At 48.3% G+C, this 69,193-nt stretch overlaps 3 protein-coding genes across 10 annotated transcripts; 2 read left to right on the plus strand and 1 right to left on the minus strand.

Annotated features, from left to right (window-relative positions):
• Nucleotides 1-5,047: 5,047 nt before the first annotated feature.
• On the plus strand, nt 5,048-13,239 carry Sh2b1 (SH2B adaptor protein 1). Of its 6 annotated transcripts, none has more exons than XM_087908456.1 (10): nt 5,326-5,462; nt 7,355-8,385; nt 8,666-8,767; nt 8,951-9,042; nt 9,153-9,328; nt 10,917-11,120; nt 11,285-11,496; nt 11,596-11,764; nt 12,188-12,287; nt 12,464-12,628. In XM_087908456.1, the coding sequence occupies exons 2-10, from the start codon at nt 7,444-7,446 to the stop codon at nt 12,480-12,482; spliced, it is 2,016 nt and encodes a 671-aa protein (XP_087764582.1). In that variant the 5' UTR covers nt 5,326-5,462; nt 7,355-7,443; the 3' UTR covers nt 12,483-12,628. The 6 variants fall into 6 exon arrangements, with proteins under 6 accessions (XP_087764578.1, XP_087764582.1, XP_087764581.1 ...); XM_087908455.1 differs by having other exon boundaries at nt 11,596-11,817; nt 12,464-12,603; XM_087908452.1 differs by lacking the exons at nt 5,326-5,462; nt 12,188-12,287 and adding an exon at nt 5,048-5,260 and having other exon boundaries at nt 12,464-13,239.
• A 4,093-nt stretch (nt 13,240-17,332) lies between these two features.
• Nucleotides 17,333-35,098, plus strand: Atp2a1 (ATPase sarcoplasmic/endoplasmic reticulum Ca2+ transporting 1). 2 transcript variants are annotated; one of them, XM_085693059.2, is made up of 23 exons: nt 17,333-17,645; nt 17,941-17,958; nt 18,319-18,401; nt 19,760-19,864; nt 20,928-21,066; nt 22,657-22,737; nt 23,399-23,484; nt 23,670-23,967; nt 24,139-24,305; nt 28,023-28,111; nt 28,355-28,457; nt 28,672-28,803; nt 30,751-30,876; nt 30,978-31,196; nt 32,149-32,484; nt 32,583-32,803; nt 32,901-33,103; nt 33,295-33,380; nt 33,461-33,594; nt 33,715-33,832; nt 33,993-34,110; nt 34,381-34,421; nt 34,828-35,098. In XM_085693059.2, exons 1-22 carry the CDS (start codon nt 17,528-17,530, stop codon nt 34,383-34,385), a joined length of 2,985 nt encoding a protein of 994 aa, XP_085549185.1. In that variant the 5' UTR covers nt 17,333-17,527; the 3' UTR covers nt 34,386-34,421; nt 34,828-35,098. The 2 variants fall into 2 exon arrangements, with proteins under 2 accessions (XP_085549185.1, XP_048316077.1); XM_048460120.3 differs by lacking the exon at nt 34,381-34,421 and having other exon boundaries at nt 17,335-17,645.
• Nucleotides 35,053-52,214, minus strand: Rabep2 (rabaptin, RAB GTPase binding effector protein 2). Of its 2 annotated transcripts, none has more exons than XM_048460118.3 (13): nt 51,694-52,214; nt 51,080-51,289; nt 44,521-44,678; nt 42,304-42,414; nt 41,870-42,214; nt 41,341-41,436; nt 41,147-41,245; nt 38,226-38,381; nt 36,625-36,802; nt 36,527-36,538; nt 36,377-36,432; nt 36,019-36,135; nt 35,053-35,654 (listed from the first exon to the last, which is right to left on the minus strand). In XM_048460118.3, the coding sequence occupies exons 1-13, from the start codon at nt 51,752-51,754 to the stop codon at nt 35,553-35,555; spliced, it is 1,701 nt and encodes a 566-aa protein (XP_048316075.2). In that variant the 5' UTR covers nt 51,755-52,214; the 3' UTR covers nt 35,053-35,552. The 2 variants fall into 2 exon arrangements, with proteins under 2 accessions (XP_048316075.2, XP_048316076.2); XM_048460119.3 differs by having other exon boundaries at nt 51,727-52,212.
• Between the last annotated feature and the right edge of the window lie 16,979 nt (nt 52,215-69,193).

Here is a 69,193-nt window from a genome sequence, read left to right on the forward strand (position 1 = left end):
CCCCTCCCGAGGGAGGGTCAGGACCACTCCCACAGGCTATTTAGGCTGCCACCAAGAAAAAGAACACATGGTTTTCGGGTTTTTGCGTGCCCCCCTCTGTTTCTCTCTCTCTCCCCACCATGCTTTCCCGGCCACCCAGGAGTGCTTCAGTAAACACGGGTATTGATCTGGTCTAATCTGGTCTGATTGGAACTATCTGCATTGGTGGAGAGGCTTATTTTAAGATTATTCCTAACATATCCATGATAAACCTAAAATAAAAAAAAAGGGACTCACAGCCATCTGCCTGCCTCTACCTCTGCTGGGATTAAAGATGTGTACATCACACCTGGCTATTTTTTTTTCAATATTTATTTTATGTGTATGTATTTTTGCCTGTGTGTATGTATATAGAACTGGAATTACAGATGGTTGTGAGTCACCTTGTGGGTGCTAGGAATTGAACCCAGGTCCTCCTCAAGAAAAGCAACTACTCTCAATTTTTTAATCATATTTCCAGTCTTATTTATTTTTTTGTTTGTTTAGTTTGGTTTTGTCAAGGCAGGTTTCTTTGTGTTGCTCTGACTGTCCAGAACTCTCTCTGTAGATCAGACTGGCCTCAAACTCACAGAAATCCATCTGCCTCTGCTTCCTGAGTGCTGGGATTAAAGGTATGAACCACCAAACCAGCTAATTTAGTTAGGTTTTTTTTTAAAAGATTAATTTATTTTTATTTTATGTGCATTGGTGTTTTACATGCACATCTGTGTGAGGGTGTCGGATCTTCTGGAACTGGGGTTACAGACCGTTGTGAGCTGCCATACCAGTGCTGGGAAATTAACCCTGGGTGCTCTGAAAAAACAGCCAGTGCTCTTAACTGCTGAGCCATCCTTTTAGCCTCCCAATTTAGTTAGTTTTGAGACAGTCTTATTATGCATCTCCTGACCCAGAAATTTCTATGTAGACCAGGGTGGCCTCCAACTCACAGAGCCCTGACTCTTCTGCCTCCAGAATGCTAAGATTAAAGCTGTGTGCCGCTATGCCTGGCTTCACTTCTTAAAAACAGGATCTCACTCTGTAAGTCCACGCTGGTCTCAAACTCATCTCATTCTTTCTCCATCGGCCTCCCCTAGTGCCTGGATAACAGGCATGAGCCATCTTGCCTGGCTCAATTTATATTTTTCATGTATTTTGAGGGACACACACATGCTACTGCAGCCTCTGCCTTAGCACAAGGGCCCGGGAATTGACCCCTTCCAGGGCAGCCTTGAGCCAGTGGCTCAGGGAGGCTGATTCGTGAAAGGCCTAGCTCTCCTATGGCTGCACAAACCTGAGGAATAATTTATATCCTATTTCCTCTTATGGGATGCAAACCAACTGCTCATTCACTGGTACCACATGATTACCTGGCTCCCTGGTTTCTTTTAGTAGCACTTTTGGGTCTGGGTGCTCCTTTGCCCCTCTTCCTCTTTGAACAAATCACACAGATCTCATTTCTAATGTTCCTGGGAAACAGGACCCAGCTTTTTTCTTCTGTGACTTTCTGTCAAATGTTTACTGTTCTACAGAGGCCCTGGGCCCAATCTCTTTCATGTCCAATGTCTGATCAGCAAGCTGCTTTGCACAGCTCTGTGACTCCAGTTCCACCAGACAGCTCCACCTGCTTGCACAGGACTCTTCCTGTGTTTATCGAGTAGCCACTGACTACAAGTAGCTATATTTTCTTTTGTTTTTGTCTTTTGTTTGTTTGATTTTGTTCTTTTGAGGCAGGGTCTCATCAATGTAGATCTGGCTGTCCTGAAACTACATAGACCAGGCTAGCCTCAAACCCACAAAGATCGGCCTGCCAGGACAGCTAGGACTGTTACACAGAGAAGCCCTATCTGGAAAATCAAATCAAAACAAAAACAAACAAACAAAAAATTTCAGTTCAGGGATTGGAGAGATGGCCCAGAGGTTAAGAGCATTGGCTGCTCTTCCAAAGGACCAAGGTTCAATTCTCAGCACTCACATGGCAGTTTACAACTGTCTGTAACTCCAACTCCAGGAGATTCAACACCCTCATACTAACATACATGCAGACAAAACATAAATGCACATAAAATAAGAAAAATAAATCATTTGAAAATAAAACAAAGCAAAACAAAATAACCAGTTTGTTGATCACACCAATCAAATCTGTGACCAAGTGACTACAATATCAGAATATTTCAGTCATTTTGGAAATTTGATTGGGTGCTGGAAGTAACTTAAAATATCTAGTATGTTCCAGGCCCTGGGTTTGACTCCCCCCATGGCACCTCCCCCCAAAGCTGGGACAATTTAGACACAACATATTGAAAGACCTGGATAAATCCAGATCCCCCTAGCAGGAAAACAGAGCCAAAAATCTAGCAGGAAGAGAAGAATCAGAAATCTAGGATTAGCCAATTTCAGGGTTTCAGGAACTAGCTGAAGATAAAGGTAGATTGTAATCTTGAGAGTAATCTTGAGAAACAGAGATTCCCCCTAGTAATTATCACCCCCTAGTAATTATCATTGGTATAGGAACTGGCTGATTAAGACCTTGAGAATGATCTTGAGAGGCAGGGAGTTGCCCCCTTGTAATCATCACTGGAATTTTTGGAATTTTCTGTGACACCCTCCCTGCCCCCCTTTGGATTACTGGGCTGTGTGGTTTCTTCCTATAAAAACTACTTCTCCCGGTCACTCGAGGTCGAACTCTTACCCTGCGTGGGTTATGAGTCTCGGCCCCAGTGCACTGGTCCCCATCTTGGTCTTGTTGTCTTGTCATTAAACCTCCCGTGATTGCAGCAAGGACGGTCTCTCGTTAGTTACTGGGGGGTTCGCGTCATCCTGAGGCTCGAGTGAGAGTCTCCCCTAATCGGGGGTCTTTCAATATCCAAACACATCCCAACTTATCAACAGTTCTTTCCTCTTCTGTATTCTGGAACCATGTCTATTCTTTTTTTTTAAATATTTATTTATTATGTATACAATATTCTGTCAGTGTGTATGCCTGCAGACCAAAAGAGGGCACCAGACCTCATTATAGATGGTTGTGAGCCACCATGTGGTTGCTGGGAATTGAACTCAAGACCTTTGGAAGACCAGGCAATGCTCTTATCCACTGAGCCATCTCTCCAGCCCCCCATGTCTGTTCTTGATGATGGATCTCTGTGAGTTCAAGGCCAGTGTGGTCTACAGAGCGAGTTCTCATCCAACACAGCCAGGGCTACACAGAGAAACCCTGTCTCAAAACAAAACAAAATAAAAAAGAAAAAAGAAAAAAAAAGCCAGAACTTGTTTTTTCTTTCTAAGATTTTCTAACTCCATGGGGGTGGGGTGGCACCCTTAGACAAACACTTTTTTTTGAAATTTATTTTTAGTGCATTATTTTTTTTTAAAGATTTATTTATTTATTAGGTATACAACATTCCTTCCATGTATGCTTGCATGCCAGAAGAGGGCACCAGATCTCATTATAGATGGCTGTGAGCCACCATGTGGTTGCTGGGAATTGAACTCAGAACCTCTGGAAGAGCAGTCAGTGCTCTTAACCTCTGAGCCATCTCTCCAGCCCCTTTAGTGCATTATTTGCCTGCAGTGTATGTTTGTATGGGAGTGCTGAATCCTCTAGAACTGGAGTTACAGACAGCTGTGAGCTGCCATGTGGGTGTTGGGAATTGAATCTGGAAGAACAGTCAGTACTCTTAACCACCGAGCCATCAACATTCTTTATGTGAGTGAGACAGGCCATTTATCCATCTCTATATTCTGGGTCATTTGCCTCTGGGTTCCAAGATGGCACTTGATTCAGTCAGCTAGTTGACTCTGAGAATTTTTAATTATTTTTTTCAAAACAGGATTTCTCTGTGTAGCCCTGACTGTCCTGAAACTCGATCTATAGACCAGGCTGGCCTCGAACTCAGTGATTCAACTGCCTCCCAAGTGCTGGAATTAAAGGCATGAACCACCACTTCCCCGCTTAAGTTTTTTTTTAAATTAATATTATTTATTTTAGCTGTGTGTTTTGCCTGCCTGTGTATCCCTGTGGAGGTCGGAAGAGAGCATTGGATTCCCTGGAACTGGAGTTACAGTTCTGAACCATCATGTAGGTGTTGGGGATTGAACCTGGGTTCTCTGCAAGAGCAGCCATTGCTCTTAATCATTTAGCTCTCTTCCCAGTCCCGTAATTCATTTAAATTTTATTATTACTATTGTGTGTATACGGGGTGGGGGGGGGGAACGACACACAAGCATGTAAGGCATGTTGGCGATCAGAAGACACCTTTCCAGCGTGCTTTCTCTTTCTACAGTGTGTTCTGGGGATGGAACTCTGGTCATCAGGCTTGCATAGCAAACACAAGCACTTTTATACACCGAGTCATCTCACTAGCCTGGTTCTGGAAATTTTACCGGAGATCTCAGAAATGAGGGATGCTCCTTAAACTAAGTTACTAAGCTATGAGGACTTATTTGAATACGGACAAAAAGCTATCTTGCCACCAAGAGATAAGAGCCGGTCTGTGGGTGAAGACAAATGCATAAGAAAAGTACAATCACAGATGGTGACAGCAGTATCTTTTGGCCTGGGTCAACGATCGCAATTTACTCTGGCTTTTTCAATTGCTTAAACCGTAGTGAAGCTGTATCAATGCGAGTCTGGATTGCTATAGAGTATTTGTGCGCGAGGTTTCAACAACGTTTTGTACCGTCTGGTCTTCATCCCTGTAATTAGCCTTGAAGAGTCGCTTGAGCTTCAAGTTCTATGTCCACGCATCTCCTGATGTCCCCCAAGCATGTCAGAAACTGACCTCGCTATTGCCGCCCCATCTTTAGGTCCTGCCTAAGGTGGAGCCCTTCTGGACCACCACGTCCCTTTCCTCTGAAAAGCCAAGGTCGTAAGTTCAGACTCCGCCGGGCTCTTTCGGCTTCCCAAGGTCACCGTTTCTTCGGCCGCCCAACTCCCTGGGGGCGGTGTCCGTGTCCCCCTCAGTGCAGGACCAGGCGCTCTAGGCTGCAGCCAGCTCTTCAAAGAGCTTTATCATCTCGCTGATTTCCCTCCCGGGCGGCTACTCTCTCCGCTCAGGTGCCTTCTCTATGGTTGCCTTATCGCCTTTGCCTCGAATTCGCTTCGGAGGATGCTCGGCCGGGACCCAACTCCTTCCCACAGTTGTCTCAATGATCCCTTTTAGTTCCAACTGCAGAGGCCACGGAGTTCGGTGAGACCCGCGTCAGGCTGGCTCCTCAAAGTTCTGCACCGAGAACGATGGCGGAAGTGAGTACGTAGGTGCCCTCCCTCTCTCTGCTCTTCTCTATGGTCGCTTCCTTCCGCGTCGGGAAAACCCGTCCCGGCGCCTGCGCAGAAGCGCGTGCTGAGAGCTCGTCGCGGAGGCGGGGGGCACTGGGAGCGGGAGCTGCGGCCGACGCCGCCGCCGCTACCGCCGCCGCCGGAGCTGAGCGCGGGGACCGAGATGCAGGTGGGACCGGAACCGGAACCCCCCTATTCAAGTGTCTCTATTCTCTCCGGGACTCGACCCTGGTGCCTGAGGAACCTGGGCGGGGGTGGGCGTGGGGGTTCGGAGCTGGAGGGGTGCTTGGCTCCGGAGAGGGCTGCAGATAGGGCTGGTCCCCCGGAGTCTCCGACCTCGGGGTATGTGGAGGGTGTCCAGCGATTAGGATCGGATCTGAGTGATTGACCACGGGGCCTGGAGGGTCCAAACGTGGAGCGCAGCCTGCACCCTCCGCCACCCGCCCTTCTGGAATGTCAGAACTAAGCCAAGAGGCAGGTGCACAGGGAAATTGTGACTGAACCTTCTTGGCAGAAGAGAAACTGAGTCACCAGTCCAGGAACCGCAGGGTCAGCGAGCCTTCATGAAGGGGGCTGGGTCGGCCAGTGGTGCCGAGGGCTGGGTGGGCCTGTGTGAGCCGAGGTAGCCTCTGGCTGGGGACTGTCTCTGCTGTGCCTGCACCTCTTGGCCCGGTTCCCCTGTGCTCTGTGACTCCCGCATCTCCTGGCAGCTTCTCCCTGGTTTGGAGTTTTCCCTGTGGTTGGGGCCATCGGAGTGTGTAAGGCTTAGGCCAAGGAGGAAGGGGAGGAGGGTCTCTGACTTACAGCCTTGGTCGTGGGTTTGATGAGGAGATGGACATTACTGGTAGTTTGGGGAGACAGACTTTCCTGAGCTGTCCTGGGCAGTCATCTCGTAGGGCAGGACCACTCGTCGAAGAACTATTGGTTGTAAATTTCATGCCTGTCTCTGCCACTTTCTCGTGGTGACTGAGTTGTGACACCATCAGAAGCTGTCCCCTCTAGTTTCTCTTAGAGCCAGCGGGACCCATATACTACTGTTCTCCCCCATAGACATCGTGAAGAGGACAGTTGTGTCTTGTGTGCTTACTTTGTGTCTAGCACAGACATGTACCCTGTCATTTCATGTCTCCTGACAGCGGTAGCAGGTCGAGATTACTAGCTGTGTTTCACACATGCAAAAGCTGGGCGCACACAGCTAACAGGTGGGCTGAGCTGGGCTTCACCAAGTCTCACAAGCTTTAGGGCATATTCCCCAGGGAGAGAAAGTCTTGAGCCCCAGCTGCTTGTGATGTTTTCCTTATGTGGCCAGTAAAGACTTGCCCTTAACCAACACACCATCTCTTTTTCTCTAGTGCTCCTGCCAGACAACTCTAGACTAAAGGGGACCCAGAGGTTGGTCTTTAGACAGTCCGAAGCTCCATATAGGGCTTAAGTGCTGGGTTGTAGGATATGCTTCAAAGACAGTCATTGGACTCAGGAAGCAATGTCTTTGAACTCTGTAATTCCTGCACCCCGTTGGCCCCGCTGAGACCAGAGCAATAGAAGCTGTGGTTGACGCTGGTCCAGCCAGCCCCTGGAGACTAGACCTATGCAGTGGAAAACACAGTAGACTCTGAATTCTGGAATTTGTTTGACGTCTCTGTTTCCTCATCCAAAGAGGTTATTGAGTTTTCCAGGGAATGGTAAAATGACCTTGTGGAACGGGCTGGAGTGACGTATGAAAAGTGTGTTGTAGTTAGGGAAGGCTTTGCTTGACAAGGGACAGTGGTGATCTGTAAGGTCCTCTGCGGTGTAAGATGCTTCGAGGCCCTCTCTTTCCTGGATTCCTCAGCAGAGGGAGTAGTAGCAAAGGCAGCAGGAAAAGATGCTGGGTGGACATTGGGCTGGGCATCCCTTATCCCTGGAGTATATGTGGGGTGTAGATCTTGGGCAAAGCAGTTTAGTTCTCTTCTTCCGTTGCCCCTGAGGAATCTGGGTGGGAGTTCCTGGTTTGGGCCGGGACACGCCCCAGTCTCACCTCTGCAGTGATTCAATGTATATGCTTTTTTCTTCCTTCTACAGCTGTTGCCGTTCACCCCGTGTCTTCTGGCCACTTTCTCCTTTGCTGCCCCTCCTCACAGGCTGCCGTTGTCCTCCTCCTGGGGCCCATCATGAATGGTGCCCCTTCCCCGGAGGATGGGGCCTTCCCTTCTCCGCCAGCTCTGCCACCACCCCCTCCCCCAAGTTGGCAAGAGTTCTGTGAGTCCCATGCGAGGGCTGCTGCCCTGGATCTCGCCCGCCGTTTTCGCCTCTACCTGGCCTCCCACCCACAGTATGCAGAGCCTGGGGCAGAAGCCGCCTTTTCTGGCCGTTTTGCTGAGCTGTTCCTGCAGCACTTCGAAGCTGAGGTGGCCCGGGCCTCGGGCTCACTCTCCCCACCTGTCCTGGCCCCACTGAGCCCTGGTGTGGAGACTGCACCACCACATGACTTGTCCATTGAAAGCTGCAGGGTCGGCGGGCCCTTGGCTGTGTTGGGCCCTTCTCGATCTTCGGAGGACCTAGCTGGCCCCCTCCCTTCCTCAGTCTCTTCCTCCTCTACAACGTCCTCAAAGCCGAAACTCAAGAAACGCTTTTCCCTCCGCTCCGTGGGTCGCTCAGTCAGAGGTTCTGTACGAGGCATCCTTCAGTGGCGGGGGGCCGTTGACTCTTCCTCCCCAACTGGGCCTCTGGAGACCACATCGGGCCCTCCAGTCCTAGGTGGAAACAGCAACTCCAACTCCTCTGGTGGTGCTGGGACAGTTGGTAGGGGCCTGGCTAGTGATGGCACAGCTCCTGGGGAGAGATGGACTCACCGCTTTGAGAGGCTGAGACTGAGCCGTGGAGGGGGAGCCTTGAAAGACGGAGCGGGAATCGTACAGAGAGAAGAGCTGCTTAGTTTCATGGGGGCTGAAGAAGCTGCCCCTGACCCAGCAGGAGTGGGTCGTGGAGGAGGGGCAGCCGGACTGACCTCAGGGGGAGGAGGGCAGCCTCAGTGGCAGAAGTGTCGCCTACTGCTCCGAAGTGAAGGAGAAGGAGGAGGAGGAAGTCGCTTGGAGTTCTTCGTACCACCCAAGGTGAGCCCATAGGAGAGTGGGTGGCCGGAAGTGACAGTAGCTGAAGAGGTCATGCGGCTCTGTAGATAGCCTTGGTGTTGGAACCTATGTACTCAGGGTTGCCGTCCTGGATTTAGTGCCAACTGTGGGCTCTCAAGTCAGTTAGTTGCCTTGGTGGATCTGAGACCAAACAGCTGTTAACTGTTTCACCTTACCTAGGCAGGAAAGGTGGGTGAATGGAGCGGGGACAGCTGGCCTTGGCCACACTAAAAGATTGATTCTTATTCCCTTTCCCACCTAGGCATCCCGGCCCCGACTCAGCATTCCCTGTTCTACTATCACTGATGTCCGCACAGCCACGGCCCTAGAGATGCCAGACAGGGAGAACACGTTTGTGGTTAAGGTAGGTCTAAGCTCTGCCCCTAGAGAGTGCTTGTGCTTGAGAGAATGCTTTTGATAGATTTAGGCAAGTGTCTTTGGGAGCAGGATGAATATATGACAGGACAGCTGTGCCTGCAGCTGTGGGATATGACCTGTAGGCCTCCTGCCCCTGCCCTGGATGAAGCCCCACCTCTTGGCCCTGTAGGTAGAAGGCCCTTCAGAGTACATTCTGGAGACGACTGATGCACTTCATGTGAAGGCCTGGGTGTCGGACATCCAGGAGTGCCTAAGCCCTGGGTAAGAAGCTTGCTTCTGTGCTGGAGGGGATCTGGAGGTGGGTAGGGAAGCAGCCTTGTGCCTTTCTCTTGGTGATTTTCTCCCCAGCACCACTTTCCCTGTCTTTGTAGACCCTGCCCTGCTATCAGCCCCCGTCCCATGACCCTTCCCCTGGCCCCCGGGACCTCCTTCCTCACAAAGGATAACACAGACAGCCTGGAGTTGCCCTGCCTGAATCATTCAGAGAGTCTGCCCAGCCAGGATCTGCTGCTGGGAGCCAGCGAGAGTAACGACCGCCTGTCACAGGGTAAGGTAGAGCCTTTGAGAGCCACTGGGCCAGATTCTTACTTCCTAGCTGCTCTACCGACAGCCTACTGACTGCTTGTTTCTTGTCTCTGGGCATACCATGTGCTGTTACGTCATTGCTGACCATTACTTTCACCACTGTGCATGGGCTCCACCAAACCCCTCTCCAACCTCTTTCACTCAGCCCTTTGACTTTTCCATAAGCCTGCAGACTTCCAGAGTACCTTGTGGACACCTTTGTTTGAGTCTGGTCATGCATCTCGGCATGTCAGTGACCTTTGCACTTTTTCTTTTGGTCTGACGTAACACTCATGTACTCAGAAAGATACATATCTGTCTGGCCTAACTCACCTTCTAGACTCTGCTTCCACTTTACCCTTTTCTTCTGACCCTTGGTTTTGAGTTTCAGCTTCACAGTGCCTGGTATACAAGCTGCATTCAGTCAGCAAAAGAGCTCTGATAGATAGGGATTGCTAGAGCTAGCATAGCCCTTACATCAGATTGCAAGTAGCTAAGACCACAGGGCGGAAATGGATTTCCTGAAGTTTCTGACAAAGATGGGCTATGCTAACCTAGTTCCTGACATGCCTCTTTTCTAAGTGATATGGTGATATGTCTGCTGGCCTAGGCCTGAGGTTTGGCAGATGTTCAGTTAGGCCCTAGTATATCACTGGCTGCATGCTAGGCTTTGGAGTGGATGGAGAACTCAGGTATTTCAAAGGGGTCTTTGGTCTCCTTGGGTTTGCTGTAGCTGAATTGGTAAGACCTTATTTCCGATAAAAAGCAGTTCTCCAAAATGGGGAGTCTGCTTAGTGTCCTCTGAGCAGCCCAAGCCAGGAGCATCTTGGGAAGTCAGGAGGAAGAGAACAAGGAGATAGAATAGGCAGGATGCTACACAGAGGAGGTGAGGGAAGAGAGTGGCTTCAAGGACACCAGGACTGGGAGTACCAGATGCATGAAAAGTACATAGGCTAACGTGACTAAAGGAAAAAACTCACGGGGAGTAAAAGTAAAAACTGAGTTGATTCAGCCTAAGGGGTTAATGGGAAAGAGGATTTTCCCCTTTTGTCAGTGATGACTGAGCCAGGACTTTGGTCTTGGTAGGCAAGCACTCTGTCACGGAAGTGTGTTCCCAACTCTTGTGTGTGCTTTAGACTGACCTGCAAGCCTCCAGCCTCAGCCTTTTGAGTGCTCGGCACAGGAGTGTACCTCATGACAAGAGTTTTTGATGTGCTTCAAATCAGTAGTTTTCTTTCCTAGTCTGAGTAGAGGGCTCCTTTCTAACGTGGACATTTTTCAGGGCTTCTATCCCTCACCCCACCAACTATTGCAATAATTTTTCAGCTGTTGATTCAGAAAAGACATAGGGACATTTGGATTCTAGGACCTCCTCGAAATAACCATGGTCTCTCAGCAGTGCAAGCAGTGTAAGTCAGAACCATCGTAAAAATCCATCAGGGTCAGTCCTCTAGAGGTGTGCGGGGGCTGGGCACACAAGTGGACAGCCAACGGGGAGATGGTAGGAGCCCAGGCATCTAGAAGAGGAACCTGTGGCGTTCTCAAGTTGGGCCTCCTCCATTTTCTTTCAGGGGCTTATGGGGGCCTTTCCGACCGGCCGTCAGCATCCTTCTCCCCTAGCTCTGCCTCCATTGCTGCCTCCCACTTTGACTCAATGGAACTGCTTCCTCCAGAATTGCCCCCTCGCATTCCCATTGAGGAGGGACCCCCAGCAGGGACAGTTCATCCCCTCTCAACCCCCTACCCTCCCCTGGATACTCCAGAAGCAGCCACAGGTATTAGGTGCATGTGTATCTGTCTTTGGTTTTTGGTCCTGAATTGGAACTGGAGGGGTCAAACCCAGGAGCAGCTGGTGACCTGGCTGGGGAGGAGGTGTCTCAAGGGGAACAAGGTTAGGAAGAAACCTCTGACAGCTGGTTTCCCCTCTCTCCTCCTGCAGGGTCATTCCTGTTCCAGGGGGAGTCCGAGGGAGCTGAGGGGGATCAGCCCCTCTCAGGATATCCTTGGTTCCATGGCATGCTCTCTCGACTCAAGGCTGCCCAGTTAGTGCTGGAAGGAGGCACTGGCTCCCATGGTGTCTTCCTGGTACGTCAGAGTGAGACAAGACGTGGTGAATATGTCCTCACTTTCAACTTCCAGGGCAAGGCCAAGGTGAGTGAGTGGTCCTGGAGAACTGTCGGGCGGTGTTGGGGTGGGTGTGGAAGAGCCCTTGTCCCGGAGCTCCCGCCTTACTGCTCATCCTGCCCTCAGCACCTGCGTTTGTCACTGAATGAGGAGGGTCAGTGCCGGGTTCAGCACCTGTGGTTCCAGTCCATTTTCGATATGCTTGAGCACTTCCGGGTGCATCCCATCCCTCTGGAGTCTGGCGGCTCCAGTGATGTTGTCCTTGTCAGCTATGTGCCCTCCCAGCGGCAGCAGGGTGAGCAGAGCAGGTCTGCAGGGGAGGAGGTGCCCGTGCACCCAAGAAGTGAGGTGTGTGTGCCAGGAAGACGGGGTGGGGGGTTGGAGGAGAGGCCCTGGTAGTGGGGTACAGGGCGGTCGAGGTACCTGGGCAAGGGCCTGCAGGGACTATGGAAGGCTGACAGGATACAGGCAGGCAGAGGCTCCTCATGGGGCCGCGGGTGGTAGAGAGTCGGGTGGTGCATTCCCATTCCATCGGATCCTCCCGCTCCATCATTGTCTGTCTCCTCCACCCATCCTCCTTGGCCTTGTCTTTGACCTTTTGGGGAATTCGTGGTCTGTTCCCCCTCCTTCCTCCCTTGATGTCTGATGTCCCTGTCTGATCTCTCACTTTCCCCCACCCCACCATCCCATCTATCCCCACGTTGCCCCTCCCCCCCAGGCCGGGAGCAGGCTGGGAGCCATGCAGGGGTGTGCGAGGGCGACCGATGCTACCCCGATGCCTCCTCCACCCTCCTGCCCTTCGGAGCGAGTGACTGTGTGTAAGTGTGGTCCTCTCACCGCCGCCCATGATTCATCTTCCATGGAGGGGGGTTGCTCAGGAGATGGGATATGGGAGATAGCACATGGCTCCTTGGGGAGGACAAGCAAAGGGGAGGCCACCACAAGAACTCACTTCCTTCCACAATCAATGTGTCTTCTTACCATTCCTATCCAGAACGGAACACCTCCCGTGACCCAACCCAGCCCCCTGAACCCCCTTCATGGACAGATCCCCCACATCCTGGGGCAGAAGAGGCGTCGGGGGCGTCAGAAGTGGCGGCCACCACAGCCGCAGCAGCCAAAGAGAGGCAAGAGAAAGAGAAAGCGGGCGGTGGAGGGGTCCAGGAAGAGCTGGTCCCCATGGCTGAGCTGGTCCCCATGGTTGAATTGGAAGAGGCCATAGCACCAGGCACTGAGGCTCAGGGTGGCCCTGGCACTGGTGGAGACTTGGGGGTGTCCCTAATGGTGCAGCTCCAGCAGCTACCACTAGGGGGCAATGGAGAAGAAGGGGGCCACCCCCGAGCCATTAATAACCAGTACTCCTTTGTGTGAGATACCTGCCCACCCTCCATTTTCCTGCTCCAGCCTTAAGTTGTGAGACTGGGCTGGGTAGGGACACTGAGGAAAGTGGGAGTCCCCTCCCCACATGCTTCCTGACCCTTGTCATCCAAGGGCATATATGTTGGTACAAGTAGAGGTTCAAGAGCCCTGTTAAGTCCCCAGTTACTACACTACAGGTGCCCTTGCCCCGAGGCCAAGGACTTGGGCTCCATTACCTCCCTGAGGGGCTCTCATGGTCAGCCCCATCCTTGGGGGCTATTTCCCCACTAATAACCCCCAACCCAAGCAAGGGTGAGGGGGAAGGGCTGTCAGTTATATTAAGGTTGTTGTTGTTGTTTTAAACAAAATGGAAAAGCGTAAATAAATAAAGGGTTTATCTTAGTTCCATCATGATGGCTCTGGCTAGTGTTTGGAGTGGGACTTGGGACAGATAAAATTGTCTCCAGTGGCCGGGCAGTGGTGGCGCACGCCTTTAATCCCAGCACTCGGGAAGCAGAGACAGGTAGATCTTGTGAGTTCAAGAACTATGGAGAAACCCTATCTCGAAAAACCAAAATCTGTGTCAAGTGGATAAGGCTGTCTTCTGAGCTCACAGAGCTGGCCTGGGCAGTCCTTTTCACTCTAGTCTAAGGCCTTTGGAACCACGCCTCTGTAGTTCACTTGGTTTGCAGAGCTCAACGGTTCTTCGTGGGGGTTCCAGCGTGTTTTCTTTAGGGGTGAAGGTTTCTTTGAAGACAGTGTCTCATTATGTAACCAGAACTTGTGATCCCCCTGCCTCAGCCTCCTGGAGCTGAATGGATCACACTGCCACACCTGCCGCTTGTTCTTTAATGCGGTGAGACAGTGAAAGATGGATTTCTGCTCACCCGAGGCCTTTGCTGCGCTGAAGGTTTTGAGTGAAAGCTCCCATCCTAGGAAGAAAGTAGGTAGAAGGAGGCGCTGGAGTGACACGAGCTTACTGCAGCCGCCCACGGCTGACTGCAGAGGGTCTCAGGCTGATTGGCTCCTTTGTTAGAGCCTGGATGACAGTACTGGCTCTGGGTCCTGGTGCTGACTCTCATTTGCTATATGGACCTGGGGGCACGGCAAGTGACTCTGGGCCTTGGCATCCTCCATGAAATGTGAAATTTCATCTTGGTACTGCTGACATGACTTGGCTAAATGTTTGTCTCTGAGTTTATACATGTCTCAAAGCATTCCTTGAAAGTCACAAGTTCCAAGCTGGGCAATGGTGGTGCACACCTTTAAACCTAGCACTTGGGAGACAGAGGCAGGTGGATCTCTGTTCAAGGCCAGCCTGGTCTACAGAGTGAATTCTGGGACAGCCAGGGTGACACAGAGAAACCTTGTCTCAAAAAAACCAAAAAAGAAGAGAATTAAAAACGAAAGTCACAAATTCCAGTTGTCTGGGTGTAGCTTCTACACATTCCCCTTCCCTGAGGTCCAGGCTGTTGGCATGGGGTTTACAACCACTACCGCCACCACCAAACTCCCAGTTTTTGCTATAGACCCTGCCCTGAATACATCTTTCAGCACCGCATCTATGCTCTCCAGCAGGGGTGCCCTGGCATCCCAGTTTAGAAGTGGGGGCAGGGGTGCTAGAAGGAAAGCAGGATCTGAAGACTGCTGTTACCTTAGGCCCTCCCTCCCACCTTACCACTGGCTCGCCCCCTCCCCCACCTGGTGTGCCACCTTCCCTCCCACCTTACCATTGGCTCGCCCCCTCCCCTGGGAAAGTGGAGTGGCCGATCTTCTGTCCCTCAGCCTGTGCCCCACCTCCAAGAGGCCCTACCCACGCTCATGACCTTGCTATTCTGAGCCCTGTGTTGGTTCTGTGGGGAGATGGACAGGAGACAGCTGAACTCATAGGCTATCTAGGGTGGGGGTTGGTTGGGGGAAGCCTGCTGGCTCTTGTTTTACCTCATCCCTGGGGCTCCCCAAATCTTGGCCTTGAGTAGGGTTTGAATTGGCCTGTTGTGGAGGTTGGGCTGGACGGAGGGCAGCTTTAGACCTGTGCTGTGTTCTCCAAGTGAGACTGTTAGACAGCCAATGGCCAGTGAGACCTGTAACCCTCAGAGTGGGAAGATCTGATCCTCTAATCCCATGGCAACTGGAGCTCAGATGCTCCCCTCCCCTGTGCCCTGCCACCTTCAGGGACTTGCCATCCTGGAGTGGGCAGAAAGACACCCCCAGACTACCATGTCCTGGTTACAAGAGCCCGAGAGACAGTAAGATGCCTCTAGGTATTTGTGGACAGGGATGGGCCAGGCTCTGCCTTCATGCCCTTCACGACCTGCCCGCTCCCTCTCCTCCACCTCAGAACTCAGGAACAAGAACACCTTTAGTCTTGGTGTAGTGGGGTGTGGTCTGGAATGGCCTCATCTGCTCCCTTTCCACCGCAGGTCACAGTGCGGTGAGGTAGGTATCCCTGGAGCTCTGGACTGGTAGCTTTCGCTCTGGCCTTCATTTATCTATCTGGGAAGCTGGAAGAGGTAGACACGAATAACCTCAAAGAGCCTCTTTGGCAGGAGTGTCCTGTAAAGCCTGCCTTCTTCCCTCAGTCAACTCCTTTGAAGCTCTCACGTCCCTACTCCCCCTCTCCATGTTTGGGCATTCCTGCTGCTGGAGGACAGTGGCCCTGTGGCTCCTGTCGCTCCTCCAGCTGCTGCTGGGGAGAAGCCAGCGAGGGCCCCAGCCTCCATGGCTGCTCGGCCTGCTTCTGGCTGGAGATGGAGGGTCCTGGGCCAGGTGGAGATGCCCGTGGATGTGACCCCCTATATTCCCACCCCATTGTCTAAGTCCCTCCACCTCAGGTCACAGCAGGACTCTACTTCAAGGGAGGGGCTTGTGGGAGCTGTGAAAAGAGGGCGGGAAGGGACACCTTGTCCTCATTTCACCCTTCCCCCCAGTCTGGGCAGAAGGCAGGATGGAGCTGAGGCTCAGTCCTTCATTTCTTCCTATCCGTGTTGGCCACCCTGGCCCCAAACAAGTGGGGCTTCTTTTTGTTCTTCTGGGCTCTGCTTCTGGTATCATTCTGTCTGTGTGCTGGAGCCCTGGTGTGGGAAGTGCTTATTGGTTCTTTTCAGGGAAACTGAGGCCTGGGTAGAAGTGGGACCAGCGCTCTAGGGCTGCAATGCTGCAGGCCCTCACTGACCTTTTAATCTCGACTCCCATGGAAACTTCTCTGCCTCAGTTTCCACCCTGCTTGCATCCTGGCTGATGTACCTTGCCTGCTCCTCCAGCAGTTGCCTTGGTGGAAACCAAAAAATGCCCCAGTGGTGAACCGGGGTCGGGAAGGGTGGTGCAGAGCAGCTGCTTTTCAGGGGAAGCTGACACCCAGACCAGCCCTTCAGCAACAACTTGTGGCTTTGCACCCAGCCCCTGGGGCCACGCCCACCTGACTGCCACTGCCAGCCTCCTGCTGTTTCTTTTCCCTCTTCTCCTCAGACGTAGTCTCTGGGCCGCCTCTGCTCCTACCTCAGTTCTGTGCTCCTTTCTTCATCTCTACCCCTCGCTCCCTCTCTGGAGCCTCTACTTCACCCAGCGTCAGGGGTCCTGTGCCCGGGCCCTCTGGCGTGGGGCAGGCCCGGCTCTAAAGCACTCCTACCACCAGGCCTGATCCTCACTCCCTCTGTGGACTGTTGCTTCAGGGCCAGAGCTGCTGAGACCCCTACACCTCTGGGATTAAAGGCCAGTGTGTGATGAGGAAATCCTCATTCCCCTGCCTCACCCTGAAACTTATCCCTCCCCCTCTGCCATCAGCACATTCTGTAGCCTCTTGGGTTACCTGACTGCTTGGGTGTCCCATTTTCTTCAGGGGGGGATTCCCTGCCAGTTCCCAGAGACTGAGCTACAGCGGTCGTGGCGGGGGGAGTGTAGGAGACGCAGGCAGTCCTGGCTTTGCCCGCCAGGGCCTGGACACTAAATCCCTTGTTGATGGCGGCAGCAACCCCTCCCTAGGGTAAGGTTACCATCTTCTGCCCAGTCCCCTTGACCATCTCCCTTCCCTACTTTCCCTTATCTCTCTAGAGCCACTTCCTCTGCCCCCCCCCAAAGATGCTCTCCCCTCTCCTTTGATCCCCTTGGAGCACTTCCTCTGTCCTCTGCACACACTAGGCAGGGAAGGGGCTCAGGATGGTCAAGACAGGAGAGGCCTGAGGGGCCATGAGACCTGAGGGCAGAGGGGTGTGCTTAGGGTGAGCTTGGAGTTGGGCGTTTAATGTAACCAGGGAAGTTGAGGCACCTGGGGGCAGGGTCGGTAGCAGATAACAGAAAAATGACTTTATTCCCTGCCCCCCCCTCCCTGGGGCTGGGGCCACCCTTCTGAGTGACATCCCAGGCTGCAGGCCCACTGTTCTTCTCTGTCAGCAGAAATCTCTCTCTCTTCTGACCCCTCCTGCTGGGGTCTCAGCCAGCCAATCCCTGATCTGGGGGAAGGGGGAGCCTGGCCCCCCCACTCCCTCATAAGGACCAGCTGGGGGCTGGGGGGGTGGCCGGCTGCTGCAAGTGGGACTGGGGTCAGAACTTCGTGGAAGGAGGAAGAATCTGGGGGGGGCAGGCGAGAAAAAGGAAGGAGCCCAGATCAACAGGCAGGTGGACACACGGAAGACGTTCCCCCTCCAGTGAGAGGCCCCTAAGAAGGAATACATCGCCCCCTGGGCCCCAAGAAGGGAGCACAATGGAGGCCGCACACTCCAAGTCCACAGAGGAATGTTTGTCCTTTTTTGGGGTGAGCGAGACCACAGGCCTTACCCCAGACCAAGTTAAGCGGCATCTGGAAAAATACGGCCCCAATGGTAAGTAACCGTCAGAGGAGAGGCAGGCATGGCTGCCCTCCCACCCCCGCTAGTGGGAACTGCTTCCTCCAGGGTCTGCATGGATGAGAAGGGCAGTTGTTGGCTTCTTGTAGGAGGGGCAGGATACTAAAGAAAACAGTTTTGCCATCTGGAGCCTGGGGAGGTTTTACGGGGTGACCTTGAACTTCAGATGCCCTTTTGATAGCCTGAGTCTCTTAGTCGCCAAGTTCTGGGTGTGGGGGACTGAGGCTGAACCCCAACTAAATTTGTCCTTTTCTTTTTCCCCCTTGAATAGAGCTCCCTGCTGAGGAAGGTAAGTTACCTGAGCCTTGAGCCCCTGCTAAACGAAACTCCTGGTGTGTGCCCCATTCCTGGCTCCCCGCCTTCTCTTTTCTGAGACCCACAGCTTTTCCCAAAAGGCAGATCTCTTCCCCAGAGCTTAGTGTCAGACATCTCCAGATGCTTTTTCCTTGAGACTTCCCAGCCTTGAAAAATTGCCACAGATCTGAAGAGCCTTTTTGGCTGTTTCATCTTTCTCTCGTATCAAGCAAGGCTGCCGATCAGCTTAGAGGTTCAGGGCAGGCTAGACTCTGGACCCAAGCCCATCCGGAGCCACAGACCCTCATCTTTTGGATTGTAATCCCCTGGGACTTCTCTTCTCGCTCTCCCCCAGGCAAGTCCCTGTGGGAGTTGGTGGTAGAGCAGTTTGAAGACCTGCTGGTGCGGATTCTTCTCCTGGCGGCCTGCATCTCCTTCGTGAGTGCTGAGGGCATTTGGGGGCCGTCTGCAGAACAATGTGGGGCTCTGACCATCCTAGATGCCCTCAGTCAAGCCCTGAACACCCTGTTTTCCAGGCTGGAACTGGGGGCAGGGTGCTGATTCGCTTCCTCCCCTGCAGAGAGGTTTTATTTTAAGACCTGAGAGCGTTCTCAGCCAAAACACTGAAGCTAAGCCACCCTCCCTAACCCTAACCCTCCCTGCTTCAAGGGCTTCAAGGGCTCAGGTTACCCCCTAAGCACAGGGCTCCTAGCTTCGATGTGGGATGCAGCATCCACTGTGGGGGCCACCAGCACGCCCTGCCTGTCCTGGTTGGTCCACACTCTGCTTCTCCAGTCCTGCCCCGCCCTCTCCAGCTTGTGATGCTGATTGGCCAAAAGAAAGGCTTGCTTCGAGAAGTGGGGAAGGTGTTGCTGGTAGTGATAACCACCAATGTGCCTTCCAGCCCCTTTGACCCCCTACACACACACACCCCTCAAGTGTCTCCAGACTTTACCACATCCTGCTTCCATTAGGGGCTGGCACGTGGCAACTACTTCTCTTTACCCGGCCTGATTCATCCTTACCTCTTGGTGTCTCCAGTCCCTCAGAGCCTTTGCTCTCCCATCTCCTTGTGAACATCTCCAGCGTTCACAGCCCCTGCTGCTGGCTCCTGCCACCCACTGGTCCAGCAGTCCATCTTACATTTTAGAATTTCTTTAGCATCCTACCTGGAAAATAAGGCCTAGGAGGTAAAAAGCATAAAACATCTATGGAGGCCCCATGCACCCTTGCATCTAAGCTGGCAGCCTCCCTTCTCTCTCCTCGGATTTGCTCCTTGACATTTGCCTGTGGCTGCTGCCTGGCAGTGGCAACAGCTGGGGTGGGGTGGGTGCTGGAGGCCTGTAACCCTACTCCCCTCCTGTTCTCTCATGAAATTGGAGCTTCCATGCCTTGCTAAGGGAGGGCTGTGGGTGGGCTGGGCCCTTCGAGGACCATAGGGATTTTCCTATTGGGCTTGGGTCCCTGTGAGATGGATGGCTGAAGGGGTAGTTGACCCTGGGTGTCCTGGGAAGGATTGCCTACAAGCCAACAGTTTGGTCAGGGATACCTGAAAGCTTTCCCGGTTAGTGTGTGTGTAATGTGTATGTGTGTGTGTGTGCACACGCGCGTGTGTGTGTCTGCACTGCTTATTTGCACACCATCACAAGGATGGCTGGGAATGTGTGTTCAGAGTCCTGCAATGTGAAGAACCTTACACTCCCGTACATCGCCTGACCTCTGCTGTGTTCTTCAAAAGCTTTCCCATTTCTTTCTTTAGTCACTTGGGGCCTTTGTGGTTCCCCCTTCCCTCTCAGGTGCTGGCCTGGTTTGAGGAAGGCGAAGAAACTGTCACCGCCTTTGTGGAACCTTTTGTCATTCTCTTGATCCTCATTGCCAATGCCATCGTGGGGGTTTGGCAGGTTAGTTCTGACTCCTTCTCCCCGCTTGGGTCTCAGCACTGGGCAAGGGGCCAGACCTCCTTCCCATCCCCTCTTCCTCTTTCATCTTCCCTGGCTGTGCCGTGCCCACTCCTCTGGTCTTCTCATTCAATTGGGAATAAGCCGGAAAAACTCATGTTTACTGTGTGACCCCGAGGAACTTCTCCATTCCCTAAGCCTGTTTCCTCACCTAGAAACTAGGAATAGTAAGCTAGGTGTGGTGGCACACACCTACAGCACTCCAGAGGCAGACACAGGAGTCCTAGGCTAGCCTGGACTACAATGTGAAATTCTGTCTTTAAAAGAAAAAAAAAACCTATGCAAGGTTGAGCACACTTGTAATCCTACAAGAATGAAGGACAGAAAGGGGGTGAGGTCAGATGCGGTGACACACTGCCTTTAGTTCCACAGTTGCAGGAGTAGAGGCTGGTGGATGTCTGTGAGTTTGAAGCTAGCCTGGTCTACATAGAGAATCCCAGGTCAGGCAGGGCTACATAGTGAGCCCATTTTGAAAAGAAAAGAAAAGAAAAGGAAAGAAAGAAAGAAAGAAAGAAAGAAAGAAAGAAAGAAAGAAAAAAAGAAAGAAAGAAAACAGGAAAACAAGACCAATAACTGTTCCTCAGGCTTGATGCAATTGAAAAAGAACATGAAGGTTCATGGCACATAGTAGGCACTCAATAAATACTAGTTTGATTTCTTTCTTCCTCTGACATTATCGGTTTACTTTCCTTGTCCCTTGCTTCTGTGTTTGTTTGTTTTGTTGTTGGTGTTGTTTTGTTTTGTTTTTGCTTTTACAAATTCCTTTCTTCTTGGGCCAAACCCTGTTTTTAGCCACTGAACAGACACATCCCTGCTGTGTGTAGGGTTCCTCTGTCCAGCTCTTGTGGTAGCTGGACCTGCAATGTCCTTCTTTCTGCTAGGATCCCAATTCCTGTTCCTCCATCTGCATGTCTCTCACCCTTCCTGCATGTACCCAGACCAGCCTCCTGCGGGTCCAGGACCTTCCTCCCTGTCTGACTCCACTCTTGTCTGCTCTCTTCCTCAGGAACGGAATGCAGAGAACGCCATCGAGGCACTTAAAGAGTATGAACCTGAGATGGGGAAGGTCTATCGGGCTGACCGAAAGTCAGTGCAAAGGATCAAGGCCAGGGACATCGTCCCCGGGGATATCGTAGAGGTGGCTGGTAAGGGCTGGAATGGGTGCTTCAGGGAGGACGCCTTGGGTCTGAGGCCAAGAAGAGAGCAGGGGACCTGTCAGCCCCGATCCTGGATCTCTGAGGATGGTGGCGTCTTTGCTTCTCCTTCCCAGACTCCTCAGGGGTCACTCCAGGACATTCAGGCCACAGCACCCCTCCCTGCAAGAGTCTCAATAGGAACAGCTAGTCCTGTCCCTGAGGCAGCAGACAGACCCCCGTCCCCCCTCCCCTCGGCCAACACTTGCAAGCAACAGGTGGAAGCCAGTCCCTGCCAATGGCCCCATCTCCACCCCTTCCCGAGCCTGGCTCCCCTCTCCTTCCACCCACCACAAGCTTGGTCAGCTTTCAGTCTTGACCCCTTAGTGCCCTTGAGGCCTCTCAAAGGGGAAGGAATGGGAGTAGAAGGGAGTGGGGGTGGAGTGGGAGGGGGGTGGACGACTACTCCCACCACCATGTAAGGTAACTCCTAGTCCTCCACCAGCTAAGAGCACGGGACCCGAGAGGAGGGCGCTCAAGGAGGGCCCTGCCCCCTCAGGGACACTTAATGCCGACTCAGGGAGGGGTGGGGCTGGCTAGCTAAGATTACTGGGATTCTGCCCCCTTCAGCGCTTTTTATATTTGCCCTGAGCAGGCCTTTCCACCTCCTTAGGCACCTAGTTTGGTGAATGTGTATGTCATACCATGTCACCCTCTATATACCATGTTAACACCAGGAGAAGCCTAGGGTGGAGAGCTGGTGGGCTGGAGGCCCCATAGCCCCGTCCCAGGGCAGTCCTGCTATGGTGACAGTTTGGGGTCAGTGCCATGAATGTCTATAAATACCACTTGGACTTCGGTGACAAGGGTGTCTGCCTGACTCCATTGCTGACCCCCTCCCTCCTCCTGCTTCCTCTGGTACTGGCGGAGGGACCTTAGAAACCAAGAGAAAGGAAAGCAAGTGAACTTCGCCCCAATTCCACCCGTGAGACCAAGGTAGCTTTAGGCAGAGGCCTGAGGAGGTGTGCGTCTGTCCCCTAAAAGGTCTCTAGTCTGGCCGAGTGTCTTCCTCAGCCCCTGCCAAGGTGCTTTCACAGTCTGCCTTCCCACTTCCCACGGTCGGGAATGCGCCCTCACACTTCCTCCTGACCATTCTTTTCGGCTTCATGCTCCACTTTCGGTCTCGCTTGGCCTGGATTTTCCCAGCATCCACCTTGCTCTCCGATCCTCCCAGTCACCCTCTTTTCTTCTGAGTTACATCATTCCGTGTCCTTCTTTACCTTCCTCTTGTTTCCCTTTCTCAGTTTTAGCTGGCTTGTCCCCAGTTTTCAGTTCAGTTACCAAGAATACATTTAATGAGTACACACTACTACACTCCAGGGATCTTGGGAGCTTCCCTTCGCAGACTTGCAGCCAGGGGGAAGAGAAGCATTTCATGGGAGGACACCAGGATAGTATCTCTGGGGTGGAGACGGAGTGTGCTGAAGGCCTATGAACAACCGAATGCTGTAGGGGCTGAAGGATGGATGGTGTGAGGGAAGCAGAGACTGGAAGGAAGGAAGGAAGCTCCATTCCCTGCTGAACTTGCTCCTCTCTCTACAGTGGGGGACAAAGTCCCGGCAGATATCCGCATCCTCTCCATCAAATCCACCACCCTCCGGGTCGACCAGTCCATCTTGACAGGTAGGCGAAGGCATAGTGAGGAAGGAGCCAGGCAGGCAGCCAGAGGGAAGGTTTCGGGTGGATGAAGGGCATCCCGCATCAGGGCCTCTCTTTAGTTCTGAGGTAGCATCGTCGGTGTGGCTCAGTCTTCATTCCGTCACAAGGAGCATGGAAGAGGATGTCTGTGACCATTTCCGTATAGTCTTTGCCCTACACCTTCCGCATGGACATAGGAACACACCCCCTACCACAAACTGTCCTGTCCTCTCCAACATCCTGAAAACTCCTCGAATGAGGGATTCTGGGATAGGGTGGGGACTCTGGGAGGGAGACAGTGTAAACTGGACCCGCAGCAGGAGGACCTGAGCCTCTGTCCTTGGTGAGGACGCCACACTGGTCGTCCCTTAGGACTGGGTCGTGCAGTTGATAAGCGCCCCACAGTCGCTGGTTTGTTTGGTTGTCACTGGGACGTGGGGAGCAAATGGAAGTTAAGTGATCGAAGTCACACACTAGGCTTGGTCGGTGTCTTTTAACTCTAGAGGCCATGGACTTGCCACTTGCCCTGGTCACCTTCCTCTAGAGGCAAGACTGCCAGAGTGTGTGCGTGCTGGTTGCGAAGTGTCAGAATGTTAGGGACAGAGACATGATGTCACCTGAAAACGCTCTGGTCCTTCCTCCATAGGAGAGTCTGTATCTGTCATCAAGCACACAGATCCTGTCCCTGACCCCCGAGCTGTCAACCAGGACAAGAAGAACATGCTCTTCTCAGTAAGCAGTCACATGACCACTTCTCAGTAAGCAGTCACATGACCGTTTCTCAGTAAGCAGTCACATGACCAGCCAGAGGAGCTGGGTGTGGAGGGAATCATGGCAGCGGAAGAAGAGATGAGGCCCCTAGCTTGTGGCCTAAGGAACATCTCTTGCCTGACCCTGCTCCTTCCTCACCTTCCCAGGGTACCAACATTGCAGCCGGCAAGGCCGTGGGCATTGTGGCCACCACTGGTGTGAGTACTGAGATTGGCAAGATCCGAGACCAAATGGCTGCCACTGAGCAGGACAAGACCCCACTGCAGCAGAAGCTTGACGAGTTTGGGGAGCAGCTGTCCAAGGTCATCTCCCTCATCTGTGTGGCCGTCTGGCTTATCAACATTGGTCACTTCAATGACCCTGTCCATGGAGGCTCCTGGTTCCGGGGGGCCATTTACTATTTCAAGATTGCTGTGGCTTTGGCTGTGGCAGCCATCCCAGAAGGTAAGGCAATGGTTCCTGGGCCTCTGTTATCTCATTGGCAAAAATATTTCAAGATAAAGTAACAATGACGGGTCCCATGGAGAATGTCCTGATAACTTTGGTGGCTGTGGTGTAGCAGCCACACTAGGTCTCTCTCCTCCTGGTTTGCTTACACCATCTCTATCCCCATAGGGCTTCCTGCTGTCATCACCACCTGCTTGGCCTTGGGTACCCGCCGGATGGCAAAGAAGAATGCCATCGTGAGGAGCTTGCCCTCTGTGGAGACCCTGGGCTGTACCTCTGTCATCTGCTCTGACAAAACAGGGACCCTCACCACTAACCAGATGTCGGTCTGCAAGGTGAGGAGACACAGAGGCGGGGCAGCAGGAGCCCTCTGAGGACGGGCTTCTGTACTGGTGTACAGAAGGGAGTGTACTGGTGTACTCAAGGGAGATTGAGTGCCACCCTTAGATCAAGCCAAGAGCCATGTTAGTGTGCTTTCTCTTTCTCTCATAAAACCACCTTGGGGAGGAGAGGGTTGATTTGGCTGGTGTGTCCCTATCACCGGCCATCAGGGAGGGAAGCCAGGACAGGAACTCAAGCAGGAACAGAGGCCGGAACCATGGAGGAAGCTGCCTGCCAGCCTGCTTTCTGTTGCTCTGATATATAGCATGACCAAAAACAACTCTGGGAGGAGATGCTTTGTTTCCTCTGTAACTTCAGTCCATCACTGAGGGAAAGCCAAGGCAGAAACTCAAACTAAGGAGCCTGAAGCAAACACCACGGAGGAGCAGAGGAAGGCTGCTTACTGGCTTGCTCCCTCTGGTTTGCTTAGTCTGCTCTCTCTCTCTCTCTTCTTTTCTTTGATTTTTAAAAATTAATTAATTAATTAATTATGTATACAATATTCTGTCTGTGTATATGTCTGCAGGCCAGAAGAGGGCACCAGACCTCATTACAGATGGTTGTGAGCCACCATGTGGTTGCTGGGAATTGAACTCAGGACCTCCGAAAGAACAGCCAGTGTTCTTAACCTCTGAGCCATCTCTCCAGCCCTCTTTGATTTTTTTTTTTTTTGAGACAGGGTTTCTCTGTGTAGTTTTGGAGCCTGTCCTGGAACTCACTCTGTAGACCAGGCTGGCCTCGAACTCACAGAGATCCCACCTGCCCCTGTCTCCTGAGTGCCGGGTTTAAAAGTGTGCGCCACCACCACCTGGCATAGCCTGCTTTCTTATACATCCCAGGATCACCTGCCTATGGTGGCCTAGGCCTTTGCACATCAATCATTAGTCAAGAAAATGTCCCTACACTAATCTGAAGGAGGCAGTCCCTCTTCCCAGGTAACTCTAATTGTGTCAGGTCAACAATGACAACGACGACAACAGAGCAGCCATCCCAGTCCTCACCCCTATGCTGTGTTTCTCTCTGATCCTCTACACTAGCCAATCCAGGGACGTTCTCTTTAACCTCACCTTCCAGAAAGTAACCGAGGCTTAGGGAGATTTAGGGGTTTACCGGAAGATACCAAGTTTATAAATGGTGGAGCCAAACATAGTGGTGTCTGTCTGTTATCCTTGTACTCAGGAGGTGAGGGTGGGGACGTTATGAATGTGAGACCTGCCTTGGCTATGGCTTAAGGCCAACTAGGCCCTGCCTTATGGAGTCTGGAGTCTCAGCTACTTGGGAAGTTGGGATACAAAGATTACTTCCACTGAGGAGTTCAAGGAACAGTGAGATTTTGTCTTAAAAAAAAAAAAAAGTAGCAGAATTGAGTTCCAAAACCAAGAACGCTCTGTAGCTTCTGCTGTGTGCTAGTACCCCGCGAGTGGCCACTTCATGACGGGGCCAGCCAGCCTGGCCGTACTGGTCCCGAACAGCATCTCTTTAAGAAGTTTAAAAGTATTTATTATTTCAGAGAGAGTGAACGTGTATTCATTCTCTACTCTCACCATGCATGTTTCGGGGATTGAACTCAGGTCATCAGGCTTGGTGGCAAGCGCCTCTACCCGCTGAGCTGCTTAACTGGCCCCTAAACAGCCAGCTAGCCCTTTCCCTTTTTCAAGGCAGGGTCTCTTTATGTAGCCTTGGCTGGCCTGGAACTTGCTCTGTGGTCCAGGCTGGCCTCAGACTCACAGAGCTTCCCTGCCTCCACCTCCTGAGTGCTGGGACTGAAGGCGTGTGCCACCATACCCAGCCAGTATTCTTTTTTTAAACCGGAAAAATAGAGGTTACAAAATAAGCCATTGATTGAAATACAGCTATCAAAATATTTTTTTTAAATATTTTACTTATTTATTATGTATACAGCATTCTGCTTCCATGTATACCTGCAGGCCAGAAGAGGGTGCCAGATCTCATTACAGATGGTTGTGAGCCACGATATGGTTGCTGGGAATTGAACTCAGGTCCTCTGGAAGAACAGTCAATGCTCTTAACCACTGAGCCATCTCTCCAGCCCTATCAAAATATTTTTAATTTAGCACTATCTGTTTCTTTATTCAGAACAAGCCCTGGCAGTGGGTCTAGTGTCTGAGTGCTGCCCAGAGTGAGAACTCAGGAAAGCCAGGGTGACAGACAGGCGTCTGTGGTCCCGTCCTATAGAGCCACCGCCTTCATTTAGAGGTTTTTCTTTTTTTTTTTTTTTCCCATCAGAGTGTTTCCAAGGTTGTTTTGACCTGTCGGTCTCAAGTGATCCTCCCACTTTAGGCCCTCAATAGCTGGGCCTACAAGTCTGTACCACCCCATTCAACCCAAAGCCACAGGTGGTACTAATTCTGATGTGATCTTCCACTGTGTTCATAACTGGAAGGAAATGCTACTTGTTAGGGAAAAAAAAAAGAGCTATTTGAATTTTTTAATTTTTTATTTATTATTTTTTTTTGTCCTCTAAGAATGTCCACCTCTCTCTTTCCCTCTCTTCCCAGGGTAGGGTCTCATGTAGCCCAGGCTGAGGCTGGCATTGAACTCCTGATTCTCTTGCCTCCAACTTTCAAGAGCTGGGATTGCAGACTTATGCTACCATGCTTAGCTTCCCGGGCTCTTTTAGGTTTTAGCCACTGATGCCCCTACCTGCCCTAAGCAGAGTTCTGTGGACTATTGTGACTTTAATATAGAATGACTTTTCTGTCGGGCTGAGGACACAGCTCAGTGACAGAGCGCAAGCCTAGCACGCATGAGGCCCTGCCTTCGCCCCAGCACTGGAGGAATAAATGAATGAATGAATGAGTGAATGGACGAAAGCCTGGTGTAAGTAATGCCTGACACAGGAGGATTGCCAGGAGTTTAAAGCCAGCCTTGTGAGTTCCAGGAGAACCTGGGCCCCCTGATGAGGTCTTGTTTCAAAAAGTAAATGAATGCTGGGTAGTGGTGGCACATGCCTTTAATCCTAGCATTTGGGAGACAGAAGCAGGCAGATCTCTGGGTTTTGATTCCGAGGCTGGCCTGGAACAGAGCCAGGACAGCCGGGGCTACACTGGACAGCCTGTGTTGAAAAACCAAAATCCAATCCAAACCAAATCAAACCAAACCAAAACAACCCCCTCCCCAAATTGAACAAAAATAAGTAAATAAATAAAAATTGAAAAATGACGCTTGGAAGAACAAAGAATTTGAGGTGGGACTGAGATGAAGTGGACTGTGTAGGCAGAGTGAGTCACTGTCCTGAGCATCATGTCCTTTGCTTGTCTCTCACACACGGGCTTCACAGCCAGAACACAGTCTTGCAGGACTGTCTCCCTATAAAAATGACAATGTCATAGGAAAAGGAGTCAGGAGGCTGCAGATGGAGCCGCTGCTCGCAGGTTCATTGGCCCCAGTCTCTGTCACACCCTGCTGCACACATCTGTGAACTGATCTGGGGAAAGCCTAGCATAGCCCTCAATAACTGGTTTTTAAGGCCACTGACAAGGAACATGGAATCACTGTAAAACCCTGGGGTGACAGGGACCAGCACGGGTCAAGGAGAAGAGAACAGGGAAGTGGGGGGTGCTGGGGTATTCGCTTAGTCTAAACTTGAGGACGCCTGCTCCCAGGGATGGGGATGTGGAATATCATTGTGTGGTCCTTCTCCCCCACAGATGTTCATCATCGACCGGGTGGATGGGGATGTCTGCTCGCTGAATGAGTTCTCCATCACTGGCTCCACATATGCTCCCGAAGGAGAGGTGTAAGTCATCCAGGAGTCTCCCCCGTGCCGTGTGTGTACCCCACCTCCCTCACTTGGGATCTCCTGCTAGTCCCCCCTTCCTTTTCACTCCCTTCTCTCCCAACCTGTTCTCTCCCACCCTATCTTCCAAGTTCATCACCATCTCCTCTCCTTCCCAATACCTGTCTGCTTCTCTGTGCTGTCTGCATCTCACGTCTGTTCTCCACCGTTTCTCTCCTGCCTTCCTTCCTACCTTGCTGCCAGTTTGAAGAATGATAAACCAATTCGAGCAGGGCAGTATGATGGGCTGGTGGAGCTGGCCACCATCTGTGCCCTCTGCAATGACTCCTCCTTGGACTTTAATGAGGTAACCTTCCATCCCCAAAGCCACCCCTTCCATGCCTGTGGCTCAGTCTGTGCTTCCTGGGCATTCCAGGAGGAAGGGGTCTTAGGAAGTGAACATACATTCGAGAGAAGGAAGCAGTTGGCTTCTTGTTGTTCCATCCAGATGAAGATGGGGGTGTTGGGTGAGGACGGGAGATCCAGGCACACACTTCCTCATCCTCCTCTGTCTATTTTAGACCAAAGGTGTTTACGAGAAGGTAGGCGAGGCCACGGAGACAGCCCTCACTACCTTGGTGGAGAAGATGAATGTGTTCAACACTGAAGTGAGAAGCCTCTCGAAAGTGGAGCGGGCTAATGCCTGCAACTCGGTGAGTCGGGGTGCCCTCCGCAGGCCCGGACCCCAGATCCAGACAGACCCAGACAGACAGAGCATTGTGTTTGTGTTGGGACCCCAACTAGGTAGGCAGTGGCTTCACCCACAGCTTTTCCAAGCCAGGCTGAACTCTGGGGAAACTCCTTCTCCCCATAGTGATATGGTTTCTGTTGTCTGGCCATAATATCCTGGGAGGTCACTTCCTTTTGTGACCCAAGGTTGAACAGAGCTGGACAGAAATCATGGTGTCGCCTACTGGGTTGGCCCTGAGTTTAGCTATAGTGCTTTGGTTTCCATCAGATCTCAGGTCTTGTTGGGGGGTCTGGACTGTGCAGCCATCGATCCTACAAGATGAGGTCTTCTCTGGGAAACAAAGCCAGCGCTGCCACTCAGTGGACTCTGGCTGTGAACACTTGCTGGTTTCTGAGTATTAGGTTACTTATATCGCTCTTTCTTGACATCCTCCTGCCTCAATCTCCCCATGCTGGTATTAACAGTGTGTACCATCATGGCTGGCTTTCTTCATCTCTTCCTATACTTCTTCATTGGTACTAGGAAGTGCAACCCAGAAATTTACATGTGCTGGGAAAATATTTCTTTCCTTTTTTTTTTTTTTCTTTCTCATGACAGGGTTTCTCTGTAGCTTTGGAGCCTGTCCTGGAACTAGCTCTTGTAGACCAGGCTGGCCTCAAACTCACAGGGATCCGCCTGCCTGCCTCTGACTCCCGAGTGCTGGGATTAAAGGCATGTGGCATCACCGCCTGGCTTAAAATTTTTTTTTATTGCTTCTTTAAATTTTTCCTCTCTGTATGTGCAAACTACACACTGCTGCTTTGTTTATGATGTCTTTGTGTGTGGTGAGGGCGTATGAGGTGTAACGGGCGCTAAGTGTATTGTATGTGGAAGTCAGAGAACTTTGGGGAGTTGGTTCTTGTCTTTCACCGTGGGTTTTGGAATCAAACTCAGGCTTGTATGGTTATCAGGTTTGTGTGGCAAGTGCTTTAACCCTCTGAGCATCTGCTTTAGTTAATATAACAAAAAGGTGAAACTAATTTTTTTTTTCCAGCGTTAAGGATGAGTTGAGGCTTCACGCCTGCTGGGCAAATGCTCTTTTGGCTGCCACCTCTTGTTATGTTTATTTGGTTCTTTGGAGGTTTATTTGTATATAGTGCTAGGATTGAGCCCCAGCCCCTCACGTTCTAGGTGTGTGCTTTACCACTAAGTAAAGCCCTGGTCCCATCCACAACATAGTTTGGTAAATAAAGGCTCTTCTTTTCCTCCTCCTCCTCCTTCTGCTTTGTTTTGAGATAAAGCCTTGTTGTGCAGCCCAGATTGGTCTTGAGCTCACAGCAGTGCTCCAGCGTTAGTCTGCAAGTGCTGGGATTATAGGCATAGCTCACCATGCTTGGCTGTGGCTCTCATTCACTTTTCACTGTGTGCTGGGCACTAGGCTATATGTTATTTATATTCAAATTAGAGGTACTTGGGAAGCAGAGGCAGAAGAATTACTCTAAGCTCAACACCAACCTGAACTATAGTGAGAGACCCTGTTTCAAAAAGAGTCTTGGTCATACTGGCTGTTTCCCACGGGCACCACATCCGGTGGTGCAGACTACATTTCTTTGGTCCCTGCGTGTTCTATTGGGTAGCGGCATGCAAGGCTACTCTGTTTCTGTTGTGCTTTAAACTGGACACCCGAACTTTGGGTGTGGCTCGGTGGTAGAGCACTTGCCTAGCATGTGGGAGTCATGAATTCTATCCTCAGTACTACAAAACTGAAAATCAAACGGCCCACGGCGGCAACGGTGCACGCCAGTCCTGGAGTTTCTGTGTTTGACTTGTGGGTACCAGGCTTCGCTCTAGGCTCAGGCTCACACAGGCTCTACGCTGACATCCAGATCCTTTCGGACGGTTTTAAAGGGATCTGGTCTTTACCTCCCAGGTGATCCGCCAACTAATGAAGAAGGAATTCACCCTGGAATTCTCCCGCGACAGAAAGTCTATGTCTGTTTACTGTTCGCCAGCTAAGTCTTCTCGGGCTGCTGTAGGAAACAAGATGTTTGTCAAGGTCAGAAGCCTTCTCTCTCTAACGTTGGGACTCTTTCCTGTGCCTGCCCTCTGTACTTGGGAAGGCAGCAAGGGTCTCTGAATGATGTTCTGGTTTTCTAGGGTGCCCCCGAGGGGGTCATCGACCGCTGTAACTATGTGCGTGTTGGCACAACCCGTGTGCCATTGACAGGCCCGGTGAAGGAAAAGATCATGTCAGTGATCAAGGAGTGGGGGACTGGTCGGGACACCCTACGCTGCCTGGCCCTGGCCACCCGGGACACCCCCCCTAAACGAGAGGAGATGGTTCTAGATGACTCAGCCAAGTTCATGGAGTATGAGGTGAGCTGGCAAAGGTCTCTTTGTTTTGGGAATTGTGTCGAGGCGGGTTTCCCGATGGCTCTATCTTCCCTGCCACCATCCTGCATCAAGTCGATGGCTGTGTACCATGAATCCCCAGCTCACAGGGCATTAAGGTGTGACAGTTTTATGAATCGGATCTAACCCAGCCCTCAGGAGACTGAGGTAGGCCAGCCTCCATGACACAAGCAACCGCGAAAACAGAAGTCAAGAGAAGAGAACCACTTAGTCCAGTACTGTTTTTGTGTGGGGCTGGGACGGGTACCCAGGGGAGACAGATGTGCGGTGCCCTGGTGCATCTGCAGCCACAGTCCACGCTAACTGTGCTCTGTGGAGCGGAGATGGTACTTACCAGAAGGGTACTTACCGTGCAGTGTATGAGCTTGTTTTCAGGCAATGGATGTACTTCCCGATGCAGGCTTCCCTCTTGCTGTGGACTCTCAACAACCCCAAAAGCTCACTGTCTGCATTTATGGGGGTGGAGTGGGGACTATGGCCTGCCAGCTATTGGGGATATGCTCAGAGTGATGGGCCGGTGGCAGGTTTGCTAAAAAGAGATGCTACCATGTAGTTTTTCTTTTTCTTTTCTTGTCCTCCTCTTTTCTTCTTGTTGAGACGGTGTCTTGTTATGTAGCCAGGGCTGGCCCTGAACTCACTCATGATCTTCTCTTTACCTCCTGGGTGCTGGAATCACAGGTTACCAACCATGCCCAGCTTCAGCTCTCCTTTTTGCAGCAGGCCTTGGCATTGCCAGGATATGCAGGCATTAAGGAAGGAGAAATGTCTCCTGCCTGTGCTTCCAGGGCCCTGCTGATGTCTAACACCAGGCCTCAAGGCAGCATGCTCTGGTTTTTCCAGCGTTGCTACCCATCTCCCTCTGAACTTCCTCCTGCTTGTCCTCACTCCCTCTTTGTCCTGTCACCGCCTTTTCCAGATGGACCTGACATTTGTTGGTGTTGTGGGCATGCTGGATCCACCCCGCAAGGAAGTCACAGGCTCTATCCAGCTGTGCCGCGATGCTGGGATCCGAGTAATCATGATCACCGGGGACAACAAGGGGACAGCCATTGCCATTTGCCGACGAATTGGCATCTTTTCGGAGAATGAGGAGGTGACAGACCGTGCCTACACTGGCCGTGAGTTTGACGATCTGCCCCTGGCTGAGCAGCGGGAAGCCTGCAGACGCGCCTGCTGCTTTGCCCGTGTGGAGCCCTCACACAAGTCCAAGATTGTGGAGTACCTGCAGTCCTATGATGAGATCACAGCCATGGTAAGAAGTTCCAGAGGCTGTCTGGGTCAAGGCTCTTGGGGAGGGGAACATAAGGCATCTGGAATTTTGAGTTTCTCACTGTCTCCTTTCGCCTTCAGACAGGGGATGGTGTCAATGATGCCCCTGCCCTGAAAAAGGCTGAGATTGGCATTGCCATGGGCTCTGGTACTGCTGTAGCTAAGACAGCCTCCGAGATGGTACTGGCTGATGATAACTTCTCCACTATCGTGGCTGCTGTGGAGGAGGGCCGCGCCATCTACAACAACATGAAGCAGTTCATCCGCTACCTCATTTCCTCCAACGTGGGCGAGGTGGTCTGGTAAGTAGCCGGGGCAGGCATCCAGAAAATACAGGGCTGAAAGGGGTGATCATGGGACTTGGAACAGGACCAACGTACGACCTCCTTCCTCTGGCAGCATCTTCCTGACAGCCGCCTTGGGGCTGCCTGAGGCCCTGATCCCTGTGCAGCTGCTATGGGTGAACCTGGTGACTGATGGGCTCCCTGCTACCGCTCTGGGATTCAACCCACCTGACCTGGACATCATGGACCGTCCCCCCAGGAGTCCCAAGGAGCCTCTCATCAGTGGCTGGCTCTTCTTCCGCTACATGGCAATTGGGGGTGAGCAGGAAGGGACTCAACAACCCTTCTGAGCCCTTGGGACTGACCTTGTCCCTGATCTCAGCTTCTCCCGAGTCAAGCTGCCCAAAGGGGCCCCTTCCTTAGCCAGCTGTCTCCAGCTGTGTAAGGCCCGCCTGATACCTCTCACCTCCTCAGCCCTGACCCCAGCTCCTCTCTTCTTCCCAACACAGGCTATGTGGGTGCAGCCACTGTGGGAGCAGCTGCCTGGTGGTTCCTGTATGCAGACGATGGGCCTCATGTCACCTACCACCAGCTGGTAGGAAGATGGAGCGGTGGGGACTGGGAGGCATCCCGAAGGCTGTTGTAGATCTCAGGCTTCTGTCTCTTCCTTTACAGACTCACTTCATGCAATGCACTGAGCACAACCCTGAATTCGACGGCCTGGACTGTGAAGTCTTTGAGGCCCCTGAGCCCATGACCATGGCCCTGTCGGTGTTGGTGACTATTGAAATGTGCAATGCTCTCAACAGGTAGGTCCTGTCCACTTGGGTGGACCCTGATACGCCTTCCACCTCTCTTCTCCCGCCACTCTGCCTCACCACATCTTTCTGTGTATCCCTGTCCCTCCATGTGCCTGGCCTTTGCCGCAGCCTGTCTGAGAACCAGTCCCTGCTGCGGATGCCGCCCTGGGTGAACATCTGGCTGCTGGGTTCCATCTGCCTGTCCATGTCCCTCCACTTCCTCATCCTCTATGTTGACCCCCTGCCGGTGAGCCTTCTGTTACCGCCCCTCCCCGACTCCAGGGAGCCCAAGCAGAGTTTGTGACCATAGGGTGCTCACAGAGGAGGGCAGTTCACAGCACTCTGGTTCTTCTTTTCTTCCTGAGAAAACCCTTTGTCTTTCCTGATGACTGTTGTCTCCACCCTAGATGATCTTCAAGCTCCGGGCCCTGGACTTCACCCAGTGGCTCATGGTCCTCAAGATCTCGCTTCCGGTCATCGGGCTAGACGAGCTTCTCAAGTTCATTGCTCGGAACTATCTGGAGGGTAAGAGACATCCCTTTTCCCTGGTACCCATGCCTGAGCAGAGCCCCTGCCCTCTTGCGCTGCGAATATGCGCCACACCTCACTCCCTCTTCCTTTGCAGGTGGGTAAGTTCTCTTAGGCCCTGGCAGGACCAGTGTCCCCAGGGAGGGCAGGCCAAGCTCTGTCCCACTCCATGACTGGTGGGGTTTTCCCCCAGCCTGCTCAGCCCTATGGCCCTGTGGGCCTCCTTCCCCCTTGATAACGGCCTCTCTCTGTCCTCTCTGGCCATAGGATAACCGTCCCCCTCCTCCATGTCTCTGAACGTGTCACAGGTATTTCCCTACACACCTTGCCCCAGCTGCTGTACCCTGCCGCTCGCCCACCAGCCCACGCGCACCCCTGCGGTCACTTGCGCTCGCAGCTCTCCCTGGAGCCACTGCTGCTGTTGCCACTGCCCGCTTCCACAGGAGGGCCATGCCCTTCCTGTGGGCACAGGCAGCTGTGAGGCTGCATCCTGGCCTTCCAGTCTGCTGGGCTGCGCTGCGTTGCGCTGGCTGTCTCTGCTGCTGGGGCGGCGGTGGTGGCTGGGGGCGGGCTGGGGTCTGGCACACACAGGTGAGTAGGGAAGGGGGGCCGCAGGCCCCTCCAGGTGAGTGTGATGGAGACGCACAAGGCACAAGGAGACGCAGCTCTCCCTCGTGTGCACGCCTGCTCCATCCCCTTCCTTTCTTCTTCCAGATCCAGAAGATGAAAGAAGGAAGTAAACAGCCCTTTCGCCCTGCCGTCCCCACCCTCATAGCAATGCATCTTCAGCCAGAGCTGAGACACAGACCCTTTTTCTCCCCCAATTCTGTTTATAAACAAAGTTCCCTGACCCTCTTCCCCCTTCAGCAACCTGCCCTCCCTCTGAACCTGTACATCCCTTCCCAACCTCATGGGGCTTGCAGGGACAAGGCGACTGACTGAGCTGAGCTGCTTATTTATTCAAAATAAATGACAGAAAAGTCTGGCCTTGCCTCCGTATATCTCGGGTCCTATTTCCGGTGCCTGTGGACAGATACCTTAGTGTCATACAGTCCGGAAAGCAGCTGCGTGTCCCAGGGTCTCTGTGTGAGGAATCCGCTGATAACAACAGCGGCTAGCCACAAGCTAAGCGTGCCCCAGACCGGGACGGGCTGCTGGCTAGAGGTGGCAGGGCGGGAAGGCAGGATCCATGAGGCAGCATGGCAGCCTGAAAGCTACAGGGCTCAGCCTGTACTTTGGTTCTGGAAGGAGGCTGGGACCCTCATCCAGGTGTCATCCCTGAGAGCAGGTCCAGCCACCGTGGCTGGAAGTAGTGGCCCTGGTGACACTACCATCCAGACCTGGAGTGGGTGGGCTCCATTCTGAGACCTGTCCTTGTCTCACAGTTCTGGTAGAGAAAGAGGCGGCTTCCCCAGCAGGGAAGCTTCTCGCCTGGCTCCTCAGGAGTCCTTGATGTCCTTGATATCCCTGAGGGGTGCCTCATCCAGGATGCTATGCACTTGCTCCAGAGTCTCTGCTTGGCGAATCCGCTCCAGGCGTACCTGTGTGATTGGGTGGGAGATTTGAAAAGCCCCACCAAGGAAACAGCCCCTGCCTGACCAGCCAGCCTCTCAGGGGTCAGCTCTGCAGAGGCAATGTGTTCAGATGGGGTCAAAGGAAGGAATACACCCAGGAGCTTGGCCTGAGGAAGTCTGGGTATTGTTGGCCATTCATGAGGCTGACAACATGAAGCTGTCATGCAGCTGAGGTGTGCAAGAGAGCTTCCATGTTTTTGAGCAATAGCTTAGAGGGAAAGATCATGCCAGGTCTAGAAAAAGGACCTCTCCTAATTGGGGACTGCCTTTGTGAGACCCAGGACAAGTCACCCATAGCCAAACCAGCCAGGTAGGAAAGGCCAGGCCATACCTGTAGGGCCTGGGACAGCCGTACAAAGTCCCTTTGCACCTGTTCACTGGTCTCCAGCTCGGCTTGCAGACGCAGTGCCTTGGCCCTCTGCTCAGAGAGGAGGTCTGTGAGCTGGGCCTGCAGGGACAAGATGCAGAGCTGGGGCCTGACTCATCTTTGACTAAATGAGAGGGTGGATGGCCAGAGCCACGGGATGACCCACACTGGTGTCCCTTCAATACCACCAGACTCTGGCCTCCTCTGGCTGAAGCCAGGTGGCTGACGCAGGGCTTCCTGGTCTGAGGGAGACAGGAAAGCTGTGAGGGTGGCATAACCACACAGCTGTGTTAGCCAAGCCATGGCACTGGGTGCCACTCACCTTGCGCTGCTCTTGCTGGACCCGCTCTGTCTCTGTCCTCAGGCTGCACAGGGAGGCTGGGAAGTCAAGGAGCAGGGAGACCGGAAGTCAGGCTCACGTGGTCCCAGCCCTGCTGGCGCAGCCCTCCACAAGGCGCTGACCCTTACTCACCCTGTAGCACATCTGCGGGAGTAAGAGAGAGACAGAGAGGTCAAAGCTGGATCTCCACTGCACCCCCTGACGCCCATGCCTGACCCTGGGGACCCTACCTGTCTCTTCTCGTTGCACCCTCAGCTGTCCCTCCAGGCTGGCCCTGGCTGCTGTCTCCTCGTCTAGCGCCTCCCGCAGCTTCACGATTTCAATGCGCAGGCGCTCGGCCTCATGCTCCTGTGCCTGTTGCCTGGCTCGCGCCTGTTGCCGGGTATGCCGCACTAGCAGATGAAGCTCCTGCGAGAGACACGAGGGGTCTGCTGGGCACAGGGGCAGAGAGGAGGGCAGGGACCGCTGGAGAGTGTAGGAACAGGAGGGAGGAGCCAAACGCCACAGTCAGGGCGGTGAGCAAGCTGCAGAGATAGGTGGGATGCCACATGTATGGAGGACGTTCAAGAACAGTGTGGAAAGTTCCAGAATACCTAGAAGCTTCCAAACCACTCAAGTTAAGTTCTCCATTATGTTCATAATGAAACTACAATAAAAGGAGAGCAGGGAGGGCTGGAGGGGGGCGGGGTCTGGTTCAGTTGATAGGGTGCTCATCTAGCAGGCATAAGCCCTATGTTTGATCTCCAGTGCTGTATAAAAACCGAGGATGGTGCCAGGGTAGTGGTGGTACATGTCTTTAATCCCATCACTAGGAAGGCAGAGGGAGGAGGAGCTCTGTGAGTTCAAGGCCAGCCTGGTCTACAGAGCAAGTTCCAGGAAAAGCTCCAAAGCAACATAGAGAAACCCTGTCTCAAAAACAAAACAAAACAAAACAAAACACCAAAAAAATAAAACCAAAAAACCCCAAAAACATACAGGAAATGGAGAAATGGAAAATCAAAGACTGTGGGGGCACTTTCACTGACGTGAAAGTGAACACAAGCAATAATCTTCAGGGTAGAGAGAACAACCAGGTGACCTTTAGTTCATGAACAAATTGTTTATAAACTAAAATCAACACAGACCACACTGTGGAGGACAGGTTCAAAGACTCCGAAGAATTTAATCTTAAGGACCGAAGGTCATTTAAAAATAGCAAACAGTAGTCAGGCAGTGGTGGATGCCTTTAATTCCAGCACTCGGGAGGTAGAAGCAGGTGGATCTCTGTGAGTTCGAGGCCAGCCTGGTCTACAAGAGCTAGTTCCAGGACAGGTTTCAAAGCTACAGAGAAACCCTGTCTCAAAAAACCAAAAAAAAAAAAAAAAAAAGAAAAAAAAAAAAGAAAAAGAAAAAAAAAGAAAAAGAAAAAGAAAAGAAAAAAGAAAAAATCTAAAATGGCCTGTGATTCTACACTCAGGAGGTCAGCCTGTCTCAAAGAGAAACCCTGTCTCCAAAAGCAAACCAACAAACAAGCAAACAAACAAAATGAAGGGCTCAAGATCTGGTTCAGTGGAGCAGTGCTTGTCCAGCCTGCTTGGGGCTGCAGTTAATCCCTTGCAGTGAGGGCAGTGCGAGCAGCATGGGGTGCGGTAAAAATGGCGGACATAATCCTTGTGACCAACACTTTTAATTCTTTATTTCCATGCCAACCCTGGGAAGCTGGTATGGTTCCATTTATCAGATGAAGAAAACGAGTCTTAGACACGGCTAATACACGAGGACCAGGGTCCGTCCTCGGGTCCTTGGGAGGAGACAGCCGCAGGCTGGCATCAGGTACTCTGGTGCCGTTTACCTGTATGGAGCTGGGCAGGGCCTCGCCCTCATTCTCCCACTGCTCTGGGCCCTGGAGGGTGGAGGATGGCAGCTGCTCGGCACGAAGCCCTTGGTTTTCTTCGTTCAGTCTTTTAACCTCATGGTGCAGGCACTTGTGAGAAGTAGCCAGCTCTGCCTGGGGACATACCGAAGTATAAGACGATCAGAGGACTGTGTCTCTCTAGTCTCTGTGGCTAAACCCAGAGCCCCCGCTAGCCTGATTTCTGGAAAGCCCTGGCCTCCTGACCTGCTGAAAAGAAGATCCCCCCCCCTTTTTTTTGAGACAGAAAGTTTCTCTGTACATCCCTGGCTGTCCTGGAACTTGCTTCGTAGTCCAGGCTGGCCTCAAGGGATTAATGGTGCGTGCTGTTACTGACTGGCCTAAGAAGAAACTACTGCTCTCTCTGGCTCTGACCTCTTCAGATTCTGTCCCTTCTGACACTGGCAGCCACAGCACACTGTGGGTATTTCATTTAGATGGCATATTATTTTTAAAAGGATTTATTTCAAGTGTACGAGCGTTTGCCTATATAATTATGTGCAGCCATACACCACATGGTGCCCATGGAAGCCAGAGGGGATGTTAGGTCTCTTGGAACTGTAGTTACAGATGGTTGTGAGCCGCCACATGGGAGCTGAGAACTAAAGGAGCAGACAGTGCTTTTAGCCACTCAGCCATCTCTTCAGCTGCCCCTTTCCTTTTTTAGATGAAGTCTCACTATGTGTCAAGGTAGTGATCCTTTTGTCTCAGCCTTCTGAGTGCTACACCTGCCCACAACACGCTTCCTGGTTTTAAAGCCCAGGCTGGCCTCAAACTTGCTGGCAGTCAAGGATGATTTTAAACTTTTTTTTTTTTTTAAGATTTATGTATTTATTATGTATAAGTGTTCTGCCTGCATGAGTTCTTGCAGGTCAGAAGAGGGCAACAGATCTCATTACAGGTGGTGATGAACCACCATGTGGTTGCTGGGAATTGAACTCAGGACCTCTGAAAGAACAGTGCTCTTAACCACTGAGCCATCTCTCCAGCCCCCGACTCCAAACTTCTTTTAAAGAAATTTATGAGCATGAACGTTCGCCTTAATGTGGTGCGTGTTTCATGTGTGTCCTGGCACCTGAGGAGGCCACAGGAGGGCACTGGATACCCTGGAACTGGGTTACAGAAGCAAGCCACCATGAAGGTACTGGACCCAGGTCTTCTGGAAGACAAGCAAACATCCTTAACCATGAGCTATTTCTCTAGGCCCCTCTTCCTCCATCTCCTGAGTGCTGGGATTACATGCATGAGCCACTATACCTATCAGTTTACATGGTGCTGGGGAATGAACCCAGGGCTCTGTGCATGTCAGACAAGCACAGCTCTGCAATGTGTCTTTAAAATTTATTTTTACTACATTATGTGTGCATGTCTGTGGGTGCCCATGCACTATGGTGTTTGTACACATGTGTGCACACACATGTGTGTGTGTATTGTATAGTGTATCATCTTGCTATAGTCCAGGCTAACCTCAAACTCATGATCCTCCTGTTTCAAATTCCTGTGTATTGGGATCACACCTGATTTAGAATGTGCATTCACACACGGATGGAGAGATAGTTCAGAGGTTAAGAGCAGCGGCTGCCCATCTAGAGGTCCTGAGTTCAATTCCCAGTAACCACATGGTGGTTCATAACCATCTATAGTGGGATCTGGTACCCTCTTCTGCCTTGCAGGCATACCTGCAGGCAGAACACAATATACATTAATATATATAAAAAAAAAAGAATGTGGATTCACAAGCATGTGTGGAGGTCAGAGGACAACCTGCCAAATCAGTTCTCATTCCACATGAGTCCCAGCTGTCAAACTCAGGTCACCAGGCTTTGTGGCAAGTGCTTCTACCCACTTGAGCCATCTTGCTAGTCCCTCAAGCATGCTTTTTTAAGCACCGAAGTAATTGTCAACTTTAATTTATTTTTTTAAAGATTGACTTATTTGTTTTATGTATATGAGTGTTCTATCTGTATGTGTTGTAAAAGGAGCCGTGGGCCGCTTCCCGCCACCCGGCTCCCAGCTAGTTTACACCCAAAATAATTACACGGAAACTGTATTCATTTAAATACTGCCTGGCCCATTAGTTCTAACCTCTTATTGGCTAACTCTCACATATTAATCTAACCCATTTCTAATAATCTGTATTGCCACTTGACTGTGGCTTACCAGCATGAGTCTAATCAGCATCCATCCGTCTCGGAGAGGAGAGCCATGGCATCTGCCTGACTCTGCTTTCTTTCTCCCAGCATTCTGTTCTGTCTACTCCACCCACCTAAGGGCTGGTCTATCAAAAGGCCAAGGCAGCTTCTTTATTTAACCAATGAAAGTAACACATAGACAGAAGACCCTCCTACTCCATGTATGAATGCCTTTATGCTAGAAGAGGGCATCAGATCCCACTATAGATGTTTACGAGCTACCATGCAGTTGCTGGGAACTGATCTCAGGACCTATGGAAGAGTAGCTAGTGCTCTTAACCACTGAGCCATCTCTCTAGCCACATGTAACTGCCAACTTTAAAACTGGGGGGAATATACACACTTCCAGATCTCTGGCTTCTCTTTAAAAGCAGGACGTCTGGTCACTCACACTTCGGGGTAGAACTGATCAGTGCTGATCTGCTTTCTGTCCGTCTGATTCTGCAGACTAGATCGCATTAGCTCTGTTTATAAATGGTAACCAGTACACTCCAAAGTAGTGGGGTTAGTTTAAAATTACATAGCTCTGGCCACAGCCAGGCCACCCTCAATGTCTTCACTCACCTACTGAGAACAGCTGGATTGGGGGGGGCAGGACTGATACTTGGCTTCCCACGCCCTCCAGGGCCCCCAATGGTCCTGACCTCTCAGCCTAGATGCGGCACTCACCATCTGCAGCTGCACACGTTCTTGGGCCTGGCTCACGGTCCCTTGCAGAGTTCGAAGCAGCTGCTCTGAGTTCTGGACCTGGGCTAGGAGCACCTGCACCTGAGGAGGAAAGAGGGTAAAGTGAGAGGGATGATGGGGCGGGGGCGGCAGGTGGCCAGAGGGCCCTGTGTGTTCCCGGAACGAGGCTGACTTACCTGCTTGGCACAGTCCTCGTTGCTCCGTCTCAGGCCCTCCTGCAGCTCATCCCGCTCACGGCTGACACTCTCCAGGTCCTTCTGGAGCTGCTTCCCCTGCCAGACCCACACCTCAGACTTATTTCTTCAGCTCTGCTGGCAGGGGTTCATGCCTACTCTCCCCCTCCATCCCTCAGTAGGCCCTGTGGCTTATCCAAAGTGGAGAGATACCTTTTACTTCTTGCCATCTCTGCTGCCATCTTCTGGGCTACTTAAAATTTCTTCCTTTTTTCCTCACTGCTGGGGACTTACACAGGCTAGGAAGTGCTCTATCGCTGAGCCACACCCCGCCCCTTTTCAGTTTTGTTCTGGGCATTTCTCACCATAACATGATCTTCTACAGCATCCCTACTCATGCTATGCCCAACTTCCTTTGCTGGGAGGGGACCTTTCTCTCTCTCACTGGCCTCTCCACTGCAGCTTTAGTGCAGGCCCCATACATAACTGAGGGCGGTAGGAATGTCCATAGGCCCTAGCTCAGTCCACTCACCTCTACCTGCAGCTGCTCCCACTGGCTATCTGGAACAAGCTGGTACCCAGGAGGGGGTAAGTAGATGCCCTCAGGAACCAGAGTGCCAGTGGACACCAGAGAAGCCGTCTCTTCCTGCTCAGGGCTTAGGCCCTGAGTGCCTCGCAGGGAGGCAGTACTGGCTGCCCCACCGAGGGAGAAGGAAGAGATGGAAGCACTGTCGTCACAGTTGTGGGCAAAGGCCTCGGCAGCTGAGCCTGCGTCTCCACCTGGCTCCTCCAAGGCTTCCAGTGGAGGCGAGGGGTTCCTTGACAGTGGAAGCAGTTCTGTGGAGCCGTGCAGGGAGGCAGGCTGCCTTGGTCGTCTCTAGGGAACATTGCAGGGAAAAGGCTGGAAGCCAGGGTCTCGGATGCCCCTCCTTCCTTCAGTGCCCTGACGTTTCCTCTTCTCCTCACCTGGATCTCTTGGATCAGTTCTTCCGCCCTCAGCAGCTTCCCTTTCAGCTCTGCAATCTCCTGCTCCATGGGTAATACAATCTCCCGGAGCTTCTCTGAGTCTTCGTGAGCCTGGAGGGATGGGCATTGGGCAGTGACAGCCCCTCCCTCCTGAGTGAGGGCCACCAACTGTTCTAATCCTCCCTGAAGGTTACGGTCACCTGCAAGACTCCAGAACACCCGCACTAAGTGCTTCCAGGGAAAGAGGCCAAGGCCGAGACTAGCTCATCCCAACATGCGCCTTTTTATATCACAGGACCTTCGATGTTTAACGGGGCACATGGTCTCGGTTCTCCAGCATCACCTACATCTCTCAGCTGTCTGGATTAAAGGTGACCACACAACTTAGTTCTAGCTAATGCGATATAAGCGCATGTGCAGTACGTGAATTTACAGGCCAGCTCCTTAAAGATGTGCCTTTCTTTATAACTCCTTGCTGACTGGAATGTGGATATGATGCCTGGCATTCAAGCAACTACCTTGGACCATGAGATCATCTACTGGCTACAGTCAAACAGCAATAAAGAAGCCTAGGTTTCTTGTTTTAAAGAAATATTTAAGTATTTTATCTTATGTATATGCATGTTTTGCTGGCTTATATACACACATCGTGTGCATTATCTAGTGCACCTAGACACCAGAAGAGGGCGTCTGATCCTCTGGAACTAGAGTTACAGAGAGTTGTGAGTCATCAAGTAGGTTCAAAGAACTGAACCTGGATCCTCTGGAAGAGCAGCAAGTGCTCTTAACTGCCAGGTCCTCTATCCAGTCCCAGAAGTCTGGGTTTCTAATGACTGTTTGATCAGTATGGACTTTCAAGAAAAAACAACTGTTTTATTTAAACGACTGCTGATTCGTGTCTCCGATCACATGCAGCCAACCTCATCTTAACTGACACGTCACGTCTTCCCGCCTGCCTTCCCAACGCAGAAAGCTGACTGTTTCTTGACTGTCTCCTTTCAAGTTTAGGATCCTGCATGGGGTCAGTAAAACCAAACAGCCCTGCCAGTCAGTGGAGGCGCACGCCTTGAATCTCAGCACTCAGGAGGCAGAGGCAGGCGGATCTCTGTGAGTTTGAGGCCACGCTGGTAATACTTTAGTATGAATTCTAGGTCAGCCAAGGCTACATAGAGAAACCCTGTCTCTGACAAACCACAAAACAAGAAGTCCTGCCCCCGCCACATGCTCCAGCCATGCTGCATCTGTTACCGTCTCTCAGCTCATTTCGGCCTCTCGAATGCCCCAAAGTCTCCTCATTTAGCTGCACGTGTCATAGACAGGGTGTCTGACGCTGTCTGACGCCCTGGAATTCACACTGTATGTACAGCAAAATACATAGCACAGCTGTTTCCTCTGGCACTAACTAAATACTGGCCTCACAGAGCTTCTGTGAAGATCAAGTAAGGTAAGAATGCACATCGCTCACAAGAGGAAGCATCTGGAAATCCATACATCCTAGAACGTAATTGTTTTCATTGTCTCTTAGGTGGCGGTGTGACTATGTACCCTTGGGCTAGCCTCCAACCCAGAATTCTTCTGCCCAGCTTCTCCAGTGCTGGGATTATAGATATATTCCTCCATGTGCAGGTATTAAAAATATAGAAAGTGCTTGCCTAGCATGCCTGAAGAATACACACACACGCACACATACACCCTTTTCAGGTTTCTAGCTGGTTATGGTGTGCATGCCAATAAATCCCAGCACTCAGAAGTTGAAGCAGGAGACCTTTGGCAAGTTCAAGGCCAGCCTGGGCTACACAGCAAGATCCTGGTTCTTACTATGTTATCCAGGCCATCTTGAAGCCCTGGGCTCAAGCCACCCTCCTGCCTCCATCTCCCAAATGGCTAGGACTATCAGTATCTGTCACCACACCCAGTTTCCTATTGTTATTAATGATATAAAGAATGCATTATCCCATGGGGCCAAGAACAAGAACAGTTCTCACTGCCGAGCACTCAGCAGTGCCCAGTGCCCAGTACAGAAAGGGTTAGTTGCTTTCCTCCACATGACTGACCTTGTTTCTAGAGGTAAATAACCTTGGTCATGTCTAGCAAGGATCCTGCTAAGCACTCTGCGTTCTACCTGGAGTCATTACTGTGTCCAGTGACAGGCAATGAAACACTAACTATCACTACTGTCCCAACCCCCAGGGATAGGGCAGTCTATCCCACCCCAACCTTTTCCATTTGCTTCTCCAAGGAGTCCAGGGGATGGGCCCGGGCCAGCAGCTGTTTGAGGTGGCCCAGCTCTCGATCCTTCTCCTCAGAGTCCTGCTGCTGCTGCTGCCGCTCCTGTTTCAGGGCTGCGATCTGGGTCTCGTAGCTGCTGATGGAGTCTGTGGGCAGGAAGGATGGGTGCTTGGTGCCTGCCCTCTCCCAGGTGAGCAACTGCAGCAGTTACCATGACAGCTGGTGGTGGAGCCGGGCAAGACCTCAGCACCTCTGTGCACTAGCGTCCTCAGGAGCAAGTTTCAGGATGACGTGTAAAGTGTCAATCATTTGGCATACAATAAGGAGCAATTGCACAGTATGCTGCTCAGATATAGTACAGCTGAGGAACTGGCCCCAGGATACTAAAACCAGGCAAGTATGAGGCCTATTAGTAAAAACAAAGGAAACAAAATATCATAAGGGCTAAGACCAGAAACTGAGCCCACGGCCATCCCAGCACAGCAAACAACAAACCAGAATCCCTAAAATCCAAGCTGAAAAGCCACTTCATAGGAGACTGTTTGGTATATGCAGAAAAGAAAATTGAAAGTATTCCTTTCAAATCATTCATAAGACATAAATTCACTCAAATATGAGTCTTCCACTTTGCCAGGAGTTAACTTGACAAAGGAATAGATCCTTGTGGTTAGCTTAGGTATAGTGGAAGCCACGGACAAGCATAGCCTGCAGGTCAGCGTGAAGGGAGAGCCGGCTAAATGATGCCCTGGAAGACTGACAAATTGGGCCGGGCGGTGGTGGTGCAGGTCTTTAAACCCAGCACTCGGGAGGCAGAGGCAGGCAGATCTCCGTGAATTCGGGGCCAGCCGGGTCTACAGAGTGAGTTTCAGGACAGGCTTCAAAGTTACAGAGAAAATCTGTCTCAAAAAACAAGACCAAGCAAAAGATAACGAAGTTGGGCAGAATGGTCACTGACAATTTCCAAGTAGTCAACAGCAGGCTGATGGGTGTATCTACAGTCCCCAAATGCCAACTTCCCTTTCTCAAGCACAGTGTGACATTATCTTGATTTTGTGGCTAAAACAGGACCTGGACTCTAAGACAAGCCAAATACAGTCCAAGGCTCAGCCTGTGCACCCTGTGACAGAAACTGCAGGTAGACTGCAGTATGAGCTGGAATATTAATTAATTAATTTATTTATTAGGCACGGTTTCTATGTGTAGCTCTGGCTGTCCTGGAACTCACTCTGTAGACCAGGCTGGCCTTGAACTCACAGAGATCCACCTGCCTCTGCCTCCTGAGTGCTGGGATTAAGGATGATACCACCCAGCAATTTGGAATTCTTTTTTTTTAAAGATTTATTTATTTATTTATTATGTATACAGTGTTCTGTTTGCATATCTGCCTGCAGGTCAGAAGAGGAAGTGGACACCAGATCTCATTAAGATGGTTGTGAAGTACCATGTGGTTTCTGGGAATTGAAGTCAGGATCTGGAAGAACAGTCAGTGCTCTTAACCACTGAGCCATCTCTCCAGCCCCCATGCAAGCTGGAATTCTTATTATGGAAGTTGTCACTTTCTCTGTGACTTATGCACAAGGGTAAACTGTACCATTGAAGAACCAATTACGGTAGCAGAGAGATGGGCATGGTGATACACCCTTTAATCCCAGTATTCAGAAGACAGAGGCAAGTGGTAAGGATGTGCAGTGAGAAGGCCCAATCCCCAACTATGGATCCCAAAGGAAGGTCAGGTGTGAGCCTGACCAGGAAGGGAAGGCAGAGCGAGAGGACCACCATGGGCTGGTGTGTCTGCCCAAATGTAAGGGTACACAAAGGATGTAAGAAAGGGTGCAAAAGTGATGAACATGGCTCTTAAGGCTTTGAATGCCAAGCTAAGGGGTCTGGTAGAAGGAAGGGGTGTGAAACAGACATCAACATTTTGTTTTTCCTCTGTTGCTTATTCATTTATTTTGCTTTTTTCAAAGCAGGCCTGAAACTTGAGACGCTTCAGACTCTGTTTCCTACATGCTGGGATTACAGGTGTGTGTTACCATGCTGGGGTTACAGGTGTGTGTTACCATGCTGGGGTTACAGGTGTGTGTTACCATGCTGGGGTTACAGGTGTGTGTTACCATGTTGGGGTTACAGGTGTGTGTTACTATGCTGGGGTTACAGGTGTGTGTTACTATGCTGGGGTTACAGGTATGGGTTACCATGACTGCCCAATGTTTATTTTTTTGAAATAGTATCTGACTGTGTAGCCCTGGAATTCACTATATAGACCAGGATGTCTTGGAACTCAGAGATATCCCCCTGCCTCTGCCTCCCGAGTACTGGAACTAAAGGCATACACTACCATGTCTGAAAATCTGAGGTCCATATCTGGGATCCACTTGGTAGAAGGAATCAATTCCCACAAGTACTCCATCACAGACACACACACACACACACACACACACACACACACACACACACACACACATTCTCTCTCTCTCACACACACACACACTCTCTCTCTCTCTCTCTCTCTCTTCTTTTCCATTTTCTCTCTGGCACGTGTTTGTGCGCGCGCGCACACACACACACAATAAATACAATAAGCATGTAAAAATTGTTATGTAATTGCATGTAATCATGTGCCAAATTACATGTGGCAGTTAGAAGGATAATATTCAGGGCTAGGTTCTGGCCTTCTACCATGGTCAGGCAGGTTCTCTGGTTTCTGCTGTAAGGGGTAGAGGTCAGAGAACAACCTGGAGAGCTGACTTTCTCCTTCTACCCTGTGAGTTCTAGGAATTCTACTCAAATCATTACGCTTTACCCGCAGTGCTATCTCTGGTCCAAGTTTTGTCTTAACATGTACTAAAGTTGTGCTGGGTGGTGGTGGCGGCGCACGCCTTTATTCCCAGGACTTGGGTGGCAGAGGCAGGTGGATCTCTGTGAGTTCAAGGCGAACCTGGTCTATATGAGCTAGTTCCAGGACGGGTTCCAAAGCTACAGAAAAACCCTGTCTCAAAACAAACAGGAAGAAAGAAAGAAAGAAAGAAAGAAAGAAAGAAAGAAAGAAAGAAAGAAAGAAGTCGACAAACTGTATAAGTTAAAATTTGCTGCTATGTGGCTGTATCACTCACTCACAGGCATGCAAGTGAACCTGTTTGTGATTCTGTGCTTTTCCTGTAAAACAGTCAGATAATAACCCCTGCTTCTAAGAGTTTGTTAAGATTAAACACAGCCAAAGATGGTAGCTCCTATCCAAAACTCTAGTACCTAGGAGGCTGAAGCAGGGAGGTTACTGATATGGGATTCCCCTTTGGATGCTGTGAATACCATTGGTTAATAAAGAAACTGTCTTGAGCCCATGATAGAGTAGAATAGAGCTAGGCAGGGAAAAGTGAACTGAATGCTGGGAGAAAGGAGGTGGAATCATGGAGAAGTGACGGAGTTGCCGGAGACAGATATGGCTGGAACCTTGCCAGTAGGCCACGATCCTCATGGTAAAATATAAAATAATGGAAGTGGGTTAAATTAAGATGTAAAACCTAGTCAATAAGAAGTTAGATCTAGGACCTGGAGAGATGGTTCAGTGGTTAAGACCACTGGCTGCTCTTCCAGAGGTCATGAGTTTAATTCCCAGGAACCACATGGTGGCTCACAACCATCTGTAATGAGATTTGGAGCCCTCTTCTGGCATGTGGGCATACATGGAGGCAGAATGTTGCATGTATACACAATAAATAAATAAACAAATAAATCTTTTTTTAAAAAAAAGAAGTTAAAGCTAATAGGCCAAGCAGTGATTTAATTAATACAGTTTCTGTATGGTTATTTTGGGAATCTGGGTGGCAGGGAAATGAATAAGCAGCCTCATACTACAGGTTACCTTGAGTTTGAGGCTATATTAGACTATAAAATGAGTTCCAGGCTAGCTTGGGTTACAGTGTAAGATCCTGATAGAAAAAAACAAAAACAAAACAAAAATAGGGCTGGGGCTGGGTGGTGGTGGCGGCACATGCCTTTAATCCCAGCACTCGGGAGGCAGAGGTAGGCAAATCTCTGTGAGTTCGAGTAAAAGAGTTAGTTCCAGGACAGGCTCCAAAGCTACAGCAAAATACTGTCTCGAAAAACCAGAAACCAAAACAAATAAACACAAAAAAATGGGGCTGGGGATGAGGATTGGTGAGTGGAGTGCTGCCCTGGCACAAACAGACCCTGGGTCAGATTCCCGTACTGCATAAAACCAGGGGTGGTGGTGCATGCTTTAATCCCAGCACATGCAGGATGAAGATCACAAGTTTAAGGCCATCGAGACAGTACAGTGGGTAAAGGGGCTTGACATGAAAGTTGAATGACCCCGAGTTCAATATCTAGAACTCACATAAAGGTGAAAGGAGAGAACTGAATCCATAAAGGCATCCTCTGGGCCAACATGTGTAGTACAGCATGTATGATAGCCCCACGGCTCCCTCTTTCACACGCACGCCTGATTCTAAATTGAAAAAAAGTGGAAGAAGTTCACATACAGTTTGAAGCCAGCTTGAGCCTTGTCTCAAAAAATTGATGAGTCAGGTGGTGGTGGTGCACTCCTTTAATCCCAGCATGCAGGAGGCAGAAGCAGGTGGACCTCTGTGAGTTTGAGGCTAGCCTGGTCTACAAAGCGAGTTCCAGGACAGCCAAGGCTATATAGATAAACTCTAGCTTGAAAATCCAAAGCCTAATTAATGAAAAAAAATAAAATAAAATAAAAAGAATACTTTATAGAGCATTTAGCTCTGTGTCTGGCATATGGTCCGTGCTCAATAAAGAGAAGCCATTGTTATAACTTAGGATACACCTTTTTCTTTGGTGTGCGTGTAGGGTAAAAAGGAGCCAAGGGAAAAAAATGCCCTGTCTCTGTCTAGACCTGGAGACCTGGGTCAAGGAGAAACACCCTAACTCTGACTTTACCCCAGGACCAGGGGTTGAAATCCCACCAATGACCGAGCTTGTCCTCAATCAGGCCACAAAAATCCACCAGTCCCAAGGTATCCTGGAAAGACCACCATCCTCCCCCCCCCCCCCCCCCCCGCAAGAAATCCTATGTAACGTCTATATCCTGTTCAGTTTGCTAATGGTCTCACCCAGGCATATACCCTCCTGGATTCTTCCCTCCCAATAAACCTCTTGAGTGAGGTTTGTTCTGCAGTGTGCCATTTTCCCTGAAGCGGAGCCCAGCTGTAACAACTTTCCTTAGAGGGGAACTGTAACACTTTCAGTGGGGAAACTTTCCCCTAGGGAGCAGAGTTGTTACACTCTGGGATCTGAGCTGAACTGTAATACTTTCACCAGGGAAACATCCGGGATCTGAGCAGAACTGTAAAAACTTTCGGAGCAGAGCATTGCTGTAACACTTTCACTGGGGAAACTTTCCCCCAGGGAGCAGAGTTGTTACACTCTGGGATCTGAGCTGAACTCTTAACACTTTCACCCGGAATGTTCAGCTGTAACAACTTTTGGAGCAGAGCATTGCTGTAACACTTTTTCCAGCGAAACTTTCTCTTAGCTAGCAGAGCTGTAAAAAACTTCTCTGCAGAAAACTTCCCCTGCCAGAGAAGAGTTGTTAAACTTGCAGTGGGGAAACCTTTCCCTGGAGAAGACCTGTAAATTGCTCTGGTATTCCTTGGCTCCAGACGGCCAGGATACTTTCTATCCAGGCTGCAATGCTCAGAGTGTGCACACTCACACAAGCCAGACTTGTGTGAGACACACTCACACAAGTATCAGGTATTTCCCTTAGTTGCTCTCAACCTTATTTTTGAGAGAGGGTTTCTTATTGACTTTGGAGCTTATTGACTTTGGAGTCTTGCTAGACTGGCTGGCCAGCAAGCTCCTAGGGATATGTCAATCTCCAACCACCAGAGCTGGGATTACAATAAACTGCCATTTCTGGTAGGGTGAGATGGAAATTTTAGGCAGTTTACTGTGGAAGCCAAGGTCAAGGGCAGACCACAGAGGGAGATCTGTGATAGGCTGGGGCAGTAGCTCAATAGAGCTGGTCAAAGCAATGCTACTGCCAGAACACAGAGGAAGGGCAGATCTGCCATCCTTGAAGAGACTCTGGTCTCGGCCCAGAGAAGGGCAGGGAATAGGGAAAGGTGGGAGACCTGAGATCAGGAAAGCTGCTGTCTATCAACCCAGAGGCCATGAGGCAGAGGAAGAGAAGGGAGGAGAAGAATGCGTTTGTATAGGGTGCTGTGGGGGCACTTCGGAAGGAAGGAAACCACAGGTCAAAACTCAAGAGAGAAGAGGCTGAGGGAAATGACAAGTTTCTGGTTCATATTCAGGGCTGATTTGACATCATCAAGGACGAGAAATGACAACCGTGAGGGAACGGGGAAAATGAGTACCACACTTAGCGGTGACTGACAAGAGTTGATGACAACACTTGTGTTTCTCCTCAGACCGGGACACAGACTTCTCTCTGCTGAGCGACATGAAGCTCACCTGAATTTCTCATCCTGCATCTTCTGTTAGAGGGACGGAGGTTGATAGTCTGGAAGGTCGGTGTGTTTGGGGGCGGGTTCCTCACCTTTCAGGATGGCCTGCAGGGAAGCCACCTCCTCTTGACACTGTCTCTGCACCGCAGCCACCGCCTCTGCCTTGGTGCTCTCGCTCACCTCCGCTACAGCCTTCATGGTTTCCATTTCTGCCAGTGCACCCGCCAATTCAGCACGAAGCCGTCCGAGCTCACTGGACTCGGATGCATCCTTTTGCCCATCTTGGGGCTGGGGATTCGGTGCTGTGGGGGGACAGGAACCAACCTTTCTTCCCATGGTTCGTAGGTCTCTTAGCACTACAGAAGACCCAGCAGCCGGGTCACCCAGTCCCAGACTCCATCTGCACTGGCCTCAGACCACTCACCTGGCCCAGCCCCTTCCCACCTCCCGCAGTGTACTGTACTAGTGTACCGCTCGACAGTCCAATCCCTTCCAGTAGCCCCGCCCCCTCTTCCGCTCCTCCCCCCACCTCTTACCTGCCCGACCCTCAAGCCCCGCCCACGCCCCAGACCCCGCCCACCTTGGCGGGTGCTGTGCCCCGCCCCCTTCCCAAGCCTCCGCGCTGGCCGGCTGCCACCAGCAGCCGCATTCGGCCCCGCCCCCCCAGCCCCCTACTCTCCACGTGCACGGCGGCGCCCTCACGCACCGATCCCTGGCCGCCGGCGCCGCCAGTCCTCACCTAGGGCTGCCGGCGCAGCTGCTGCCATCGTCTCAGCCCAAACGGCGGATTCCCGCACTCCCTAGTGATGGCACTCCCGCTTCCGGGTCCGCTCGGCTGTTTCCGGATCCGCTCGGCTGTTTCCGGATCGGGGCTGAGGGGCCGCGGTGGTGGAGGTGGTGGGGATATTGCCGAGCCGCGCCGAAGGCGTTCGAGTGGCTGCGGGGCTCGGGTCCCGCCTCTCTCTCGGGCCGCGCGTTCGCGCTTCCGCGCTTCCGCTCGTCCTCGTTCCCTGGAAGGCACGACGGCTGCCTGGAAGATCTGCGGCAGTCTTCTCTGAAGCCCGCGTGTGTGTCACGGCTCCACTGGAGCCTACGTTCTGGAACGCCGGGCCTTAGCCCTGGAGGACGCGGCGCGCGGCCTCCCCCTTCCCTCCGCTCGGCCGCCCTTCCGCCGCAGCCCGGATCGCGTTACAGCGAAACGCTGCCCAGCCCTCCCAGCACCTCCGCCCCGCGGGCCAGGGCTGGGTCGGCGTTCTGAAGCCTGGCGCAGTCGGTGGCAGAGGTGCAAAACCTGCGTGTCTCCACCCCCATTTCCATACGGCTTCCTGCAAATCCCCTTCTTCACTGCCAGGGCTGTAAATCTTTCCTCTGCAGCCTGGGTCTAGGTCAATCTCTCATTATGTGTGACCTCTCTCTCGCCTTGGAGGGTCACAGCACTTCAAATAAGTACAGAGACAGGATTCCCTTGCCTCCAAACCGGTTTTCTATAAAGGGCGCTTGAGCCTGTAAGTCCTTGATTCTTTGTGACCTCCTTCGAAGTCCAGTAAATTAACGCCACTGTACTTATACCAGGCTAAGTTCTCCAATTCTCCAGCGCTAACACCAGTCGTAAGATCCATCACCACTCCTCAACTGGCAAGATAATTCTCATCGACCCTCCCAGTGTACCTACTGGTGGACTTAGCCCAATGAAAGTCTACTCTAGCAGGCTGGGACTACACTCAGGACCCATGGGTAGTACCAAGCGTTTAGAGCAAGGGTGCCTGCAGCTGCAGGGGGAGATTTTACACAAACAATTGATTTAACCAAATCTAAGATAAGCAGTTAGCTGGGGGGACTTGCACAAGCAGGCAACTGAAGCTAAGTTAACTGGGGGCATCTTGGCCTTGGGTTCCTAAAATAGTGTTGATTAACTTTTCACAGGGCTTCCCATCAAGGAAATCAAATTCTAGTAAGACCTAAAATGGCCGCAGCAAGAATACAAGATAGAGGAACCTTTGCACTGCCTTACACTGTCACATTAGCCCCTTTAGCTAATTTTGAATGTAGCCGAAGTGATCCTGTCAACGGACGAATCAAGTCTTGTCCTGGCTTAGACTAGTCTAGCTTAAAAATGTTAGAGGGGCACACCGTTGTTCACTGATATCACAGGTGGCAAAGATTCTCATGAAAAGGGACTGAGCAATTTTTTAAATCACTGGTGATTACAGAAATGCAAATAAAGATACAGCGAGATATCGCTAGAGTCCTCTCCGAAAAGAAGAGTAATGACACCAAATGCTGCTGTCGATGTGGAGTACAGATGGTGGGAGTGTGGAACGGCGCAGCCATTCCAGGGGAAAGGGCATGGCAGTCTCTAAGAAAGGCAGCATGAGTGGTTGGGGAGATGGCTCAGTGGGTAGGAGCACTTGCTGCAAAAGCCAGAGGTCCTGGGTGCGTAGCATCGGTACCCGCAGAAAAGCCAGACATGGCTGTGAGGCCTCTAATCTAATCATTGAGAGGCAGGTAGATTTCTCTGAATCCCAGTCTAGCCTGGTCTACATTAAGAGCGTTCCAGGCCAGCCAGAGGTACATAGTAAGTCACTGCCTCAAAAAAATTAAACTATTTCATGTTAAAGGAAATTTGCCAGCAGATATGGTGGTGTCGGAATGTAAGATCCCACTTGGAAAGCTGCCACAGGAGAATCGGAAGTTCTGTTCCAGCCTGTGCTACATAGCAGGACCTTGTCTCAAAAACAATACTCCCTAAGACTCAAAGTTTAGTAGCTCAGGCCTGTAATCCCTGAACTTGAAAGATGGAGGTGTGAAGATCCAGATTCCAAGGTCATAATGAACTATTTAGAGAGTCTGGTCAGCCTGAGTTACTACATAAGACTGTCTCAAAAAAATTCAAACGAGCCAAAAAAAAAAAAAAAAAAAACAAAACCCAAAAAAACAGTGCAAGGTCTGTTGCCTTAGTCCTACAAACTAAGCACGTGGGAACGTGGGAGACAGAGGCAGGAAAATTGCTGTGTTTGACGCTATCCTGGGCTACATAATGAGTTCTAAAACAGCCTGGGCTACAGAATAAGACACTGCCTCAAAAAGTAAAAACCAAAGACCACCACCATCAACAAAAATAGCCAAAGCCCCATAATAACTACAACAACGAAGAATTAACTCTACCACTTGGGAGATTGAGAATCAGAGGATTCGGAAGTCCAAGGTCACTCTCAGAAAATAGCAAGTTTGAGGCCAACATGAACTATATCAGACCCAACTTAAAAAAAAAAAAAAAAAAGAACGTGAGAAGCAGTTGGGCTATATTTCCTGCTCCCTCCTCTCCTCCAGCTCCACTCCCCAGTCTCATCCCCAGCTCTGTAGCAGGCCACCTACCTACTGCAGCTTCTGCTTCCTGCTTCTCCCATCTCTAGTGGATCTCACAGATCTTCCCCTCCAAACTGCCTCCCCCCCCCCCCCATCCTGTTATCCCAGCCCTCATTCCCTGGGAACCTGCAGGCCACTCTGGTCAGGGAAATTGGTAGGCTGGCTGCAGATCCTCATCCCTCCTCTCCTTCAGCTCCGTTCCCCCAGTCTCATCCCCAGGCTACCTGTTGTGACTTTTCCTCACTGCTGGTCCCCATTGCCAGGGGCTAAACATGTCTTATGGAGCACCCTGATTTCTTCAGTCCTGGGTACCCACTCATCCCTCACCTCCTAGTCCATCTGCCTTACTAATTGTCAGCTCCCAATCCATAGAAACACGTTTTACCCAGAATCCCCAGTGGCCACACCTAGTTGGAGCCCAGAAGAATTACCTACCAGGCAACACGCACACACCACAACCTTCTAAGAATCAGAGGAGGCAGCAGAAACCAAGGAATAAAATGCTCTCCCAGCAAAGACAAAGCCAGATATCAGTGTCTAGAATTACATTCTTCCCAAACACAGATGCCTAGACACAACCATAAAAATACAATTAATAGCAGCCAGGACAATGTGACTCCTTCAGAGTCCAGCAGCCCTACCATAGTGCGCCTTGAAAAAAAAAAATGCCAACATAGCTGAAGTACAAAACAAAGGCCTTAAAACAGTCTATGAATATGATAGAGGTCCTTAAAGAATAAATGAATAAATCTCTTAAAGGAATCTATGAACGCAAACAAACAGTGGAAGAAGACAAAACAGTTTCCGAACTGAAAGTGGAAGTAGAATCAATAAATAAAACTCCAACTGAGGGAAATCTGGAAATGAAAATTTAGGAACTTAAACAGGAACCTCAAAGGCAAGCCTTACCAACAGAATACAAGAGACAGAAGAGAAAAATCTCAGGCATTAGAGACCTGTTAGAAGAAATGGATACCTCAGTCAAAGAAAATGTTAAATAAAAAAAAAAAAAACTTATGGTGCAAAACATCTAGGGAATCTGGGACACTATGAAAAGACCAATTCTAAGAATGATAGGAGTAGAGGAAATAGAAAGGTCATGGAGAGGTTTTTGTTTGTTTTCATGAGACAAGGTTTCTCTGTGTAGCCCTGACTATTCTAGAACTCTGTAGATAGAAGTTTCTGTCCCGTCCAATCCTACAGCTGTTCAATCCCAAAGAAACACACAGAGGCTTATATTAATAATAAACTGTTTGGCCTATTAGCTCAGCATTATTATTAACTAGCTCTTACAACTTAAATTAACCCATAATTCTTATCTATGTTTAGCCATATGGCTTGGTACCTTTTCTCAGTAAGACATTCTCATCTTGCTTCCTTTGTGTCAGGCTGGTGACTGCGTCTCTGCCTTTCCTCTTCACAGACTTCTCCTAGTCTCGTTGCCCACCCTATATGTTCTGCCTGGCTATTGGTCAATCAGCGTTTTATTAAACCAATAAGAGTTTTATGGTGTACAAGAGCAGAACTCACAGCAGAACCCACAGCAGAACTCACCCTGTAGACCAGGATGGCCTTGAGTTCTAGAGCTCAGAGATCTGACTACCTCTGCCTCCTGAGTTCTGGGATGAAAGCATGTGCACCACGGTCTAGGCTTTATAAAAAAAATTTTTACTTTACTTTATATGTGTGTTTTTGCTTGCATGTACATATATGAACCATATCTAGTGCCAAGGAGATAAGAAGAGGGAGTCAGATCTTCTGAAATTGGAGTTAGAGACAGTTGTGTGCCTCCATGTGGGTGCTGGGAATGAATCTGGGTCCTCTGCAAAAGCAGCCAGTGCTCTTAACCATTCAGCCATTGCTCCAGCCCTCAAAAATTATTTTCAACAAAACCATAGAAAAATATTTCCCTAACCTGAAGAAGGAAATCTCTATCAAAGTACAGGAAGCGTAAGAACACCAAATAGACTGTACAAGAAAAGGAATTCCCCTTGGCACACAATCAAAACTCCAAACATGCAAACAAAGAAAGAATATTAAAAGTCATAAGGGAAAAAGACCAAATAACATGTAAAGGCAGACCTAGCAGAATAACATTTACTGGAGTCTCATTTAGAGACTCAGTGGAGACTCTAAAGCCAAAAGAATTCTATAGGCTCTTAAGAGACCACAGATGAGGGGCTGAAGAGATGGCTCAGCAGTTAAGAGCATTGCCTGCTCTTCCAAAGGTACTAAGTTCAATTCCCGGCAACCACATGGTGGCTCACAACCATCTGTAATGAGGTCTGGTACCCTCTTCTGGACTGCAGGCATACATACAGACAGAATATTGTATACATAATAAGTAAATAAATATTAGAAAAAAAAGAGACCACAGATGACAGCCTAGACTACTACATCGAAGAAAACTTTCAGTCACAATAGATAGAGAAAATAAGGTATTCCATGATAAAAAAACAAATTTAAGCAATAGCTATCTATCAATCCTGGTCTACAGAAAGCAAAAAAGGAAAACTCCAACATAAAGAATTTAACCACACCCAAGAAAACAAAAAGAATAAATAATCCCAGACCAGCAAATCAAAACGGGAAACACACACACACACATACATACACAAGCAACAAAATAACAGGAATTGACATCTTTCAACAGCAGTGATCTCAATTTCCTAATAAAAAGACATAGATTAACAGAATAAATGTGAAAACAGAATCCATCTTGCTGCTATATTCAAGAAACACACCTTGGCGCTGGAGAGATGGCTCAGTGGTTAAGAGCATTGCCTGCTCTTCCAAAGGTCCTGAGTTCAATTCCCAGCAACCACATGGTGGCTCACAACCATCTGTAATCAGGTCTGGTGTCCTCTTCTGGTCTGCAGACATACACACAGACAGAATATTGTATACTAAATAAATAAATAAATAATAAAAAAAAGAAACACACCTTAATGTGTCGAGGTTAGACATCACCTCAGGGTAAGGGGATGGAAAAAAATTGTGTCCAAGTAAATGAATCTAAAAAGCAAGCTGGAGTAATCACTTTAATATCTTTAAATATAGGATATAGGAAAGGACACTACATACTCATCAAAGGAAAAAAAATTCACCAGGAGAACATCACATTTCTTAACATGTGTGCACCAAACACAAGGTATCATCACATACTGACCCCTTACACACTGATAGAGAAAACTTCAATACCCCACTCTCACCAACAGACAGGCCATCCAGACAAAAACTAAACAGAGAAATGCTAGAGATGACTGATATTATCAATGGAAAAACCTTGCATAAATTTACAGAACATTTCATCCAAAGAGAAAGCGTACAGGGCGCAAGGTCCTTAATATTCTCAGAAAAGCACTAAGGAAACCAGGAATGTTAGACACCCAGAGGTGTCTCTTCAGTGGAGAAGATAAAATACCTCTGTATTCCACCCAGAAAGCTGAGAGATATTGTTAGTGACCAGGTGAACTTTTGCTATCTGTAGAGACAGACCTCACCCAAAGTCCCCAGAATATTTATTCCAAATTCTTCCTTACTTGGCATCAAAGTCTTTAGACGTTTGATCCAGTTTGATGAAGTCAAACTGAACTGAGCCATTATTCTCACCTATTTGAGGATTGTTTCTTTGCTGAATGTGATACCTGCAGGAGCCCCTAACAAAAGAATATAACTCTTCTAAGCAACTCATGAAACTTTTTCCAAAATTGTCCACATACTCAGACACAAAGCAAGTCTCAACAGATACAAGAAAATTGAAATAACATCCTGTATATTATCTGACCATCATGGATTAAAGCTACATATCAATAACAACAGGAACAATGGAAAACTTACAAACTCATGGAAACTGGGCAACTCACTACTGGATGAAAATCAAGGCAGGAATTAAGAAAGAAATTAAAGACTTTACTTTCTAGAATTGAATAAATATAAATATACAACATAACACAAACTTATGGGACACAATAACATGGTTCTAAGAGGCAAGCTCATAGCACTAAATGCTTACACAAAAAAATGGAGATATCTCATACTAACAAAACGCACCTGAAAATTCTAGAAAAAAAAGAAGAAATCACATCCAAAAGACGAGTGGACAATAAGAATTAATCAAACTCAGGGGTGAAATCAATAAAATAGGAAGAAATAAACAACAAAAAACAAGGAATCAATGAAGCAATGAATTTGTTCTTTGAGAAAAATCAATAAGATTGACAAACTCTTACCCAAATTAACTAATGGCAGAGAGAGGATTCAAATCAACAAAATTAGAGATGAATATGGGGACATAACAATACACACAGAGGAAATCCAGAAAACCATAAGGATACACTTTAAAATCCTTTACTTCACCAAATTGGAAAATCTAAAAGGGGCAATTTTCTCAATACATACCACCCACCCAAGTTAAATCAAGATTGAATGAGCAATTTAAATAGAACTGTAACCCCTAGTGAAATAGAAACACTAATGAAAAGTCTTCCAACCAAAACTAACCAACAACCAAACAACAAAACAAAAAGTCCAGGGCCAGATGGTTTTATCTCAGAATTCTACCAGACATCAAAAAAAGAGTTAATGCTATTCAGAGTTCACTGGGATTCTACAGAAATGTTAGATATGAGGAGATTTAGGAAAGTAGTTGTTTCATATGTTATATATTCACCTTTTGTGAAGCAGGTGCTAAATTCATGGACCACTTGGAACAGAATTATTTCACAAGACTGGAGACATTTAGTTACAGCAGTATTAGAGGCTGGTCCTTAGTTACAGTGGAAAACATGGTGAAGGGATGAAGCTAGGGTTGTAGAACAACAAAGTAGTGCTAGAGGTATAGAAATCTACCAAGAACAGCTTCATGGTGAGGCCCAGATTGCTAATTTGCAAAGACAGATTAGATTTGATAATCACACCTTTGTGTTATACTGTAGAGCAGATTTAAATGCTTGGGACAAGATTGAAGAATCACGAAATACGACTGAGTCATTTACTAAAATTATACAAGGCCCAAAAGAAGTCTTCATTGATTTTTTTAAACAAAGATTGACTTCAGTTATAAATAGAACAACATCAGATCCAGAAGTTAGACAAATATTAATCAAATCTTTGACTTTTGAAAATGCTAATTCGGAATGTAAAGGGTGATTAGGTCTTTCAAGGCAAGATCAGCACCAATAAATGAATGGATCTGAAATACAGCTGACATTGGATTTCACACTTATGAGGTTACTTATATAGGAAAAGTGGTTTCTAAAATGTTTAGGAAAAAATCAAAAGATAGATATTTTAATTGTGGTAATACAGGTCTTCTGAACAGGGATTGTAGGAAAGGTGTTCCTAGGAACAATGTTTTTTTCTAGAGCTAGTCCAAGCAGAAGGCCCCAGCCTTCTGAAATATGCAGAAGGAGTGGCAAAGGCTGGCATTGAACTAATGAATGCAGATCAACATGGGACAGGCAAAGTAACCCTTTGCAATTGGGAAATGCCTTAGGATACCTCTCATAGGCCCCTGTGTCAAGTTTGGCTTAATCATTTCCTGGCAACATTGGGAAAACTCATAAGATTTAATGCCTGTTGTAGAAAAGCATACTGTTTTAGATGACAGAACACACTTCATTTGAAAAAACAAAATTTTCAGGAGAGACCATAAAAGAAGTATTTTGGCAAACTTCTATGAATCATCAAAGACCAAAGTTAAAAATACAAATAAATGACATTGAAATTGAGGGTTTGGTAGACACAGGAGCAGATGTCACAATATTGCACCAAAATCTTGGCATATAAATTGCCCTCTTTGGGAGGTAAATGTTCAGTTTCTGGGAGTTGGAATTTTATCTCAGATAAAACTTAATGCAAGATGGGTTGAGTGTATAGAGCCAGAAAGACAGATAGGAAAATTAAAACCATATGTGGCTAACATAGCAATAAATTTATGGTGATGTTATTCATTACAGCAGTGGAAAACCCATTAGCATTTCTCTGATCTCAGAAACAAACCAAAAACTAACATATGCTTTTGAGAAAAATATTAGAAAGTATGATTAAGAACAGTCACTGGCCATTCAGGTTGTATATAAATAGGACAAAACAGCTGATGATCTTTCAAAGGTACCAACAGTCCTACCTTTAAAACAGTTAACTGACAAACCCATCTTGGTGGAACAATGGCCTTTAACATCAGAAAAATTACAGGCATTAGAACAGCTGTTCAGTATATTGAAGAATTTACCAGTCCTTGGAATTTTCCTATATTTGTATTTAAAAAGAAATCTGGAAAATCAAGAATGGTAACAGATCTAAGAACTATTAATAAGGTGATTCAGCTAATGGGCTCTTTATATCCTAGAATTCCCTTGCCTTCTCTATTACTTAAATGATGGTCTGTTATAGTGATTGATTTAAAAGATTATTTTTTTAAACAATAACTTTACAAGAAGTGGGTAGATAAAAATTTGCCTTCACAGTGCCTATTTAGAATAATTCCCAGCCTGCGAAAAGATATCAGTGGAAAATTTTTCCACAAGGAATATTAAACAGTCCTACCTTGTGTCAATATTTTGTAAAGCAACCATTAGGAATAATTCATAAACACTTTCCTCAATCAATAATATCTATTATATGGGTGACATCTTACTAGATGATTTAAATGCAGATACCTTAGAGAAAATGTTTGAAGAAGAAAAGAAAATTTTCCCTTATTGGGGATAGCAAATTGCTCCTGAAAAAAATAAAAAGAGGAGATTCTATTAATTACCTAGGATATAAGATAGATCTTTTTTTAAAAATTCAACCACAGAAAGTACAGATCAGGAGAGATCAATTACGATCTCTTAATGATTTTTTAAAATTGCTGAGAGATATTAACTGGCTACAGTCCACAATTAGATTGACAATTCATGAACTAAGTAATTTATTTCAAACATTACAAGGTGATAAGGACTTAAATAATCCAAGAAAATTATCATCTGAGGCTGAAAGAGTTGACTTTAGTTAAAAAAAAAAACCTACAGGATATACATGTGAATTGTTTGAATCCAGAGCTTGCTTATTTTACCTTCTACTCTTTCTCCTACAGGAATTTGGTTTCTTTCATTCTTTTTTGAAACAGGGTTTTTCTGTAGCTTTGAATCTTGTCCAGGAACTAGCCCATGTAGACCAGGCTGTCCTCAGTATCACAGAGACCACCCTGGTCTCTGCTTCCCGAGTGTTGCGATTAAAGACATGCACCACCACTGCCTGGCTCCTATAGAAATTCTTATACAGAGAGAAGATAATATCTTAGAATGTATTTTTTTAAACCATAAAACAGATTTAAAAAGTTAAAAACCTATGTAGAAAAGGTTTCTGAATTGATTCTGAAAAAAGAAAATTGAGACTGTCAATTAGCAGCTATAGACCCAGCAGAAATTGTGGTACCTTTTACTAATGCAGAAATTTCCTCATTATGGACAGAAAATAAACACTGGCAAAGAGCTAGCAGTAATTTCTTGGGAAAGAATACCAACAAATATCCTGAAAGCAAGAGAATTCAGTTTATAAAGAGAACTAATTGGATCCTTTTCCACATTAAGAGGAACACTATTTCTGTAGCCCTCACATTCTGTACTGATGTAAATAAATCAGGAAAAGCAGGTTATAACTCAGGAAATTTAAGAAGAAAAGCTATGAAAACCATCAAAGTTTATAATGTTTAGATTTGAAGAGGCAGCCAGATGTTTCTGTCATTTCTATAGCTTTGGAAATTGCTTGCTCTGTACTTCCTGTTTATGTGTAATATTTTATCATTCTCAGATCTCTGATGCAGTTAAAGACTACAGTTATAGTTATAGATTTTCTTATTATGAAATTCAGAAAAGAAACTCACAAAAGACATGTAAAGTATTTAAAAATTGAGAGACATAAAAGCTTAAATTATTTATGAAAATGTCTTTAGGTCAAAAAATAGTTTTAATTGGTAATACAAGTTAGGATAGAAGGTAAATTAGGCACAAGACTTTGGACTCACCAAGATAAAACAGATAATGGTGTATTTTCTATAAGTTTGTCAAATGCAAGTGGACTTGAAATTATGAATGTGATTCTTCCTGATAATCGTTCTTATTGTATATAGTTTTTCTGTGTCAGAGTTAAAACCTTCCCTTTTTATTTAGACAAAAAGGAAAGTGTTGTGAGCTACTTTGATTGTATTCTGATGTTCATGAGACTGTCAGTAAAGTTTGTTTTGAATCAGAGGGTGAAGCTAGCCTCTAGCTGATCAAAATTAGCCATAGAGGTTTTGGAGGACTGAAGACAGATAAATACAGGAAGGAGTATGGTGGTTCTGAGAAAGGGTCTTGACTATTTTGGACCCAAGGACAATAGAGAGAGGAGGTCACTGGTCACTTCTCCAGTTCTTTTCTGATCATTCAAGTTCTTACCCTAATATCTGACTCCTGAATTTTTATTGATAAAAAATAATTAGATCAACACTTCAAAGTGACCCAAAAAATTCCACAGAGAAATTCCTACAGCCGTAAGCAAAGTCTGTGCATTTGTTTCCCAGCTGCCCAGATCTGAATAATCACAAAGAAACTATATTAATTAATTACAACACTTCTTGGCCTATTAGTTCAGGCTTCTTATCAGCTAGCTCTTACATCTTAAATTAACCCATTTCTATTAATCTGTGTATTGACATGAGGTTGTGGCTTACTGGTAAGGGTCTGGCATCTATCCCCTTTGGCAACAACATGGTATCTCTTTGTATCTGCCTTCTCTCTCTCTCTCTCTCTCTCTCTCTCTCTCTCTCTATATATATATATATATATGTGTGTGTGTGTGTGTGTGTGTGTGTGTGTGTGTGTGTGTGTGTGTGTGTTCAGATTTCTTGCCTGGCTTTGCTCTGCTAAGCCACTGACTGAAACAGATTTATTCATCAACCAATAAAAGTAACACATATACAGAAGGACATCCCACATCATACAGCTCATAAACATTTTCAGCAAAGTAGTTGGATACAAAATTACCTCACAAAAATCAGTAGCTTTCCTATACACAAGTGACAAAGAAACTGAGAACAGTATCAGGGAAATAACACCTTTTGCAATAGCTTGTGAATATTTTGGGGTAAATCTAACCAAGCGAGCAAACGACTTCTATAATAAAAACTTTTAAGACTCTAAAGAAAGAAATTAAAGAAGATATAAGTGAAGAGTCCAGGCATAAGAAAATAAAAATGTAGATTCCAAAAATAAGAATGTAGAAATAAAGAAATATAAAGTTATAAGTCTAGGAGAATGAGAACAGACTATCAGCAGCTTTCTCAGCAGATCAAGGATCATTCATTCACAGTGAGTTATTTTCTCAGATACTTGGAAAGCGTAGGTCATTTTACAACTGGCTGTTTTATTTACAAGGCCAGAGTGTCTCTGTTATGGGAAACTGGCCCCACCAGAGAAGAGGCTAGTGTCCTGACCATCCTTAATAAACAGTAGATGTGAACTGAGTTTAACCTTTAGGAGACAGAGATATGTGACCTCTGGGTCAGACACTGTCTCTGTTATGGGAAACTGACACCACCAGAGGAGAGGCATGACCTCAGTTTGCACCCGGAGGTACCAGGAGACAGTGGATAAATACAAAGGTTTAATTAATGAGCTCTGATGATGGAGGTTATAAAGTATGGCAGTCAGTATCTGAAGATTTACCTGGAAACAGTGTGAAAGGTTTTTCCTTCTAAATTCTCAGCCCAGGAACCAGTTAATTCCAAATTCCTCCTTGACATTAGCACTCACTCCCCTCCCTAGGGTCTCCGCTGATCAGCCCAAGGGTCAGGACAAGGTTGCAAAAATTCCTTTACCCAGACCTAATGCTCGGTGTCCTAACTATAAAAGGTGGGGTCAGAAGCTAGTCAATGCCACAGCCTAACAAACACCATCTCTGGCTGTGGTCTCAGCTAGCTGATAAGCTTCTGTGCCCCGCGGTGTTTTATTTTTATTTTTTTATTTTTAAGTTTGCTTCTGGTTATCCTAGGATCTGGTTTCTGGAATAAAGTTTGCTTCTGGTTTATTAGACTTGGTGGTGTTCTCATCTTTGCGCGACCCCCCTGGACCCAACAATAAGAATGTCCTGACCAGTGGGACGTGAACGGGAGCACAGCACAAACCTTGAAGGAAGAGGAATGAAGAGACAAGAGACACAAAAATGGACAGCAAGTCTGTTTTCTGATCAAGCTGCCAACTTTATTTTTTCTCAGGAGCATTATATAGCAAAAAGGCAGGGGGAAGGGTAGGTTTTTGGAATGTCATTGATCTAACTGGAATGTCAGGTCTGGAGACATCTCCTGGCTGATAGGAAGAGATAAGGAAATGCTGAGGGTCTGTAAATGTTTACTAACAAAGGAAACACTAATTACTTCTGAAGCCTGGGGCCTGCAAGTCTGCCGACAATTCTTACCTCACAGGGGGAGATAAGGGTCTGAAACTTGCTCTATAGAGGTAAAGATCTTACTTAATTTATAACTAACATGGCTATAACCAAATACATGTCTTTGCTCTCAGTATAAGAAGATGGAAAGATCTCCCATGCTCATGGATTAACAGGATTAACATTGTAAAAATAGTTATTTTACCAAAAGCAATTTAGAATTTCCATCCTATATCAAATTTGCAATCCTATATCAAAATTCTAATACAATTCTTTAAAGACGTTGCAAAGACAATTTTTAGCTTCATGAGGAAACACGAAGAACCCAGGATAGCTAATATTATCCTGAATAATTAATAAAAGAAATGTTGGAAGTGTTGCTATCCCTAATCTCAAACTGCACTGCAGAGCTATAGTAATAAAAACAGCATGGCACTGACATAAAAATATATACATTAACCAATGGAATTGAACTGAAGATCCATACACAAATCTATATATATCTATGGATACCTGAGTTTTGATAAGCCAGAAATACATACTGTGGAAAAAAGGGGCATCTTCAACAAATGATGCTGGTCAAATTGGCTATCTGTATGTAAAGGAATCCAAATAGAGTCATATTTATCTTTCTGCACAAAATGCAAATCCAAATAGATCAAAGACTCCAACATAAAGCCAGGTACACTGAGAAGCCATGTAGCCACCACAGGAGATAGACACTGGCCTTACTGGTAGGCCACAACCACGTGGCCATACACAGATGAATAGAAATGGGTTAATTTAAGATATAAGAGCTAGCCAATATGAAGAGAGAGTTAATAGGCCAAGCAGTGCTGTAACAATACAGTTTCTGTGTGATTAATTTGGGTCTGGGTGGCCAGGAAATGAACAAACAGTCCCTGCCAACAGAATGGCACCTGAACAACTGGGGCTAATCTGTGTGGCAAGCCACACACTTTGGATCTGGGTGCTTGTAGGCCCACTCAGGGTTAGGAGGAAAGTAGCTGAGAGCATGCCTCTAGCTCAGCACCCTGGTCTGGGCAAGCAGCTGGATCTGTCCTGATAGGAGTGCACAGGCAGAAGAGCATGGCAGATTCCTACCACTATACACAGAGACATTTCCAGCATGCTGCATGGCAGATTTAGCTTTTACTCAGATAAAAAAGGGGTACATGCTGCACGGTGCTACCGAGTTGAGGTGGTGAGGACGGCTCCCAGACAGCAGTCCTAGAGCCGGTGGTGAGCAGACCTCTGCCATGTTGGACTGGGTGGAAAAAGCAGCCTTAGTCCTAATTAAGCTGCTTAGTATTTTAAGAAGCAATCCTGGTCAGAAAATTATTACAGATATGCAATAAAGACAAATTCAGATGGAAAAGACCTCAAAATGGGTTATAGTGTTGAATAAATGTACATAGGCTTGAGAGAGAGAGAGAGGAAAAAGAATATAGACAGTTATAAAAGGAAGTAAATGGTTTTAAAAAATAAAATAAAGTCTTTAAAGAGACAGAGTATAGACAGTCATAGATTAAAGGAGTAAAGAAAAATAAGCCACATAAAAATGGAATATACACAGAGAGTCTGGATTATGTATATTATTCTGTTTTCTTTGAATTTTTTGACTGTGAATGAGCTAAGTACAGAGAGATATTTGATTCTGGGAGCTGCTAAGTAAAACCAACATATATATTTTAAAGGTATCTTGACTTTAAAATTTGGGTCTAAGGATATGCTGCTTTGGAAAAGAGGTTCTGCTTTTGTTTCCACAGAGGATGAGAACCTGTGGATTCCTTCCAGACTAATGTGGTTCAATGGAACAAGACCCTCTGAAAGGTCTCTGTAAACCCCTAAAATTACTTTGCCCAACAAAAACAGAAAACAATTTAAATAGAACAACATCCAAATTCTCTAAATGATTGTTTATAAATGTTCATTTACATTTAAAGGGGCACATGATATAGAGATGAATACTTTGCATTGGTATGGATCTTGGTTTATTGATACAAATTTAAGGTAAATTTTGTTATATGCATTTCTGCTCTTGTTTAAAATAATTGTGTTTGTGCAGCTCACTTAAAATTGTAGTGTATATAGGACTGGAGAGATGGCTCAGAGGTTAAGAACACTGATTGCTCTACCAGAGGTCCTGAGTGCAATTCCCAGCAACCACATAGTAACTCACAACCATCTGTAATGAGATCTGGTGCCCTCTTCTGGCATGCAGGCATACATGCAGACAGAACACTGTTTTGGTTTTTGTCTCTTTCTCTTCTCCTAGGCATACAAACATTTTGGCCAAAAATTGACATGCTTCATTTCTAAATTCTCACAAATTGGAACAACTGCCACTGCACAAAACAAATGATCCCCAAATCTCTTATAGCTAAATTTCCCTGATCTACACTTCCAGAAGACTCTTATCTCAAAGGTTTTTCTACTTTCCACCCTTAAAATCTTTTATCACTATAATTTCTCTGTGTTCTGCTCTCAAAAAAAATCTCTTAAGAGTATGCTTTAAAATCTATCTCAGGATTTGTAAATTCATTGGGTATGGTTAAAAAAAATCTACAAAATCTGTAAAAAATTTTGACTTAAAAACATAATGAAAGGGTTATAGTTAAAAATCTATACATAGGTAATCTTAATTTGCTACATGTATGATTCAATTCTTGTTTAGAATATATAGTATATGTATTTGGATTGAACTCTTATTTAAAAAATAGATCTACTTAAAAAATACATATTCTAAACAGCAACCACTAGTTGGTAGCCATCTTTACTAAGGTTAATTATTTCTACAATTTATCTAAAATATCTCTATGTGCCATGTGACTTCACCACCATCTTAAGATAACCACATGGTATTAATCAACTAAGGCAGCACCCATAAAACTTCTAAGTCCTACTGAGTCCTTGTGTCATCATTGTGTCTCCTTTTTAGATTAAGAAAGCAACAACAGGTCTCCAAACTATCTTGGATTAGGATTCTTTTTTTTTTTTTTTTTGTATTTTGAGATAGGGTTTCTCTGTAGCTTTGGAGCCTGTCCTGGAACTAGCTCTTGTAGGCCAGGCTGGCCTCGAACTCACAGGGATCCACCTGCCTCTGTCTCCAGAGTGCTGGGATTAAAGGCATGAGCTACCACCGCCTGGCTCTAGGATGTATTTTTATATGATGATAAATTTCTAAGGTTATAAAGATATACTCAGATTAACAAAAATTAGCTTATAGATAGATGTCTGACAGCTTTTGTCTTTGCCAACTGTACTCAACACCAGGCTTCTAGAAAATTTAAATAAGGAACAACATATGTTTGATAAATAAGATTTATAAATTCTTAAGGTGTGCTCAGGTTCACAGTAATTTATGTCGAGCCTAGTTATCTTTGCTAGCTTTGTTTAGCTTCAGCTGCTTGGCTAAACTGAAGAAGCTAATATCCTGCAATGGCCTACCATCAAAGGATAAAGTTCTGTCTCTCTGTGGGCTCTATTTACGGTTAAAGTTTACTGTATCTATGACTTAACTTCAAGTAAATCTTCAACTCAGTTTTTTAAGGATAAAACTTAACAGGAAGAAAGCCATAAAATCCTAATCTTATCATAGTTACTAACTTGTAAACTGTTAGATAATTCATTTAGTGACAGGATTTATTTAGTCTACCGTATATGTTTAAAGCAAGTAATTAAAATAGGGGTAGTTTAGGTCAGGTATACTTAATGGATTATGGTCCTCAAACTCTACAGAGATCTGCTGATTATGATACTTATAATGTTTAATAAAAACAATTCCCATGATAGACAGAAATGCCAGATCCTAGAGGGAAGCCTGAGGTCTCCAAAGAAAAGGTGGTAAAACTACCCACTGGGGAAAACATTCCCGTTCCTTGCCTGCTGCCAGGACCGTACACAAAGGTGAACACTTTTTGGTTGATTGCCCTACTTTGCCTGTTCAAATAAGGTCAGTTCCCCCAAGACCCTCCTCTACAGGAAAATCTCTCAGAGCTTCTGGGCCTGGCAGCCAAGGACCCATGCGACCCTGTGTGGCAGTCGAAGATAAAATGCTGGCCTGTATGACAACCAAGACTGACCACTGCTTCCAATGAAGCCACCGAGACCATGAGAACCTAGGGCAGTCTAGGTAGCGAGTAAGACTCTGTCATTTTCATTGATACATAGGCCATTTGGATTATACCTCCTGCTATAATTTATCCTTTTGAGATCTCTGATGTTGACTGAATCACTGTAGCTTCAACAACAGCAAGCATACCAGCTCCTCCTCAAGACTACAGTGTCCTTCTCCTCATCTGTGAAAACCAGACCTCAGACGTCACTTTCCTAGAGCTTGCAGGTCTCAAGACAAGGAAGACAAACAGTTTACTTTGCCCAGACTCTGAAAGGGTTAGACTAATAGATGCGTTTAACCCAAAGTACTT

The sequence above is a fragment of the Myodes glareolus genome, chromosome 7 (genome assembly GCF_982192425.1).
Source record: "Myodes glareolus chromosome 7, mMyoGla1.1, whole genome shotgun sequence".
Classification (NCBI taxonomy): Eukaryota; Metazoa; Chordata; class Mammalia; order Rodentia; family Cricetidae; genus Myodes; species Myodes glareolus.

Coding starts and splice junctions, on each gene's coding strand:
- Atp2a1 (XM_048460120.3), top strand. CDS start 17,528: ATGGAGGCCGCACACTCCAAGTCCACAGAGGAATGTTTGTCCTTTTTT. Junction 24,306..28,022: donor ACCAGATGTCGGTCTGCAAG/GTGAGGAGACAC, acceptor TCTCCCCCACAG/ATGTTCATCATCGACCGGGT. Junction 30,877..30,977: donor GAAACAAGATGTTTGTCAAG/GTCAGAAGCCTT, acceptor CTGGTTTTCTAG/GGTGCCCCCGAGGGGGTCAT.
- Sh2b1 (XM_087908452.1), top strand. CDS start 7,444: ATGAATGGTGCCCCTTCCCCGGAGGATGGGGCCTTCCCTTCTCCGCCA. Junction 11,497..11,595: donor ACTTCCAGGGCAAGGCCAAG/GTGAGTGAGTGG, acceptor TCCTGCCCTCAG/CACCTGCGTTTGTCACTGAA. Junction 11,765..12,463: donor GCCCTCCCAGCGGCAGCAGG/GTGAGCAGAGCA, acceptor ATTCCTATCCAG/AACGGAACACCTCCCGTGAC.
- Rabep2 (XM_048460118.3), bottom strand. CDS start 51,754: ATGGCAGCAGCTGCGCCGGCAGCCCTAGGTGAGGACTGGCGGCGCCGG. Junction 38,382..41,146: donor AACGTGTGCAGCTGCAGATG/GTGAGTGCCGCA, acceptor GTATGTCCCCAG/GCAGAGCTGGCTACTTCTCA. Junction 36,803..38,225: donor CCCTGCCCAGCTCCATACAG/GTAAACGGCACC, acceptor TGTCTCTCGCAG/GAGCTTCATCTGCTAGTGCG.